The 72,089-nt window shown below is 34.3% G+C and overlaps 3 protein-coding genes across 5 annotated transcripts; 2 read left to right on the top strand and 1 right to left on the bottom strand.

Moving 5' to 3' along the window:
• Window positions 1-39,524: 39,524 nt before the first annotated feature.
• On the bottom strand, window positions 39,525-40,407 carry LOC112287677 (uncharacterized). Its single transcript, XM_024530939.3, has one exon. The coding sequence runs from the start codon at window positions 40,322-40,324 to the stop codon at window positions 39,656-39,658; it is 669 nt and encodes a 222-aa protein (XP_024386707.1). The 5' UTR covers window positions 40,325-40,407; the 3' UTR covers window positions 39,525-39,655.
• A 2,248-nt stretch (window positions 40,408-42,655) lies between these two features.
• On the top strand, window positions 42,656-46,745 carry LOC112287676 (methyltransferase-like protein 2). Of its 2 annotated transcripts, none has more exons than XM_024530938.2 (9): window positions 42,656-43,288; window positions 43,766-43,988; window positions 44,341-44,480; window positions 44,665-44,698; window positions 44,975-45,050; window positions 45,186-45,363; window positions 45,650-45,760; window positions 45,913-46,012; window positions 46,335-46,745. In XM_024530938.2, exons 1-9 carry the CDS (start codon window positions 43,007-43,009, stop codon window positions 46,475-46,477), a joined length of 1,287 nt encoding a protein of 428 aa, XP_024386706.1. In that variant the 5' UTR covers window positions 42,656-43,006; the 3' UTR covers window positions 46,478-46,745. The 2 variants fall into 2 exon arrangements, with proteins under 2 accessions (XP_024386706.1, XP_024386705.1); XM_024530937.2 differs by having other exon boundaries at window positions 44,972-45,050.
• Window positions 46,746-51,782: 5,037 nt separating this feature from the next.
• On the top strand, window positions 51,783-54,498 carry LOC112287291 (uncharacterized). 2 transcript variants are annotated; one of them, XM_024530174.3, is made up of 4 exons: window positions 51,783-51,908; window positions 52,134-52,640; window positions 52,840-53,041; window positions 53,153-54,498. In XM_024530174.3, exons 2-4 carry the CDS (start codon window positions 52,561-52,563, stop codon window positions 54,269-54,271), a joined length of 1,401 nt encoding a protein of 466 aa, XP_024385942.1. In that variant the 5' UTR covers window positions 51,783-51,908; window positions 52,134-52,560; the 3' UTR covers window positions 54,272-54,498. The 2 variants fall into 2 exon arrangements, with proteins under 2 accessions (XP_024385942.1, XP_024385941.1); XM_024530173.3 differs by lacking the exon at window positions 51,783-51,908 and having other exon boundaries at window positions 52,001-52,640.
• Window positions 54,499-72,089: the final 17,591 nt, after the last annotated feature.

Below are 72,089 nucleotides of genomic sequence, written 5' to 3'. Positions count from 1 at the left end.
TCTTGCTATGGGCCTTAGCTAGTCTGACGCGAAGGACCAATTTGACCCAATTATGCAAACATCTAGGTTACTATGGGCATCTTACTCAATATGAGACCTGAATTGGTCGGACGACTCAATGTGGACCCAAGTACGGGGTTTCGATTCTGTTTCAGGCTGTCCTATTCTCTGTGCCGTTTCAGGGAATGTTGTTTTCGGTAAATGGATTTGTTAAAGGTAAAAACAGAGGAGGAAGCTCTCACGGCGGGAGCCAATTTCGGATCTAAGCTTTGACGATGGAAGCCAATTCCGGATCCAAGACGAAAGATTGAAGAAATTCAGAGGATAAGGTTAGGGAGAAAATAAGTTTTGGGGGGGGGGGGGGGGATTTTTTTGGATCAAGGAGCTAGCTTCAAGCTCTTTTTAAAGTTACTAGTTTGGTTTCATTGGAGGTTTTTGAAGATCAAGGGAATTGGAGAGGAGCTTCATGCTTCGGGTTGGGGAAGAAAAGACGGAGAATTGGATTTTTCTTCTTCATATAGTTTTGGGAAGACTGAGGCAATCGTTGCTGAAGTCAGTGTTGTAATGGTGAATCAAGATTTTTTGATGAAGTGGGTTTGATTACTCTTGATTGTTTTGTGAAATCGAGTTACGTCTGTGATTGAAGGATTAAAAGGATGTCTATAGGATTGAGTATGCGGAGTGAATGAAATTTATTGGGTTAATCTAACAAGACAGTCAGTGGATACAAGATCGTAAGTACAAAGCGGTATCGGAGATTATCAGATTGGGTTGTTCGGGGTTCTCTGTAACGTCTAGAGACCTACCGGCTGGGACAAAAAGGACTTCGACAAGCAGTCGAAGGGCATCCGTATAGATTTATGGTATATTCTTGTAGTCGTTTATATTTCAGCAGTCAAAAACTGATAGACTGCTTGACTATTGGCGAATCTCCATACTACCTTCTACAGCCAGACGCCCGGCGCGTTCTCGAGCAGAAAAGTACGTAATACGACAACGGAACAGCTTGACATGGAACTGAAGCCTCCATAATTGGTACGTCAGTTAGGTGCATAATCGATTCACGTCTTATACTAAGTAAGGGGCTCATGTCAAGACCTGGATGGGATGTCCCTGTTATTGGGTCCAATTGACCCTTCACTTCAAGATCATCCAAATGTTGAATTGGTCCTTTCCTCTTTTGTTGACTTCTTGTATGGACAGCTTGGACTACTTCTACCCGATGAATTGGTGAACCTTGAGGATCTTTATTTATCTCCTCCATTGTTCCTTGGCTTTGGATCTACTGATCTCAATTATTGAAATTGAACGGAGCATTAAATTATTGATAAGTATATCTTGACTGCTTGCAATTTCCAAACACTGGCGCATAACTATCACTGGCTCTGGGATTGGAACATTCACTGGTATAATGATCAATATGTCTGCAACAAAAATAACAAAGTGGTCTTCTTGTACCTCTATCTGGCATATTGAGTATATTATTAATACCTTTGCTACTCCTTCCTATAGTTGTGGAGGTATGATGTAGACCCTTGATTAAAATTGGAACTTTGAAAGTTATTGAGTGTTCAATTTTATGGATTAGATCGATTTCTATTCCATCCATAAGTATTACCCATTTGAATTTGATTGACTTCTCACTGAGTTGGTGGAATCATGGTCTGATTATTGAATTATTGTTACCTTTGTAAATGCCAGTAGTTTTGGGTAGGGTGCTTTCTTTCGCAAAATGTACATTGAACATCCATTTGTCTAGGTGATCGACATTCCATATCAAAATGACCTTGTCCCTTATAATTATTACATCATACATTAGGTCTTTTATTAGAAGGCTTTTGTCATTTCTCCTTATCTTTAGCAAAATTCACGACCAATTCTTCCATCTTCTTTGTTAGATTTAATAACAAGGCTTCATTTGGATCTTTAACAGTCACATTTGTAAACAATTCTGGTTGTTGATAGGTTGGCGATGTAAAATAAGGTATTATTGTTATTGGCGCTATTGCTTGGAGTGGTGTAGTATTAATTGATTGTTGCAACATAACATTCTTCATATTGGAGACAACCATTTGTAGATAATTACCCATCAACACATTTTTCAGTTGTATTTATTGGCTTCTTGAATTTGGAATCATCATGTGCCCCACTGTTAATAATTGATCACAATGACATTCTTTCCACACCTTTGCTCGTGCCAACGATGCGTCTATCATAGTTGGTCGAGCATCTTTTACAAACATTTTCAATTTTGGTGGATGCAAACCGTTAATTAATATCGACAATATAAATACATCTGGCATTTGATTATTTGACCATTTACAAAGTACATCCATAATCCGGCCATAATAGGACTCTACGGATTCTCCTGCAAATATCATGCTATTCATAAAACTTTCTCAAAGCTGATCTTCAAATCCAATTGGTCTAAAATGGGTTAGGAAGGCATTCCTCAAGGCCTCCAATTTAGAAAATCTATCCACTAGTTGCCGAATATACCATTCAAAAGTTATATCTTTTAAAGTTGTAGGCAACCATCTCAACCAAATGTCTTCAGTTCTACCATTATTAGCTATGCAGGCTGTCAAGAATTGAGATATATGGTGATCGGGATTAGAGTCTGATCAACCACTAAAAATAGGTAATGGTGCTACACTTGTAGTTCGGTCTCTTACTGCTCCCATTTGTACTGCAATTGGTACTTCTGGCACTCCCGCGGCCATTGGTATTAACCCTGGTCTCTATCCTATTTGAATTTGAAATTTTCTTCCTTTGGTTCAGACACCCCATTACAGTCGGTCAGGGCATACTTACCAGTAACGAAATGCTCCGTTCGAGTCCAATAGTAAGAGTCAACAAAATTGAAAGGACTAAATTGATGACTGAGTGAGCTTGATGTGAAGGACCAATTTGACCCAATTACGGAAATATCTAGGTCTTACTACGGGCCTCTTAGCCAATATGAGACCTGATTTGGTTGGACGACTCAATGTGGTCCCAATTAGGGAGGTTTCGATTTTGTTTTAGGCTGTCCTGTTCTCTGTGTCGTTTCAAGGAATGTTGTTTCCGAAAAAAGAACCTTTTAAAAGGCAAAAAATGGAGTAGAAGGCTCTCATGGTGGAGCCAATTTTGAATTGAAGACGAAAGATTGAAGAAATTCAGAGGCTAGGGTTTGAGAGGAAAAAAAAAAAAAAAAAAAAAAAAAAAAAAAACATTCGGAAATGGTTAGGGGGGAGGAGAGGATTCAGAGATTCGAGAATTAAGGACGTTAAGAAAAAAGGAGGATACAAGGTTTTTGAGTAGGGATCAGAAAAGAGACTTCTGCCGATCAATGTTGAAAGGTCGATGAGTTGTACTGATGAATCGGGGTTTTAATGAAGTGGGTGTGATTACTCTTGATTGTTTTGTGAAGTCAAAGTTACGTCTGTGATTGAAGAATTAAAAGGGTGTCTACAGAATTGAGTATACGGAGTCAATAAAAATTTTTGGGTTAATCTAACAAGACAGTCAGTGGATACAAGGTCGTGAGTATAAAGCGATATCGGAGATTAGCAAATTGGGTTGTTTGGGGTTCTTTGTAATGTCTAGAGACCTACCGGTTGGGACAAAAAGAATTTCGGCGATCAGTCAAAGGACATCCATATAGATTTATGGTATATTCTTATAATCATTTATATTCCAACAGTCAAAAATTGATAAACTGCTTGAATATTAGCGAATCTCAATACTACCTTCTACAGCCAGACGCCCGATGCGTTCTCAAGTAGGAAAGCACGTAATACGACATAAGTGGTGAACTCGACGTGAAAGCTTGAGGTGGAAGGTATTGGATTTCGTTTGATTTTATTTTTATTTTTATGGAGAACGAAAATAAAAATTTTGAAGGATCTTTGGGAGGAGTTTCTAGTGGGGATTCTTCTAAAGGACAAGGTATGCACATAGATCTGTCTATTGCTAGTATGTTTCAAGCCTTCTCATTATCAATGCAACAACAGCAAAGCAATGATTGAAAGAAAGCTTTGGCAACCAAAGTATTGCAAGCAGTGGTCAATAAAATTGATCAATTTGATAGGAAGGAATATTTCAAGGTATTTAAGATGTTATGTTTGTGAAATGGAATTAAATCAGATTTCTGACAAAAAAATTGTTGAATTATTTAGACTTGCCATGATACCGAAGTTAAGAGACCATATAACATCGATTATGGATCATTATGAGAATTCATGGGAGATTTTTTCACATACATTGAAAGACAAATATTTCTTGGAAGATGCTGATCGCGTTACTAAGAAGTTGTTTCTGGAATGGATTGAACGGCCTAATAAGAATTTGCAAGCAACAAAGCTACTAAGCGAATTTGAGAGGCAGTACTCTCAATTATTGAAGGTAGAAAAATTGACATTGGAGCCGAACAAAGTTGATCTATTTCTTCAAGCTGCTGATGGAGAATTGCAAGAGAAATTAGAACCCCTTCTTGAAGACAAAGAAGAAGATGAAGGATTGACAACGAAGTGGAAGAACGTTGAAGATGCTTTGGAGTTGCTTACAAAAAAAGAAAGGAGGAAGGATAGGAGTAATATTCCGAAAATAGTCAAAGCACCCAAAGCTCCAGTACGTACAACACCACCAACAATGCCTACAGTTCAACCTTTGACATCCTTATCAAAGAAAGTAGATATGGGGATGGAAGAAATTATACGAGGAATGCAAGATCTTCAAATCAAATTGGCAAGACTTGAAGAGAATACTTCTATAAACAATTTGAAGAATGTTTCGAAACAAGGATATGTACAAAGATGCATTTGGTGTAATGAAGCTTCACACACTAGGAAAGATTGCAATGAATTTAATAATATGATACGACAAGGAATTATTTGCTGAAAAGATGGGAAGATAGCATTAAAAGATAGGGAGGATCTTCTTCAAACCAATTTTGGCAAGGAAAGAATGAGAGCATTGGTTCAAGATTACTTAAAAGAGCATGAAACAGTAGCACGAGAAAGTGCAAGTTATGGTGCTAGAGTAGATGATGAAATTGGTGGAAGTACGGAAACTAGTGAGTTATGGACTTCTGGCATTTCTACAATGCAAGAAGGAAAATTATCTCGAGAAGCGTTATTGAGGACTGCAGCTACAATACGAGGTGCAACAGGCTGGGAGGATCCTGTTGAGTCTCTTTCAGTTCAGGCATATATTTCTAAGAGTCAACATGAAGCTTTGATGGAAAAAAAGAAACGAGGAAATTTTGATGATACTAGAGAAGGAAATTCTTCTAAGAGGCAAACTTGAGGAGGCAAGGCTCGAGAGGCAGCTTCACAAGAATTGCCTATAAAGGATACCTCAGCATCATTGGAAAAAAAAACAAAGGAGACAAAAGATAAGGACAAACCAATTGATAGCATTTAGCGAAAGAGGTAATTAATGGGCGAAACAGGAATGAGTCATGCTATTGATGCAAGAATATATAAAGATGAAGAAGAGGTTGATATTGGTTACAAGCAACCAACAAATGAAAAGAATGGGTATAATCAACGAGTATGTTTCAAAGATTATAGTGATAAGAAAATAGAAACTTTGAGCCATTATACTCAAAACCATTGGACAAGGGCAACTACTGAGGTATTGGTGAAAGTAGGAGATATAGAAGAACCAATTGTTGCTTTGGTCGACCATGGTTCTGAAATAAATCTCATGTCTAAAGATCTTTATAAGAAGCAAAAATGGCCAATTCATATGGAACATGGATGGGCAATACGAGCAGCTAATAACACATGGGGCGAATTATATGGAGCTTGTCCAGATGTCAAAATTCGGATTAGGGATGTTGCGACGGAGCAACATTTCTTCGTTCAAGATACAACGTCTTATCCGTTGAAATTAGGACAACCTTATATCACGGCAACACGGATAGAAACAAAAGTACTTGACGATGGTTCTGCTTATGCAAGGGTACGTAGCGAAGATGGAAGGAAAGCTGTACAATTTCTAACAGTACCTCCTAACCATGAACGGAATCAAGATAGGTTGAGGGAGAAACCATTGCCAAAGATTGTTGAAGGATTTAAGGATTTTGGGGAGGTACCACTATAAACCGAGATTATGGAGGTAGAAAAGAGGAGGTACTCTCGCAAGATGAAGGTGCCTTTGATGCGAGTTTTATTGGTATATTGGAGAATGGAAATATTATGTATAAGAAAGTTGATGATTTTAAAAGAAAAGAAAAAAAAAGATTATATAATATTGAAGGACAATTACACAAGATATGTGCATTACAAGATGATGAGAGGATTTTGGGTGTTTATGAAGAAAATGGACTGGAAGATTCATTGGAATTGATTACATCTATTGGGTTAGGGGATAATGATAAGATTGTTGAGATTCATTCAAGAGAGGTTTATACCGTACTTGAATCTTTTCAAGTACCAGAAGTCACTGTAGAGATGAGATATAAAACGGCAGATAAGAAAGTAAAGCCTGTTGCCGGATCATTACCAGAAGATTCTAAAGAACAAATGGGAGAAGCATCAAAAGAAACAAGTTTAAGAGATCCAATGAGTATTGGCATTTGTTTACTAAAGAGACTTTTGAAGAATTGAAGATTGGTTCTGATGGTTCTTTATTACAGGAGGAAATTACTTGCTTCAAAAAGATGTTAGCTAAACAAGGTAGATCTTTGCCTTAGAATCTCATGAAATTGGGTGTGTGGATCCAAATATTGTAACACCTATGGTTATCTTCACTGTACCACATGTACCTTGGAATCTAAGACCGATTTTGGTACAAAGGGCACATTTACCTAAATTGGTGGAACTATTGAAAGAAAAGATAAAGATGAAAATATTGGAACCTTCATTTGTGCCGTATTCTAGTCGATGGTTTACGGAGTCGTATTACGTGGTTTCTTGCTGGAGAACACGCTGGGCATTTGGCTGTAGAAGGTAGTATGGAGATTCATCGATAATCAAGCAGTCTATCAGTTTTGACTGCTGGAATATAAATGACTACAACAATGTACCGTAAATCTATATGGATGCTCTTCGACTGCTTGTCGAAGTCCTTTTTGCCCCAGCCGGTAGGTCTCTAGACGTTACAGAGAACCCTGAACAACCCAAACTGTTAATCTTCAATACCGCTTTGTACTTACGATCTTGTATCCACTGACTGTCTTGTTAGATTAACCCAATAAATTTCATTCACTCCACATACTCAATCCTATAGACGCCCTTTTAATCCTTCAATCACAGACGTAACTCGATTTCACAAAACAGTCAAGAGTATTCAAACCCACTTCATTAAAAATCTCAATTCACCATTACAATACTGACTTCAGCAGCGATTGCCTCAGCCTTCCCAAAACTCTACGAAGAAGAAAAATCCAAATTCTCTGTCTTTCCTTCCTTGACCCAAAGCATGAAGCTCCTCTTTCTAATCCCTTTGATCTTTAAAAACCTCCAATGATAACCGAACTAGTAACCTTGCAAAAGCTTGAAAACTAGCTCCCCCCGATTCCCAGAGAAAAAAAAAAAAAAACCCCCCCCCCGTTCAAAACTATATCCCCCCTAACCTTATCCTCTGAATTTCTTCAATCTTCCGTCTTAGATCCGGAATTGGCTCCCACCGTCAAGCTTGGATCTGAAATTAGCTCTCGCCTTCAAGCTTGGATCCGAAATTGGCTCTCGTCGTCAGAGCTTTCTCCTCCGTTTTTACCTTTATGAAATCCATTTACCAAAAACAACGTTCCCTGAAACGGCACAGAGAACAAGACAGCCCGAAACAGAATCAAAACCCCGTAATCGGGACAACATTGAGTCGCCCGACCAATTCACGTCTCATATTGGATAAGAGTCCAGTAGTAACCTGGATGTTCCCATAATTGGGTCAAATTGGTCCTCGCGTCAGATTGGCTAAGACCCGTAGTAAGACATGGATTTCCCGTAATTAGACTGCATTGGGTTGACCGGCCAATTCAGGTCTCATATTGGATAAGAAGACCCGGATTGGATTCTCGAAATTGGATCCAATTGGCTCTTCGAATCCGTCGTGTGAATTGGTCCTTCTCTTCCTGCTGACTCCCGTTATTGGAATCGAATGGAGCATTTTAGTATGCCCCGGCTGACTGTAACGGAGTGACTGAACCTGACCACTCAGTATTTGCACTGGAGTTGGTCGATGCTCCCAATATTCGAGGTAACTGAATATTAATAAAATTCTCCTTTCTTTTTATTTTCACTGTATACTCGTGTTACAATACGACATCTACCCCCTCTGAACCTGTGCATCCTCCGGTATGTACCAATTTATCCAATTGCTGTTTGATTCAGAATATATCCTCTACTTATTTGTCCAGTTTGTCTTCGTCACCTTCATTATCCAAATCACTTTCATCTTCTTGCTGCGGAATCTCTATACCTTCATTAAGGTCTTCCATATTCATCTCTGCATGTCTTCGTTTAAATATTTTTACTCGCTTCCCTCCAATTGGTATTTTCAATTTTGTACCATCTAACTCCCGTAATGAGTAAGTCGCATTATCATGAATTATTGTTATCACATATGGTCCAAACAAATATTTTGAAAATTTTCGCAAAGTACTATGTTGATTATCTAGACTATTGTCATAAACAAGTACCATGTCACCTTCCTCGATTGCTTTTGGTCTCAATCGATGTTGCTTATCGAATCGCGCCTTGTTTTGTAACCTTGCTCTTTTTAACGTTCCCAATGCTATCTGGACATCTTCCGTTCTTGGCTCCAATTGTCGAATCCTAATAGCTAGAAGTTCTTCTCTTGTCAATCCATCTTCTCATGGTAGCATACTCCAAGTAAGTACCTTTTCTTCAATCGGCATAATTGGTTTTCGACCTGTCATAAGTTCCACTGGCATATATCCTGTCACCGAGCTATGTGTTGTTTGATCAGCCCATAATGCAAATGACAAAAGCCGTGGCCACTCTTTAACTTTCCCATTACAAGCTTTAACTAATGCTTTCACAATCGGTGGGTGACCGCGTTCACTTTTTGCATTCCCTTCCGGATTATAAGCAGTAGTCAGTGATAGTTTAACTCCACATCTTTTAAAGAACTTACGAGCTTCTTGTGCATTTAATTCTCCACAATCTGCAGTGATTTTTCCTACGCATCCATAGTGGCAAATGACATCTTCAAGCAAAAACCTATAAATTTCCTTTGTAGATTTTGTCCTCAATGCTCTTCCTTCTACTTGATTTGATAAATCTTTACGAGCCAAAACTAAATATCTCATCTGCCATAACCCAACTGGCATAATAACCAAATCAACAACCCATTTAAAATGAATAGCCAGAGGATATGTAGGATGAAGACCATCTCGGTGTCGGATATTAGAATACGATTGACAGATTTCACATGACTCTACAAATGAGAGCACATCTCGATACATATTTTTCCACCAATATCGTTCCTTGAGTTTAGCAAAAGTAGCCCAGATTCCTCTATGCCCTGCCCATAAACTATCATGAAACTCCTTTAATAATTTTAGTTTTTCTTCCCCTTTGCCTATCACTCGTTGTGGCATCCCAATTCCTTTCTTCGGTCTCTTCCATAAGAATCCATCTCGAAGTAAAAATCCATATGCTTTTTTTCTTATTTGTTTGAATTTTTCTGTAGGCCAATTCTCCTGCTTCGTCAAGGTATTCAAATAATGACCAATATCCAATAATTCTCTTTCATAAGATTCTTCAAGAAATAGCTTGTCTTCTCTGTTGAGATTTGATATTGAATAGAATTTCAATCAGACATCATCAATGTCTTCAACCATTTCGTCCGCCCTCTCGTATCTCGCTCGAGATAGCATGTCTGCTACTAAATTGTCCTTCCCAGTGATATACTTAAATTCTGGATTTAGTGACTTAATATAAGCAATCCATCTCAACATTGCAATATCTGGCGTTGAACAGTTAATAATCATTCCAAGCAATGGCAAGCAATCTGTTTCAATTACTACTACTGCCCCAATCAAATAGTCCTTTTCAGCTTTCATAGCCGAAACGACTCCCCAAAGTTCTCTTTTGACTTGCGAATATGCACGCTGACGAATACTTAAAACTTTAGCCCCAAATCGAACTGCAAATCTATTCCCACTTGAATCATCTTGACCCACAATCCATCCAATGGCAATTGGACTAGCATCCACAGTAAGAATCATTGGTCTATTGCACTTATAATCAACCTTCCTCAATATTGGAGGTGACATCAATAATTTCTTCAATCTTTACATTGCCTGAATATGCCTTTTTTTCCATTTAAATCGGTAGCCCTTGCGTAACAGTTTATATAATGGATCCGCTATGTGAGCATAATGAGGGATTCAGATTCGATAAAATACACATGCACCTAAAAAGTTACGAACCTCTATTAAAAAATCACAATCCTCTTTTATCCTTCCAATTGCATCAACTTTAGTCGGATCTGGTTTTCTTCTATAAGATCCACATAAATGTCCAACAATCACAATCTCTTATACTCCAAATACGGACTTTATACCCGATAATGTAAAATGAACTTCTCTAAATTGAGTTAAAATCTTTTCACAATCTTGTATATGATCAACAACATATCTGCGACACCCCCTGATATCTAAAGTTTCATCCTTGTCTCCTTCTCTGCACCCTTTTATAGGAACATCATCTAGAAAAGGCATAGTCTTTTCCGGAATAAAATCTCTCAATACCTTATTCATCCCATTCATCATATGCGCAACTGAGTTGGTCGCGCCTTGAGGAAGAGTGCACATTCTAATCAATCCAAGCGGTGTCCTCATCGTTGTTATATCTCTACTTCCTTCGGCAAGTTGAAATTGATCATAACCTGAATACAAATCACCCATTGAATAGATCGCCCTTCCAGCAAACGCCTCAGCAAATTCATCCACAATAGGTCTAATTCGTGCATTCCTGACAGTTACAGCATTCAGTGGCTGCATATCTTGAATAAACCATAGTGACCCATTCTTCTTAGGTACCGTAAACCATCGACTAGAATACGGCACAAATGAAGGTTCCAATATTTTCATCTTTATCTTTTCTTTCAATAGTTCCACCAATTTAGGTAAATGTGCCCTTTGTACCGAAATCGGTCTTAGATTCCAAGGTACATGTGGTACAGTGAAGATAACCATAGGTGTTACAATATTTGGATCCACACACCCAATTTCAAGAGATTCGAAGGCAAACGATCTACCTTGTTTAGCCAACATCTTTTTGAAGCAAGTAATTTCCTCCGGCAATTATCAAGGACAAGAACTCGATGAAAGCTAAAGAGTAAGTGAGACTTTTCTCAAAAAGAAATAGGACAAAATAGAAATATGTATATTAAGAAAGAAACTGGAATGGCTATTGCCAAAATACAAGAAAACTAGAGACCCTTGAAACTAGACTAGAAGCAAGAAAGGAGTTGACAAGAGTGAAGAGGGCTTCACTCTTGCCTCTATATATACTATCTAACTAGAAGCCATGTGGCGATGTTCTATAAGACCTCCAATATATGTTGACTTTCTAGGCCACATGCCTTTGCTTGCAAGGCAAGTTTTCTATGGATGGACCACGTAGTTAGCTTGTTCTTTAAGCTTCCAACATGCGTGGCACATGGCTAACTTGTTGACCAAGTTTCTAACCTAAAAGTCAACTATAGACTCCTATAAAGTCAAAGCAGCGTCTATGAAGGTTCTAAGAAGCTTCTCTAGAAGATATTACATAATTAACCTACTTTTACATACTTTTATCTATTCATATAGGTAATTATATGTATGTCCGTGACATTACCCCCCCTTCTAGGGACGAGTTCCACGAGGAGCGGTGACTCTATATTGAGAAAATCTAATATGTGGCGAATTATATTTGCTACATACTCTGATCTTTGTTCTCTTCGAAGATAGTTGATGGGTCCTCTTAGCCATCGATAGTGTCCCATTCCAGGGCGAGAAGACCACCCTGTTATTTGATCACTGTTGAGGCCTTCATAACTTCCTCAATCTTGACTCTTTTATAAGAGAGGTTTTCATCTTGGTTTTGATGGATGTCGTTGATGAAAAACTTTGACTTTAGCTGATGCATTTGCTAGATTCCTGGATGGCTCCCATGTGCGCTCACTAATATCATATCCGCACCAATGAACAAGATATTCCAGCTTATTTCGGCGCCGCCTTGAGTCTAATATCTCTTCCACCTCAAATTCTTCATTATTATTTACTTCTATAGGAGGCGGTGGCATTTGTCTTCTTCCTTGTATATCCACTGTCTTATATGGTTCAAGAAGAGACACGTGGAATACAGGATGGATCTTCATTGACTCCGGTAGATGTAACCGATATGCAACTGGGTTGATCTATTCAGAAACAGAAAAGGGGCCAAGCCTACGATAGTCCAATTTGTCACAAGGTCGAGTGGTCTTGATATTGCGACGAAGTAGCCATACCTTATCACCCACGTTGAGTTGTGGTTGCTCTTTACGATATACATCTGCATTTATCTTTTGTCGTTCTTGAGCTTTCTTCAACTGCGCCTTCATTATTGCATGTAACTCTGACAACCGATTTGCCATATCTTCTGCTGCAGGATTATCAACTTTTGAAAAATCAAAAGTATCAAGTCGTGGATGATAGCCATAATTGGCAAAGAAAGGTGTTTGTTACGTGGAGGAATGTACCGTATTATTATAAGCAAACTCTGCCAATGGCAGAAGGTTTGTCCAATCATCTTGTTGGTAGTTGATGGTACACCTTAAATACTGTTCCAAGACTTGGTTTACGCGCTCTGTTTGTCCATCAGTTTGAGGATGGAAAGCTGAAGATAGCTTTATGTCCACTTTTAAAATCTTGAAAAGAGTCCTCCAAAATCTCGACACAAATTGAGTTCCCCTATCCGATATGATATCTTTAGGCAATCCATGATAGCGATAGATATTATCAATGAAAAGCTTAGCTGTTTCTTCACCTGTGATAGATTTTGTACATGGCATAAAATGTGCCATCTTGGTGAAACGATCTACTATCACAAATATAGAATCATAAGATCTTGAGTTTGGAAGATCTGTGATGAAATCCATAGAAACAGAAGACCATGGTTGTTCTGGTATAGGTAATGGCTGAAGAAGTCCGTAAGGTCGATGTCGAGGAATTTTTGATCTTGAACAAATATCACATGATTGTACAAAGTCTTTGACTGACTTCCACATTTGTGGCCACCAAAAATCTCTTGATATGAGTTCTAAAGTCTTATTATATCCAAAGTGCCCTGCTGCTGGAAAGTCATGACGTGCTTGAAGAACACGCAAACGTGCTTTTCCTTCTGGAATATATAGGCGTCCTTCAAAATATAATAGATTATTCTTGAACTCGAACTTAGAAGAATCATGAGACTTGGAAGAATTATTCTCGATATCATGAACAAGAGGGTTTGAGGACATACTGGACTGGATTTGCTTGAGAAAAGTTGAATCAACAGTCAATGTTGATTTCACTGCTCGGAGATGAAATTGCTCCGGTTTCAAGAGGACCGTTCTTTGTTGCTCAAAAGCTGCATCTCCTTCTTTTGGTGCAAAATAAGAACGTCTAGACAGGGCATCGGACAAACCTTGTTGTTTTCCTGGCCGATAAGTGATAATGAAGTCGAATCTTGACAAAGACATACTCCAACGAGCTTGACGACGATTCAACACGCGTGCTGACATGAAATACTCGAGGTTCTTGTGATCTGTATACACAATGACTGGACTAGAAGCACCTTCTAGATAATGATGCCATTCTTGAAAAGAATCCACGATTGCAAGAAGTTCTTTATCGTGGATCTCATAATTGATCTCGGCTGCTGAGAATTTTCTTGAATGAAAAGCTATCGGATGAAGTTTGTCATCTGTTCCCATTTGTGATAAAACTGCACCCAAGGCAAAATCCGATGCGTCTGTTTCCATAAAAAATGCCTTGGAAAAGTCAACACGATATAAGACTGGTGCAGAGACAAACGATGTCTTCAAGGCTTCAAATGCTGCTTCCGCTTCTTGATTCCATTGGAATTTATCTTTACTAGTCAAGCGTATAAGTGGAGCTGCAACTCGTGAGAAGTCTTTGATGAAGATCCGATAGTAATTGGCAAATCCCAAGAAACATTGGACATCTCTTACAGTCTTTGGAATCTTCCAATCCATGATTGTTTGGACTTTCTTAGAATCCATCATAAGACCATCATTTGAAATGATGTATCCTAAAAAGTCAACTTGAGTAGTGTGAAATACACACTTTTCCATCTTGGCGTACAATCTTGCATCTCTGAGTTTTTGTAATACTTGACGAACATGTATTTCATGTTCTTCAACATTCTTAGAATAAATCAGGATATCGTCTAGGTAGCAGACGACAAAATTGTCTAAGAATTCACGAAATACATCATTCATGAGATGTTGAAAAGCAGCTGGTGCATTCGTGAGTCCAAAAGGCATGACATTATATTCAAAATGCCCGTACCTGGTTCGAAACGCAGTCTTCCATTCATCTCCTTCTTTGATCCGTACTAGATTATATGCTCCTCTTAGATCTATTTTTGTATAGATCTTAGCTTGATTTAACTGGTCAAGGAGTCCTGATATCAAAGGTAATGGATACCTGTTCTTGATTGTGATCTTGTTGAGTCCTCGATAGTCAACACACATTCGTAAAGATCCATCTTTTTTCTTTACGAATAGAATTGGAGCTCCTGCTGGAGATTTTGAATGGCGTATGAAATTCTTCGCTAAATTCTCGTCAATATATGTCTTGAGTTCAGCCAACTCATCTTGCGATAAACTGTAAATTGGTCCAAATGGTGGCTGAGTTCCTTCCTTGAGATCGATTGAACAATCGTATGGGCGATGCTCAGGAAGAATATCTGCATTCTTTTTCTCAAAAACGTCTTGATAATCCTGATATTGACTTGGAATGCCACTTGAAGTCTTTACGCTTTCAGAAATAGGTGCAGCATAAATAGCAAAAGTTGATCCTTCTTTTGTTGCGTGTATAAATGCTTTTGCACCTATAGGTGCGAGTTTTACTATACTAGACTCATGGTTTTTTACTTGGTTAATAGAACTGTTACTAATGCTCTGAGGAAAATCAAGTTTACGAGAAATCCAATCTATTCGAGGATTATACTTTTCTAACCATGATAAGCCTAAAATTATTGGATTAGAGGGAGATCTAATTATATTAAAAATTACGCAACTACTATGACCATTTATTACTACATCTACAGGAAGTGTTTCGTGAGTTACATCTCCAGAAGACAACGGACGACCATCTATGACTTCTACGTGTACAGGTTTAGTTTTTTGTATTAATGATATTCTATGACATCTAGCAAATTCTTCATCTAAAAAACAAGATGAGGCTCCTGAATCTACCAAGGTAGAGGCTTTGTAATTATTAGGTCCTAAACGCACATCTATTATAAAACAAGGAGATGGTTCTGAGGAGAGGATAGGACCTTTATTAGAAGTTGTACAAGATTCCAGCGGCACGGTCCCTATTGTAGCTGGACGTACTCGTTTTCCGACATACTGTCTTCTTTGACAGTCGTACTCCTCATTTTGTAGTTACGTCGCTTCTTTGGACAATGTTGAGCAGTGTGCTTAGGTTCTCCACAATATAAGCACAATCCTTCTTGTCGACGACGAGACTTTTCTTGCTCAGTAAGAGGTTTGAAACGTACCGCATCAATTTGCATATCCTCTACTTCTGAAGGTATGTGTTGAGGAGACGTCGGTGTTGCCATTGAATTGTAGTAACGTTGAGGCCCACTTGTGCGACTCTCGGATCGAAATTCAAAAAGTCGATTGTCGCACTTCACAGCAAAGTCAATTGCTTGACTCAATGTTTGAGGATCAGGTAAATTAAGCATCAATTTCTTTACCTCATATTGTAATCCGTAGAGAAATTGACTCACAAGTGCGACATCATCCCACTTGATATCAGTTGCAAGTTGTCGAAATTGCAAAGCATATAATGTTACTGATCGATTGCCTTGTCGCAAAATACGGATCTTGTTGGTTGCAACACGAATTGCATCATGTTCTCCAAACATGGATCGAAACTCCGCCAAAAAAGCCTCCAGATTATCCAATATTGGATCTCGTCGTTCAAGAAAAGATGAAAACCATGACAATGCTGAACCTGAAAGAAGTGTACCAATGAATCTTACTTGTGACCCTGGAGTTGGATAGCTCTGGGGTTGAAGTTCAATCACTAGTTGGACCTGATTGATGAATCCTCGAAACTTGGATCTGGTACCATCAAACTTCTCGGGCAAGGCAACTCTCGGTTCTCTAACACTCGAAGGGTGTTCCATTCTGGGAGAAGGGACATGGTTTGGTGCAGATGTTGAAGCAGCCCCAATCATCTCTATATCTTCACTTCCTACCATTCTTGTTGCTCCTTGTGGTGGTAAATTGAGTTGATGCATCGCAAGCATTAACTCCCTCAATTGTTCTTGCATCTGTGCCATTGCACTCTTCATTTCAACAAGCTCTGCCATAGTAGCACTTAGAAAAGAGAAGATGTCTAATAACGCTCAAAACAAATAGAATAGAGGAATTGATAACAAAGAAAATACTAAGAACAATATCAGTTTAAAAGAGGGTAATCCGCAACTTCTAATGCGCTTATGTCTTATCAAGAAAAAGGGGTAATCCACTCTTAATCAAGAAAAGACAAAGCTCTGATATTGTAAGTGTACTCTTGTCAATCTGTCAAGGACAAGAACTCAATAAAAGCTAAAGAGTAAGTGAGACTTTTCTCAAAAAGAAATAGGACAAAATAGAAATATGTATATTAAGAAAGAAACTGGAATGGCTATTGCCAAAATACAAGAAAACTAGAGACCCTTGAAACTAGACTAGAAGCAAGAAAGGAGTTGACAAGAGTGAAGAGGGCTTCACTCTTGCCTCTATATATACTATCTAACTAGAAGCCACGTGGCGATGTTCTATAAGACCTCCAATATATGTTGACTTTCTAGGCCACATGCCTTTGCTTGCAAGGCAAGTTTTCTATGGATGGACCACGTAGTTAGCTTGTTCTTTAAGCTTCCAACATGCGTGGCACATGGCTAACTTGTTGACCAAGTTTCTAACCTAAAAGTCAACTATAGACTCCTATAAAGTCAAAGCAGCGTCTATGAAGCTTCTAAGAAGCTTCTCTAGAAGATATTACATAATTAACCTACTTTTACATACTTTTATCTATTCATATAGGTAATTATATGTATGTCCGTGACAGCAATAAAGAACCATCAGAACCAATCTTCAATTCTTCAAAAGTCTCTTCAGTAAACTGATGTCCAATACTCATTGGATCTCTTAAACTTGCTTCTTTTGATGCTTCTCCCATTTGTTCTTTAGAATCTTCTAGTAATGGTCCGGCAACAGGCTTTACTTTCTTATCAGCCGTTTTATATCTCGTCTCTACTGTGACTTCTGGTACTTGAAAAGATTCAAGCATGGTATAAACCTCTCTCGAATGAATCTCAACAATCTTATCATTATCTCCTAACCCAATAGATGTAATCAATTCCAATGAATCTTCCAGTCCATTTTCTTCATAAACACCCAAAATCCTCTCATCATCTTGCAATGCACCTATCTTGTGTAATTGTCCTTCAATATTATATAATCTTTTTCTTTCTTTTCTTTTAAAATCATCAACTTTCTTATACATAATATTTCCATTCTCCAATATACCAATAAAACTCGCATCAAAGGCACCTTCATCTTGCGAGAGTACCTCCTCTTTTCTACCTCCATAATCTCGGTTTATAGTGGTACCTCCCCAAAATCCTTAAATCCTTCAACAATCTTTGGCAATGGTTTCTCCCTCAACCTATCTTGATTCCGTTCATGGTTAGGAGGTACTGTTAGAAATTGTACAGCTTTCCTTCCATCTTCGCTACGTATCCTTGCATAAGCAGAACCATCGTCAAGTACTTTTCTTTCTATCTGTGTTGCCGTGATATAAGGTTGTCCTAAAATCAACGGATAAGACGTTGTATCTTGAACGAAGATATGTTGCTCCGTCGCAACATCCCTAATCCAAATTTTGACATCTGGACAAGCTCCATATAATTCGCCCCATGTGTTATTAGCTGCTCGTATTGCCCATCCATGTTCCATATGAATTAGCCATTTTTGCTTCTTATAAAGATCTTTAGACATGAGATTTATTTCAGAACCATGGTCGACCAAAGCAACTATTGGTTCATCTATATCTCCTACCTTCACCAATACCTCAGTAGTTGCCCTTGCCCAATGCTTTCGAGTATAATGGCTCAAAGTTTCCATTTCCTTGTCACTAGAATCTTTGAAACGTACTCGCTGATTATACCCATTCTTTTCATTTGTTGGTTGCTTGTAACCAATATCAACCTCTTCTTCATCTCTACATATTCTTGCATCAATAGCATGACTCATTCCAGTTTCGTCCATTAATTGCCTCTTTCGCTTAATACTAACAATGATAACATCATGAAACTCCTTCTTTGCAATTCCCAAGACTTCTTTCAATGTGAATTCCACCTTAGCGTTTAATATACGTTCTTCCAGCACCCCTTTCAAATTTGTTGCCGCTTCAATGTCAGAAAGTAGCTTATAGGCAATTGATTTGCCCTTATCTTTTGTCTCCTTTGTTTTTTCTCCCAATGATGATGAGGTATCCTTTACAGGCAATTCTTGTGAAGTTGCCTCCCGAGCCTTGTCTCCTCGAGTTTGCCTCTTAAAAGGATTTCCTTCTCTAGTATCATCAAAATTTCCTCGTCTCTTTTCTTCCATCAAAGCTTCATGTTGGCTCTTAGCAATATATGCATGAACTGAAAGAGACTCAACAGGATCCTCTCAACCTGTTCTACCTGGTATTATAGCTGCAGTTCTCAATAACGCTTTTCGAGGTAATTTCCCTTCTTGCATTGTAGAAACGGCAGAAGCCCAAAACTCACTAGTTTCCGTACTTCCACCAATTTCATCATCTACTCTAGCACCATAACTTGCACTTTCTCGTGCTACTGTTTCATGCTCTTTTAAGTAATCTTGAACCAATGCTCTCATTCTTCCCTTGCCAAAATTGGTTTGAAGAAGATCCTCTCTATTTTTCACTGCTATCTTTCCATCTTTCCAGCAAATAATTCCTTGTCGTATCATATTATTAAATTCATTGCAATCTTTTCTAGTGTGTGAAGCATCATCACACCAAATGCATCTTTGTACATATCCTTGTTTTGAAACATTCTTCGAATTGTTTGTAGAAGTATTCTCTTCAAGTCTTGCCAATTTGATTTGAAGATCTCGCATTCCTCGTATAATTTCTTCCATCCCCATATCTGCTTTCTTTGACAAGGATGTCAAAGGTTGAACTGTAGGCATTGTTGGTGGTGTTGTACGTACTGGAGCTTTGGATGCTTGTACTGTTTTCGGAATATTGCTCCTATCCTTCCTCCTTTCTTTTTTTGTAAGCAACTCCAAAGCATCTTCAACGTTCTTCCACTTCGTTGTCAATCCTTCATCTTCTTCTTTGTCTTCAAGAAGGGGTTCTAATTTCTCTTGCAATTCTCCATCAGCAGCTTGAAGAAATAGATCAACTTTGTTCGGCTCCAATGTCAATTTTTCTACCTTCGATAATTGAGAGTACTGCCTCTCAAATTTCCTTAGTAGCTCTGTTGCTTGCAAATTCTTATTGGGCCATTCAATCCATTCCGGAAACAGCTTCTTAGTAACACGATCAGCAACTTCCAAGAAATATTCGTCTTTCAATGCATGTGAAAAAACCTCCCATGAATTCCCATAACGATCCTTAATCGATGTAATGTGGTCTCTTATCTCCGGTAGCGTGGCAAGTCCAAATAGTGCAACCATTTTCTTCTCAGAAACCCGATTTAATTCCATTTCACGAACATAACATCTAAAATACCTTGAAATATTCCTCCCATCAAATTGATCAATTTTATTGACCACTGCTTGCAATGCTTTGGTTGCCAAAGCTTCCTTTCGATCATTGCTTTGCTGTTGCAACATTGACAATGAGAAGGCTTGAAACAAACTAGCAATAGACGGATCCATGTACATACCTTGTCCTTTAGAAGACTCCCCACGAGAAACTCCTCCAAAAAATCCTTCAAAATTTTTATTTTCGTTTTCCATAAAATAAAGATAAAATCAACCAAAACCCAATACCTTCTACCTCAAGCTTTCACGTCGGGTTGACCACTTTTTGTCGTATTACGTGCTTTCTTGCTCGAGAACGCGCCGGGCGTCTGGCTGTAGAAGGTAGTATGGAGATTCATCGATAGTCAAGCAGTCTATCAGTTTTGACTGCTGGAATATAAACGACTGCAATAATGTATCGTAAATCTATATAGATGCTCTTCGACTACTTGTCGAAATCCTTTTTGCCCGAACCGGTAGGTCTCTAGACGTTACAGAGAACCCCGAACAACCCAAACTGTTAATCTTCAATACCGCTTTGTACTTACGATCTTGTATCCACTGACTGTCTTGTTAGATTAACCCAATAAATTTCATTCACTCCACATACTCAATCCTATAGACGCCCTTTTAATCCTTCAATCACAGACGTAACTCGATTTCACAAAACAGTCAAGAGTATTCAAACCCACTTCATTAAAAATCTCAATTCACCATTACAATACTGACTTCAGCAGCGATTGCCTCAGCCTTCCCAAAACTCTACGAAGAAGAAAAATCCAAATTCTCTGTCTTTCCTTCCTTGACCCAAAGCATGAAGCTCCTCTTTCTAATCTCTTTGATCTTCAAAAACCTCCAATGATAACCGAACTAGTAACCTTGCAAAAGCTTGAAAACTAGCTCCCCCCGATTCCCAGAGAAAAAAAAAAAAAAAACCTCCCCTCCCCCGTTCAAAACTATATCCCCCCTAACCTTATCCTCTGAATTTCTTCAATCTTCCGTCTTAGATCCGGAATTGGCTCCCACCGTCAAGCTTGGATCTGAAATTAGCTCTCGCCGTCAAGCTTGGATCCGAAATTGGCTCTCGTCATCAGAGCTTTCTCCTCCGTTTTTACCTTTATGAAATCCATTTACCAAAAACAACGTTCCCTGAAACGGCACAGAGAACAAGACAGCCCGAAACAGAATCAAAACCCCGTAATCGGGACAACATTGAGTCGCCCGACCAATTCAGGTCTCATATTGGATAAGAGTCCAGTAGTAACCTGGATGTTCCCGTAATTGGGTCAAATTGGTCCTCGCGTCAGATTGGCTAAGACCCGTAGTAAGACATGGATTTCCCGTAATTAGACTGCATTGGGTTGATCGACCAATTCAGGTCTCATATTGGATAAGAGGACCCGGATTGGATTCTCGAAATTGGATCCAATTGGCTCTTCGAATCCGTCGTGTGAATTGGTCCTTCTCTTCCTGCTGACTCCCGTTATTGGAATCGAACGGAGCATTTTAGTATGCCCCGGCTGACTGTAACGGAGTGACTGAACCTGACCACTCAGTATTTGCACTGGAGTTGGTCGATGCTCCCAATATTCGAGGTAACTGAATATTAATAAAATTCTCTTTTCTTTTTATTTTCACTGTATACTCGTGTTACAACACGACAATGGTACCTAAGAAAAATTGGTCACTACGTTTCATTCAAGATATGCTACTGGTGAATGCAATAACTGTCAGGAATGTAGGAATTGGACCTATTGTGGATGAATTTGCTGAGGCGTTTGCTGGAAGGGCGATCTATTCAATGGGTGATTTGTATTCAGGTTATGATCAATTTCAACTTGCCGAAGGAAGTAGAGATATGACAACAATGAGGACACCACTTGGATTGGTTAGAATGTGCACTCTTCCTCAAGGCGCGACCAACTCAGTTGTGCATATGATGAATGGGATGAATAAGGTATTGAGAGATTTTATTCCGGAAAAGACTATGCCTTTTCTAGATGATGTTCCTATAAAAGGGTGTAGAGAAGGAGACAAGGATGAAACTTTAGAAAAGAGGGGGTGTCATAAATATGTTGTTGATCATATACAAGATTGTGAAAAGATTTAACTCAGCTTAGAGAAGTTCATTTTACATTATCGGGTGTAAAGTCTGTATTTGGAGTACAAGAGATTGTGATTGTTGGACATTTATGTGGATCTTATAGAAGAAAACCAGATCCGACTAAAGTTGATACAATTGGAAGGATAAAAGAGGATTGTGATTCTTTAATAGAGGTTCGCAACTTTTTAGGTGCATGTGTATTTTATCGAATCTGGATCCCTCATTATGCTCACATAGCGGATCCATTATATAAACTGTTACGCAAGGGCTACCGATTTAAATGGAAAAAAAGGCATATTCAGGCAATGTAAAGATTGAAGAAATTATTGATGTCACCTCCAATATTGAGGAAGGTTGATTATAAGTGCAATAGACCAGTGATTCTTACTGTGGACGCTAGTCCAATTGCCATTGGATGGATTGTGGGTCAAGATGATTCAAGTGGGAATAGATTTGCAGTTCGATTTGGGGCTAAAGTTTTAAGTATTCGTCAGCGTGCATATTCGCAAGTCAAAAGAGAACTTTGGGGAGTCGTTTCGGCTATGAAAGCTGAAAAGGACTATTTGATTGGGGCAGTAGTAGTAATTGAAACAGATTGCTTGCCATTGCTTGGAATGATTATTAACTGTTCAACGCCAGATATTGCAATGTTGAGATGGATTGTTTATATTAAGTCACTAAATCCAGAATTTAAGCATATCACTGGGAAGGACAATTTAGTAGCAGATATGCTATCTCGAGCGAGATACGAGAGGGAGGACGAAATAGTTGAAGACATTGATGATGTCCGATTGAAATTCTATTCAATATCAAATCTCAACAGAGAAGACAAGCTATTTCTTGAAGAATCTTATGAAAGAGAATTATTGGATATTGGTCATTATTTGAATACCTTGACTAAGCAGGAGAATTGGTCTACAAAAAAATTCAAACAAATAAGAAAAAAAGCATGTGGATTTTTGCTTCGAGATGGATTCTTATGGAAAAGACCGAAGAAAGGAATTGGGATGCGACAACGAATGATAGGCAAAAAGGAAGAAAAACTAAAATTATTAAATGAGTTTCATAATAGTTTATGGGCAGGGCATAGAGAAATCTGGGCTACTTTTGCTAAATTCAAGGAACGATATTGGTAAAAAAATATGTATCGAGATGTGCTCTCATTTGTAGAGTCATGTGAAATCTGTCAATCGTATTCTAAAATCTGACATCAAGATTGTCTTCTGGCTATTCATTTTAAATGGGTTGTTGATTTGGTTATTATGCCAGTTGGGTTATGGCAGATGAGATATTTGGTTTTAGCTTGTGAAGATTTATCAAATCAAGTAGAAGGAAGAGCATTGAGGACAAAATCTACAAAGGAAATTTATAGGTTTTTGCTTGAAGATGTCATTTGCCACTACGGATGCGTAGGAAAAATCATTGCAGATCGTGGAGAATTAAATGTACAAGAAGCTCGTAAGTTCTTTGAAAGATGTGGAGTTAAACTATCACTGACTACTGCTTATAATCCGGAAGGGAATGCAAAAAGTGAACGCGGTCACCCACCGATTGTGAAAGCATTAGTTAAAGCTTGTAATGGAAAAGTTAAAGAGCGGCCACGGCTTTTGTCATTTGCATTATGGATTGATCGAACAACACATAGTTCGGTGATAGGATATATGCCAGTAGAACTTATGACAGGTCGAAAACCAATTATGTCGATTGAAAAAAAGGTACTTACTTGGAGTATGCTATCGTGGGAAGATGGATTAACAAGAGAAGAACTTCTAGCTATTAGGATTTGACAATTGGAGCAAAGATCGGAAGATGTCCAGATAGCATTGGAAAGGTTAAAAAAAGCAAGGTTACAAAACAAGGCTCGATTTGATAAGCAACATCGATTGAGACCAAAAGCAATCGAGGAAGGTGAGTGGTAACTTGTTTATGATAATAGTCTAGATAATCAACATAGTACTTTGCGAAAATTTTCAAAATATTAGTTTGGACCATATGTAGTAATAACTGTTCATGATAATGCGACTTACTCATTACGGGAGTTAGATGGTACAAAATTGAAAATATCAATTGCAGAGAAGCGAGTTAAAATATTTAAACGAAGACACGTGGAGATGAATATGGAAGACCTTAATGAAGGTATAGAGATTCCGCAGCAAGAAGATGAAAGTGATTTGGATAATGAAGGTGACGAAGACGAATTAGACAAAGACGTAGAGAATATATTATAAATCAAACAACAATTGGATAAATTGGTGCACATCGGAGGATTCACAGGTTCAGAGGGGGTGGATGTCATGTTGTAACATGAGTATACCGTGAAAATATAAAGAAAGGGGACTTTTATTAATGTTCAGTCATCTTGAATATTGGGAGCTAATATTCAAGGGCCAATTCAGACACGCCATTTTTAGTCGGTCAAGGCATACTTACCAGTAACAATTTGCTCCATTCGAGTCCAATAGTGGGAGTCGACAGAATCGAAAGGACTAAATCGATGACTGAGTGAGCCTGATGCGAAGGACCAATTTGATCCAATTACGGGAACATCCAGGTCTTACTACGGGCCTCTTAGCCAATATGAGACCTAATTTGGTCGGGCGACTCAATGTGGTCCCGATTATGGAGGTTTTGATTCCGTTTTAGGCTGTCTTGTTCTCTGTCCTGTTTCAGGGAATGTTGTTTCCAAAAAAAAGAATCTTTTAAAAGGCAAAAAATGGAGGAGAAAACTCTGATGGCGGAGCCAATTTTGGATCAAAGTCGGAAGATTGAAGAAATTCAGAGGCTAGGATTTGAGAGAGAAAGAAAAAGAAAAAAAACATTCGGAAATGGTTAGGGGGGAGGAGAGGATTCAGAGATTCGAGAATTAGGGAGATTAAGAAAAAAAGAGGATACAAGGTTTTTGGGTAGGGATCAGAAAAGGGACTTCTGGCGATCAATGCTGAAAGGTCGATGTGTTGTACTGATGAATCGGGGTTTTAATGAAGTGGGTGTGATTACTCTTGACTGTTTTGTAAAGTCGAAGTTACGTCTATGATTGAAGAATTAAAAGGGTGTCTATAGGAAATAATATGCGAAGTGAATGAAAATTTTTGGATTAATCTAACAAGACAGTCAGTGGATACAAGGTCGTGAGTATAAAGCGGTATCAGAGATTAGCAGATTGGGTTGTTTGGGGTTCTCTGTAACGTCTAGAGACCTATCGACTGGGGCAAAAAGGATTTCGATGAGCAGTTGAAGGACATCCGTATAGATTTATGATATATTCTTGTAATCGTTTATATTCCAACAGTCAAAAATTGATAGACTGCTTGAATATTAGCGAATCTCCATACTACCTCCTACAGCTAGATGTCCAATGCGTTCTCGAGTAGGAAAGCACGTAATACGACAGTGGCACCAAAATGTTGTTCTCATTGTGTTTAAGCTTGAATATACCAAAGCAATTGAACTAATAGAGGTGGATTCGAATACAGGAAAAGACTGGTTATATGAATTGGATCTATTAGTGTCACAATTGACTGTACTCTTGCTATCTGAAATCAATTATCAAAGTACAAAATACTGAGGCTTATTACTTCCATCTTAATTCAATCCATAATCCATTCTACGACTATCGATTCAACAATACTTCCATATTCCTATCCGTTCATCTTTCACTTACTCTCTTTGTGGTTTAAATATATTCAATTACTGAACTGTAGCTTACCTATTGTATTCAATTTCTCAATTCATCACATAGAATTACGACTCTCTTAGTTTGCCACTCCATACTAACTTCTCAGTATTAAGAAACTATCCATTACTCGTCAACAACAAAAAAACAAAAAGAGGTAGCACCAAGCTTGCCTCAGCTTATGACTCTTACAGTCTGGCTCTGATCTCCATTTTCTCAACCTCTTTATTCTACCAAAAGATGATCCGTCGGCCAGCAGATTCCAAAGGTTATGACCCTTTGAATTCTTAACCATTTATTCCACTAACAACCTATTGTTATCAACTAAACTGCCTAACCATTAGTCTAATTTTTAAGGTTATCAATAGCCAACCAGTAACTTACCACAAAGTTTATTTACCTATTCTATAGTAAGCCTATAGATACAACTTTGGAGGCCAATTTGAAGTTGATGAAGCTCACAGATAAAAAGTTTGCTAAAGTTGAAGATCAAATGAAAGGAGTTCCATAGAAAGCAGCAATAAACTCATTTATATATATAATGATTGGCATAAAGATAGATCTTACATATGCGGTGAGTGTTGTGAGTCAATACATGTCAAAGGCTAGACCAATCCATTGGGTAACCATCAAAAGAATCATGAGGTACTTAAAAGGTATTTTATATTTCAAATTATGCCTTAAAGGTGATAATATTACTTTTTATGGTTATTATGATACAGATTGGAATAGAAATATAAATGATAGAAAGTCAACAATAGGATATGTGTTTTTTATTAAAGTGGAAGCTATTTCATAGAATTAAAAGAGACAACCAACAATTGCAAGATCAACAATGGAGGCACAATATATGGCAGGAAGTCATGGTACAATGGAGGCAATATGTCTAAGTTAACTTTTGGAAGACATTGAGGTTGTGCAAATACAAGCAATTCCAATGGAGTGTGACAATGAAGAATGTCTTTCATTTGCAAAGAATCCAAAGCATCATTCAAAGACCAAACATGTTGACATTCAACATCACTTCATAAGGGAGAAGATTGAAATGAGAGTGGTTGATATGAAGTATTGTGCAACAAAAGACATACTTGTTGATTTTTTGACAAAGGCATTAACAAAGAATAGACATCACATGTTGACAAAGACATTAGAATTCAAAGCCTTTGACTAATAGAAAAGTAAGAATATTAAAGTTGTTAAAGTAAATAAATAAAAATAAAAGTAAAATAAGTTATATTGTAGAAGATATTATTTTAGATAAGTTGCTATTAATCAAAGGGTTGGCTCTTGGTATATAAGAAGGCCAAGAAAAAAGGTAGATGAATAAACAAAGGATCTTAAGAATATAAAGAATATACGCAAGACATATTCATCTAATAGATAAGATAGTAATAGATAGTATTGATAGAATATTGGATGGATGTATTCATCAAAGGATGGAAGTTGTTTACTAGGACACCAGCCACCACCTATAAGTAATGAGTGTTGAAAGTGAGAGATATTTTACTCCATACTCTCTTTGTATACAATCTAGCTGATACTAAATGTTGTGGCTTCATAGTGATTATTTTTTAATAGATGGAAGCCTTAGCTGAAGATTTACAATGGCATATAAAATTTTTAGCTAAATTTTCATCAATATATTTCTTGAATGCAGTCAATTTATTTTGAGATAAGTTATAGATTGGTCCAAATAATGGTTGAGCTCATTCTTTTAAATCAATAGAAAAATTTTAGGAATGATGCTCTAAAAGAATATTTATAATTTTTTATTCAAAAATGTCTTGATTATCTTAGTATTAGCTTTACATGCTTCTTAAAATCTTCTCTCTATCAACAATAAGTAAGGCAGATATAAGAAAGGTTAATCCATCTTTTGTAACATATACAAAAGCTTTCACACCTACCAATAAAAATTTAAATATATTGATCTTATGAATTTTTACTTGCTTAGCAAAATCTTTGGCTAAACTACAAAAATAATCAAGATTATAAGAAATCTAGTCTATTTGAGGATTATATATTTTTTTGCCATAATAATCCTAAAATAATTGAGTTAAAAGTAGATTTAATTGAATTAAATATTACTAAACTAATATAAGTACTAATGGCTATATCTAAAAGAATAGTTTCATATGTAATATTTCTACAAGACAACAAAAGACCATATATTACTTCTACATCTACATATTTGGCTTTCTTAACTAAAAATATTTCTTATTTTTTGACAAAGTCCTTGTTTATAAAATAAATTGAGAGTCTTGAATCTAACAAGGCTAAGACTTTGTGATTTTTTAGTCCTAAAAAAACTTCTATTTTGAAATAAGATATAGGATTTAAAGAAAGAATACAAGCTTTATTAGGTATTATGGAAGATTTCAACTATACAGTCCATATTTTAGTTGGAAAAACTAGTTTTTTAATACATCATCTTATTTAAGAACCATGTTCTTTATTTTGTGATTAGATTATTTCTTTTGATAATGTTAAGTAGTGTATTTGGATTCTCTATAATATAGGTATAAACATTCTTAATGATGACTAGTCTTTTCTTGCTTAGTAAGAAATTTAAAATATATCATGTCAATTTGGACAAGTTTTGATCTAGACAAAGAAGCTCTCAAAAACTTAGAAGGTGTTGCCATGGCTTGATTTGCACCTCTTCAATCAAATCATTATTTTTGCCATCTTTCAAAGAGCCAATTATTGCATATAATTGCTTAAGATATAAATTACTTTAATGAATTTGCTCTCAGTATTGTAAATAATAAATATTTTATATTATCTTTCAATCCATATCAAAATTGATTGAAAAGGGTTTTATCATTCCAATCCATATTATAAGTAAGATTATAGAATTTAGAAACATATGTAGTGGCTTAACATAATCTTTATCATAGAAATATAAGTTTGGTCTCTACTACCTTTTTTTTAATTATTTTCTCCAAATATATCCATAAATACTTTCAAGAATGAATTCAAATCATAGAATAGTGTCAAGGATAAGAACATGATAAAGACAAATAAACAAGTGAGACTTCTCTCATAGAAAGATGACAAAATAGAAATAACTTGATATATGTATTAAGAAAGAAACTAGAATGGCTATTGCCAAAAGCCAAGAAAATTAGAGACCCTTGAAACTAAATTAGAAGCAAGAATGGAGTTGACAAGAGTGAAGAAGGCTTTACTCTTGTCTCTATATATACTATCTAACTAGAGGCTATATGGTGACATTCTATAGGACCTTCAATATGTGTTGATTTTGTAGGACACATGCCTTGACTTACAAGGTAAGTTTTTCTATATGTGGGCCACATAATTAGCTTGGTCTTCAAGCTAACAATATGTGTGGTACATGGCCAACTTGTTGACCACGTTTCTAATCCCAAAAAGTCAATTAAAGACACCTATAAAATCAAAGTAGTATCTATGAAGCTTCTAGGAAGCTTTGATACCAAATACTATAGAATTAACTTACTTTTATCTACTTTTACTTATTTCTACCTATTTATACATGTAATTATTGGCTTACATGCATATGTCCATGAAAAATAGTCATGAATCTTATTCTATCAAAGATACAAACCAAGAAAAAATATTTTTAGTAAGCAGTGCTTCTATAAATCTAATTTGAATAAATCCATAAAGATATTAAAAAAGATACAATCTTAGATAGAGCTTTCTTTGTTATAGAAACACTTGAAATTTTGATCTTATTCCATCAAACTTCTTAAACATACTTATCTTTGCCTTTCTTATACTTGTAGTAGTAAGACATCTTGGACTTAGTTATGAACTTCATCTTCTGGCTTCTTCTAATTGTACAACTTCTTAGTATAGACTTTGAACTTTATTGTTGACTTCTTCTATGGACATAAAAATAGTGGTTCTATGATTTATATTGAAAATATGTAAGATTTCTACTTTCAGAGAGTTAACAAGCTTGTGAAGATTTGTAATAGTTGTAAATCTATTCTCTGTTTTATTAAGAATAGCATCTTTAATTTTTTTCTTTCATAGATAATTCAAAAAAATTCAATAAGTTAAATTAAGAAAAAGTAATTTGTAACCTTTAATATCAAATAAAAATTTCTACAAAGAATGGTAATCTACTTTCTTTAAGAAAAAAATTAGTATTAAAATACTAAATTATTTGTTTAAAAGTAGGTAGTCTGCATCCTTCAAAATACAACAATAGAAGTGAGGTAATCCATTTCTAAAACAAGATAAGAATAATAAGTTAAGACTCTTGTCGAACTATCAAAGACATGAATCTTGAAGAATTGAAAGATCAAGACTCTCTTGTGTCACTTAAAAAGATTAAATAATCATTCAAAGATGATATACTATTAAATTAAAATGGCTAATACTAAAGACTAAAAAATCTTGAAACAAAACTAAGGACTAGAAAGACATTAATAAGAACAAAGAATGGTTCATTCTTGCTTCTATATATACTATCTAACTATGAACTATGTTGCAATATTCTATAGGACCTTCAATACATGTTGATTTTGTAAAACATATTTTAACTTACAAAGCAAGTTTTCTATATGTATGTTGTTGTATTACATGAAGCCTTGCTTGAAAATGCACCGAGCTTTTGGTTGTAGAAGGTATAAAGAGTATTGAAACAACAAGATTTTAATTCAAATAGAATCTCAAATAACTCCAATTAAATCTTTAAAATACTAATCAAGCTTTAATTAAATCCAAAAAAACCTCAAAGAAATTAAGGAAGAAGCACAAAAAAATCCTAGAGAAATTCAAATGAAGTATTAAAATAAAACTCAAAATGTATCTTAAATAAATTTCAACTAAATTTTAATTTAATCTTAGTTAAAGTCCTAGTATTTCTTATTTAAATCCTAAGTGAAATTCCAATTAAATCCTAATTAATTTCTAAATCTTAAATCAATTCTTATCAAATTAATCTAACCCTAGAACAGTTTAGAACCTCAAAATCTATCAATTGTACCATTGATCTTATTTAAGATTTTACACACCTTTCAATAACTAAGTTGGAAATAAGTACACAAAATTTGAAGAAAATCAAACTTACCAAAGAGAAGATCGAACCTAAATTCCGCTCAAGTATTAGTTGGCCTCTACTCCAATCTGAATATTAAACTTCTAGTGCCAATATCTCCTTCTTGAATGGTTGAATTGCTTCTAAAATATACTTAAATTGTGAAAAATCAAATCTAGTGTCTATATAAAAAAATTCACTTCAATCCAATTATAAAATTGCTCAAGATCTTAAAAATACTCATTGACCTTCAAATTCTGATTTCTGATACCTCAACCTACAAAAACCTCTCCTCGCTTCGATCTAACTATTTAATTGAGCTTAAAATTTTCACACATACTAATGACTAAAAAATCAACACATTTTCTAAAATTCACTTATACACACCTCACAAAATTCAAGAAACCTTCAATTTTGTAAACATATTTTTATTTTTAAAAATCTAATCCAACTAAAAATATTACTAAGTTTGAAAATCTTGTAAAAATTGAATATTAAATCGATTGATATAAAACCAGTGCTCAAAAATCTCTTTACTAGTGTGCTCTCAAATTCTATTCTCCAAACTCTTAAAGAACCCTGGAGTTGCTATAGGTACATAGTTTTGTGCCTTGGAATTTGATTTTAATCCATGTTGTCAACTAGTCCTCTTTGAGTATCAATATTTGATAATTTGAGGTAATTTTTGATTGAACCTATTGATAATTCTCTTCTAAACATATCTAAGTTAATTACTTATCTTATTTTCTTTTATTTGAGGCATTTATGCTCCTATAAAGCAAATAAAAGCCCCTTCTCTGAAAGGCTGCATTAATATCAAACTTTTTATTACCTTCTTATTATTTATCCTTTTTTTTATCACATCTTCCTACTAGGCTCTTCTATAACAACATCTATGTTTTTATTTTTCACCATATAGTTGTGTTACTATATGACAATGCTATTATATTACGTTTGTTCTTGCTTGAGATTGTATTGGGCACCTAGCTAAAGAAGGTAAATAAAAATGCAACAACAATGCTACTAAGTCCAATAGAATCTTAAATAAACTTTAAATAAATCTTAATAATTCTAATTTAGCTTTGAGAAATCAAAAATAAATTTAAAATAAGTTATAAAAGAAACACAAAAAATTCTTAAATTAATTTCAAAGAAAATAATAATTTTTTTAAAAGAAATATAAAAATAAAACTTTAAAGAAATAATAATAATCTTAAAGAAATTTTAAAAATAAAAACTTTTAAAAAAAAAACAAAAAATCTTTTTAAAATATTAAAAATAAAAAATCTAATTGAATCTTAATCAATTCTTAGCTCAAATCCTAAATGAAATCGTAATTGAATCTTAATCAAATTCTAAATCAAATCCTAATGAAACCCTAATAAAATCTTAAATCATAAATAAATCCTAAACAAAATATAATCAATCCAAAGTCAAGTTCTAAACCAAATCTCAAGAAAACCCTAATCCTAACCAAATCCTAGATCAAATTCTAAGTTTTAATCAAATCATATATAAATCCTAAACCAAATCTTATATCAAAATAGAATCTCAATGTTTAATGATTAAATCGTTGTTATTAATTCAAAATTTGTATACTTTTTAATGACTTAGTTAGGAATAAGGACAAGAAAGATAAAATCAATTGCACCTACCAGTTGAAAAAAATGTAATATAATCAAATCAGGTATTGGATGGCCTCCTACTTCAATCTGAATGCTAAAATTCTAATATTAATACATCATTCTTGAACTATTGAATTGCTTTCAAATTTCACCTAAACTTTGGAAATTAAGTCTAATATCCACATAAAAAAATTCACTTTAATTCAATTGACAAATTATTCAAGATCTTTGAAATACTCATTGACCCTCAAATTCTAATTTTTCAAACCTCAACCCATAAAAATCTTTACTTACTTTCATCTAACTATTTCATTGATTTCAAAATTTTCACATACATTTGCAACTAGCATATCAATACTTTATCCAAAATTCACCTACACTTATACCACAAAACTCAAGAAATCTTCAAATTTGTAAAGATATTTTTATTTTTTAAAGTCTAAACTAGATAAGAATATTACTAACTCTGAAAATCTCTTGAAATCTCAGTATTGATTGAATTGATGTAAAAGCAATGTCCACAAATCTTTTCTTAAGTTTGCTCTCAAATTCTACTTTCTAATCTACTAAAAAATTCCACATTTTCCATATGAGTGCCATTTTATGCCTCGGGGTCTGATTTTGACCCAAGTTGACAACTGGTCCACTCTAGGTATCAAATTTTGATAATTTGAAGTAAATTTTGCTTTATCTCATTATTCTCTCTCTCTTAAATATATTTATATCAATTTATTTCTTTATTTATTTTTATTTGGCTCATTTATACCTCTACAAAATAAATGGAAGTCCCTTCTACAAAAAGGCAACATTAAGACTAAATCTTGTACTACCTTCCTATCTTTTATCCTTATTTTTTGACTACATCTTTCTACTAGATTCTTCTATAATAACATTCATATTTTTATTTTTCACTATATAGTCATGCTATCACATGACAATACCATATAGTTTACTTGTTCCACAAGCTATCAACATGTATGACATGGTTAATTTGTTAATTAAGTTTTCAATCTATCAATCAACTACAAATAGATGTAAAATTAAAAACACATCTATAAAGCTTCTAAAAAGCTTTTTTAGAAGATATCATGAAATCAACCTACTTTTATCTACTTCTACTTAATCCTATAAGTAATTATTAGAATAAATATATATGTCCATAACAAAGTTACATTAATGATAATTATAATATAAAGAAAAAAATACCTAAATTTTTTTGTTGTTTATTCCTTAAGCCTAGTCTTATAAAATATTAAAAATAGAATTAATTTACAAATTTTACTAAGAATCACTTAAATAATAACTAAGTATATTGATTTTATATTCAATGTTTATATATTATATTCTTTATAACAACTTTCTTTAGTTTGTGTAAGAAAGTCTTCTATATCTAATATTTTGAGAATAATCAATTTCAATTGGTAGTTGTTGCAAAGTTTCACTTTATAACAAATCCAAGGATATCAAATTAAAAAAATTAAATTATTTTGTAATTGAAGATATTTTTATAAATTTAAGATTGTCAAATTTTTCAAATAAAAAATCTCAATTGATATGTTTTGCAAGCTTATACATTCTTCCAAATATAAATGTGTCAAACTTATCAACTCACAAATATCAATTAATAAATATTACATGCTTTTAGATCCTTATATTTCTAAAGTTATTAAATTCATTAACTAACTAATCTCAATTGATAATTGTTGCAACCATTTATATTTTGAAAAATCTAAGATGATTATACATACAAAAAAAAGATATTATTGATAGTTGTTGCATTTTTTTTCATCTCTATTATTATAAATTTATCAAATTCACCTATTGGCTAATCTCTATTAATAATTATTACAAGTTTTCAAATTTTAACAAATCCAAGATAGTCAAATTTTTAAATTGACCAATCTAATTTGATAATTATTACAACCATTCTAATTTTGATAAAATCAAAGACATTAAAATATTTAATTGATTATTTTTAATCTGAAGTTATAACAAGCTTTCATATTGCAATAAATCCAAAATTATCATATTTACCAAATAAAAAAATATTAATTAGAATATTTTGTAAGCTTATATATTTTTTTAAGTCTAAAGGTGTCAAATTCATCTACTTACTAATTTCAATTGGTAATTTTTGTAAGTTATTATATCTCTAAAATGCTAAGATCTTTAAATTTTTTAATTGGCCAATTTGAATTGGTAGTTGTTGAAAGCTATTATTCTTTGATAAAATCTTAGGTTATTAGATTCATCAACTTGTCAATATCAATTGATAGTTATTGCAAGCTTTTATATCCTCTCAATTCGAAGATTACCAAATTTTTCAATTGGCAAATCTCAATTAAAAGTTATTATAAGGATTTATATCTTGATATATCTAAAGTAGTCAAATTTACAAAGTGGTCAATCTCAACTTATAATTTGTAAAAAATTTTGTATTTCTCCAAAGCCAAAGTTATCAATTTCACAAATCAACCAATCTCAACATGAAGTTATTGTAGGCTTTTACATCTCTACAAATCAAAGGTCATTAAATTCATCAACTTATTAATTTTAATTAGTAGTTATTACAAATTTTTAAAATCTACCAAATTTAAAGTTGTAAAATTTACTAATATTTCAATTTTAATTGGTGGTTGTACTAAGTTTTTTCATCCTTAAAATTCTAAGGTTGTCAAATTCACCAATCAGCCAATTTTAATTAATAATTTTTGCAAGCTTGTATATTTCAATAAATCCAATGTTTTTAAACATATCAATTGTTCAATTTTCAAGAATAATGTTATTAATTTTCTTATATTTATAAAATTAAACAACAACTTTATTTATCTTATTACATATAGAATAATAATTTTTTATACCATTTTGGCTTCTATCTATGACTAAATTTAATCAACTTATTACCTTATAAGATATTTAATAATTAATTATGGAGTTTTTTTAATAAAAGAAAATTAATCAAAGATGAAGGATATGATTGTTATGAATAAAAAATACTACTACATACTAAAAGTAAAATTAAAAATAAGAGTTTAAATAAATTTAAATTATATTTTAAATTATAATATACTTAAATTTTTTGAATCATGGCTCAAAGTTGGACTAATGCAATACCACTTACAAGCATTTTTTGAGCTTTCAAAAAACTTGGTCTCACTTTCTAACTCTTGAAGTTAAAAAATATTTCCACAAATTCAATATATTATGGACAAATGTTTTTTGAGTAATTTTTTTTAATATACATCTTGTTGGTATTGAAATATCAAAAATCAAGATTTCAATTCCTACATTTCAGATTATTCATGAAAAATTAAAACTTATTGAATTTATTTTTAGATTTTTAAAAGAGATGTTTTAGCTTCTAAGCTCCAAATTTTGAGTTATAATTCTTTCTTTTGCTCTTGCAACTCTTCTACTTATCTATAAAAGCTAAAGCCACTATAAAAAAATATTGATTACTAAGTTATTATAATGACTTATTTGCAAGGATCTTGCTTGCTAAGTGCTTTGGGTTGATTAGTAAATGCTCTAATTCTACATGCAATAATATTGGTTGTAGCTTTGAGTTATAAGTTTTTGCTCAATTCATATTAAATGAAGTCCAAAGCATCACCACCTAAGCTACCAATTAGTGTCTCAATTAAAATATTTTTTAATTATTTTAATCCTAATTCCTTATTAGATATAATGATCAAAGATATGTCATGTATCAAGTTTCTACCTTACATATTTAATTGTGATGGTTGTGCTTCTGTTTCTTTTCTATTACTTGAGAAATTTACATTTGTATTTCCAACAAGCAGTTCATCACAAAGTTCATATATATATATATATATATATATATGAACAGTACTCTAGATATTCAATAGTAGTGTGGAAGGGCCAAAAAAGACTCAATACTTTACAATATGGCACTCTTATCAACTCTAAGTAATGCTTATAAGGAATTTACAAGAAGAACTATCAATTTAATTTCTTTAATAGAAAAATCTAAAAGATAGTATAAAAAAATAAAGACATCATAATAGAATTCTAATCAAACTATAATTAAATTCTAATCAAATCTTAACAAAATCTGGATAAAATCTTAATAGAACCTTAATCAAATCCTAATTAAATCCTAATAAAATTCTAATTGAATCCTTAAAAAATCCTAATCAAACCTCAAGTAAATCTTAATAAATCCTAATCAAATCCTAAATAAATTCTACATAAATTTCAAACTTCAATAAATATTATACTAATCAAGATCTTAATTTAAATTTTTGACAAATATCAATTTATTAATTGACAAAAAATACACAAATTTTGAAAAGAATCAAACTTATAAATAAAGAAAAAATTCTCACAATCCTCTTGGATGTCAATCATCTTCTTTATTCAACTTCAATAATAACCTTTAAGCATCAGTATTTTCTTTTAGAAAAATTAACTTATTCATAATATTTTTATAAATATAAAAAATAAAATTTATTATTATTATATTAAAAAAAAAATAATAAATTATTCCTATTATCAAATTACTCAAAATTATACAAATCCTTACTAATCTTCAAATCCAAACTTTAAGATTCTAAATCACTTAAATACCAATCTCGTTTGATTTGACTCTCTAGTTACGCTTAAATTCATTACATACATTTAAGACAACTATGTTTACAAACTTAAAAAATTTCATCCATATATCTATTACAAAACTCTTAAAATTCACCAAAATACAATCTCTTTTATATTTAGCACAAAGTAGAGTCATCCAAAATAATCCTTACTTTGCAAAGCTCTTACAAAGCCATTATACACTCATATCCTTCAAAAACAATTCTTAAAAAAAATCCTATCAAGACTACTCTCAAACCTTGCTCTCTAATCAATGAAAAAAACTCCACCTTTGCTATAAGTGTGCAATTTTGTGTCTTATGATCTGGTTTTAACCCTTATTCATTACAAATAGTCTTTGGATATTTATCTCAGGTTTTTTTGGATAATTTTTGCTAAAAGCTACTCTTTACTTTCATTTAAAGATGCTTATAACGTAATTTTTGCTAACCTATTTTTTTTTTGACTTGTTTATGATTCTATAGAATAAATAAAATTATATTTTTTTTAATCAAAAGATAATATTAGCTTTAAATTATTTTTACTACATCCTTCAATTTTATCTATATTTTTAAAGTAATTAGTTACTATAAGTTATTCTATAATATAATCCTTTTATTTATCTTTTATACAATAACCTTATTATAATACAACAATGTACCATGCTTTAATTCTTATTAGAAAATATACTACTTTTTGCAAGAAGAATTACAATCAATAATCTTTATCTCCCTCATTTGCACATACAATAGAAGAAGCAAAGATAAAGATTTTGTATTTTCAAAGGCAACTCAAAAAAAAGACTCTAATAAGTGCAAGTGCAATCTACAACACATGTGGTATCAAATCCTATGTAGAATGCAACTGACTTCTTCCAAATCCTTCTTAAGAAAGCGTTGCACTTTTCAATTACAGGTAGAGCAAAGATGGAAACTTAATGTGTGGAGGTGAAAGTTGAGAATTTAGGGTCCATATAAATATGCATATTGATGCTCTAGAGTAAAGATGGAAATTGAGAAACAATTGTCATGGTGTGCAAATTGAAATACAACACATTGTCAATTGACCAATTAATCCAAATTGTCATGTGTTGTACTTCAAATTAAATTAATCAATTGACTTTTGACTGACCGAAATGATTGTATTGATCAATTGGAATACTAAGGGAGCCATCCAATATGTCATCAATTGATCAACACAATCATTTTGGTCATATTAGATGACATTTTAGATGGAGAACCAAGAAAAGGAAAACCTTTAGTGAGGAATTTGGTGGAATATCCTTCATTCACTGCAACTGTCAACGAAGAAAAGTCAAGTTGGGAAGGAGAAGCAACTTGTCTCAGATTCTTTTCTTAGATTCTTCAAGATTTTGAAGAGGCGTGAACATAATTTTGGAAGTCTGATTTGAGCAGCATTGATGAGATGGGTTCGAAAGATGCATATCATTCTCATCAGAATGGATTGATTGATACAGAAACTATTTGACAAGGTTGTGTAATTAGTAGTCAAGTACGTAATTAGCAAGAGTACAAATTCCAAGATTATATTTGTCGCAAGGCTATTTGAGAGCAGCTCTCTCCGAAGATGAAGGGCATCCAGAGGTGAAGAAAGCTTCAATCCGTGCTACAATCGCATCCAATGAGGTATGGTGTGTCTGCTGTTTTACACCTAGAGACTGTAGAAACTCAGGAATTAATGCTGCTTCCGTTGCCAAAATCGAGTTAGAACATTCGTTTCCAGCGATGGCGGGATGTTTAAGATTGGAAGAGACCTCAGAGACAGCTCGTAGTCGAGGTTGTTGTGGTTGAGATGTATTTTACCATGTCATGACTGTCAAAGGTACAATGGAACCAAGCATTACAAAAGGTTTCGGCTGATCTTTGAATTGCATCGACATACATCTCACGTGATCTGTCCTGACATACGTTATTGACACGGACATGCAACTTACACAAATATGACCTGGCAGTGATATTTCTCACCATCCACATTGACACTATACTTCAGTGCTAGTGTCTTGTCTTCACGTGCTCGATTTTGTGATGACGGCTCAAATCAGACACTGAATACTCCTCACTCGCACCATCCCGTCCTTTACAGTATTCATCTATGAAAAGATGATCATAAACTACGCTGTTCTAAGTTTGGAAGTTTGCTTCTAAAAAGCCTTTTTCACTGCACATGAAACTCCGTTGTGTTGACTATCTTCAAATTGAACAAGGCACAAAATGAATATCATTCGAAGTGATCATAGAGATTTATGCAAGACTTAAATACTTTCCTACGCACACTAACGCCGAGGAAGGTTAGCCTGCTGGCGATGACGAACGCAACCAACAAGATAATTTTAATTAAAGTGCATTGGTATTGAAGTAAACAAAACGAGAAAACCAATCAACCATAAACAAATACGCATATACACACACACATACAAAGAGAGAAAAAAGAAAACTTAGTGCAAGTGTGGAGAGAGGTGAAGTGGTTCACACAATAACCCCCAATAACACATCTCAGCGCACCAGGTCAAAATAAACTCATTTACATCCAAGATATACAAGATATACCCTCAGGTGGATTCACAAAGTGCAGATGCTGTTGCGGCTCAACTATAACAACCAACCTCTGGCCTACAACCTCGTAAAATGCATACTACATCAATCCACATTTGGCTGAGGAGTAAGACGAATGTAGCTTTTCCCAGACGGGACTTCCACAGTCTCAAAACCCTTCGGGAACTTCTCCTTGGCAGCTTCATTAGAGAGGGAAGGCACGACCATGCACTTGTCTCCCTGGTTCCAATTGACAGGGGTAGCAACGCTATAATTGGCAGTGAGCTGAAGCGAGTCAATCACACGCAAAACCTCATTGAAGTTCCTCCCGGTCGTAGCTGGGTACAAGATTGACAACTTTAGCTTCTTGTCTGGGCCGAAGATGTACACTGCCCTCGCCGTCAAAGGAACACCCTTGCCATCAATTTCCTCGGGATCCAGCATCCCAAACTTCACAGCGAGTTCCCGAGTCGGATCGGCCACGATAGGGTAGCTGACCTTAGCACCTGGGGTGTAACTCTCGATATCAGCAATCCAGCCCTTGTGCGACTCCACATCGTTGCACGACAACGCAATCACCTTCACCCCGCGCTTCTCAAACTCCGGCAGAAACTTCCCTACGGCTCCGAGCTCCGTGGTGCACACGGGCGTGAAGTCGTTGGGGTGCGAGAACAAGATAGCCCAGGAACCATCAATGTACTTGTGGAAGTCGATTGTCCCGTGCGTCGAGTCCGCCACGAAGGATGGCGCTGTGTCGCCCAACTTCAATGCCATGGCCACGACTCACAAGCTCCGCTCGGCAGTTACTGGATCAATCGACCAAAAGCTTCGGAAGCTCGACACCGCGCTGCAACAGAGAAAGCGATTACTGTCGCAAAGAGATATCCACACCATTTTGTGACGTTCGATAATTCCGTAGAACCCACGGAAACCGGTCGCCGTGTTTATCCTTTTACCGGGAATAGACGTCATCCCAGCTACTGCCATTCTCTGGTCATCATAATTTCTAATATTAGCTACAATTGAAACTCACTAGTCTATCCGACACGATTGATACCATGCATCGAGAGGTCCCGCCCCGTCTCTCCACTCGTGATGGCGACAATCAGAAATAGATATTTTGACAGAGTTCCTGCACACCCCGGACAGTTCCAGAATGTGTGTTACGTGGTGGATGGAATACGTACTCGTTCGCCCATCTCGACACCTATACTGTAGATGATGATGACTGTGAAACTCAATGTCTGAGTCAAGTCTGAGTCACTGACAATGTGCTGAAAGCCATTCTGGTTTTGACACCCCCCCCTGGGCTTCTCTTGCAGGGATGTCCTCCCAATTGAACATCCTTCATGACGTCCATCCACTGTGCCTTGGGTAGCCTGCTGCTACACACAAGGTCTAACAAGACAAATATTGTGTGTGTATATATATGTATATATGCCTATGAACCAATACTAAATTGACCCAAATAAATCTTAAATCAACTTATATTTGTTCATACCATCTTGTACCATGTCAAGCATTGAGAATTTGCAATCCAACTCCTAAAATCTCTTTCACAACACCAAGATTCTCAACTCTTTTTGAGCAATCTCTGGTGGACCAATAATGTAAAGCCATGGTGAATTGTTGAGCTTTAAAACAAGTGACACACCAGATTGGAATAAAAAGGAAAGAGAAGCAATGAAAGGGCAGGTGGGTGGGAGCAAAACAAGCATGAAATTTAAGCCACTCAGCAAGGGGAGAATATGATTTCTTTTTAAAGTACTAATTGTTTGGAGGAGCACATATACCTTCGGATATATCAGATATCAATGCAAACATTGTCTTAACAATGCATAAATATTTAAAAACTTAAGACAGTAATGTAGAGATTTATAGTTTCCATTGTCATTCACATCTAGTATTGTGAAAATAGTTTGAGGGATGCTTAAAACAATATGTCAAAAAAAACACGTTTTATTTATACGTACTTTTCTGCACTATGGCAGTGAGGTGAATGTTTTAAAGCACTAAAAGTCCAAATAAACATGATCAGATGCAAGCAATGGCTATGTAATTAGGTGATCACATAGGCACCATTATCCAAAAAATAAATAAATAAATAAATAAAATGAAGAAGAAAAAGAAACAACCATAGAATTACAAAAGAGACTCATAAGATTGTATGGAGTATGTAGCAGAGTGCTAAGACTATTAAAAGTAATATTTATGTTTAAAAAAGACAATAAATATTTGAATTATGGATATATATATATATATATATATATATCCATAATTATTGTCTTGAATAAAATCATAAGTTTTAATTCGCAAAAATAAAAATTTAAAATTTTCATAAAGAAAAAAAACTTATTAATATAAATATAAACATACACATGTTTAATATTTTCAAAGAAAATATATCATATGATTAGTAAAATAAAACATAATTAAAAAATCGATATACTATTTTTAAAATATTTTATTGCTAAATCCTGAGCAACAAAATGAGATATTTGAAAGTGCTCACAATCGTCTGATGTTTATCAAAATTTTCGTTGTGAGATGGTTTCTTGCAAAGATTTTGATATATATATATATATATACACACACACACACACATATACCAATATATATATATATATATATTTATATATACACACACACACATATACAATATATATATATATACACATATACAATATATATATATATATATATATATATACACATATACAATATATATATATATATATATACACATATACAATATATATATATATATATATATATATACACATATACAATATATATATATATATATATATATATATACACATATACAATATATATATATATATATGTATGATTCTTTTGAAATATCAAAAAAAAGAAATACTAGATTGACAATCAGTTTGTATGTAGTCTTGCATTTTGTGAAATACTTTCAGTCACTCGAACTTTGGTTCACTAAAGAACACCTCGTCGGAGCTTCCTGGTTAAACTTTTGTCGTACATCGTTGGTATTTCAAACGATGGTGGATCTCGTTCGGTTTCCGTCGACGCATTTGGTTGCAATCGCACCTCGAAACCATGAACATGACTGCTCAGGTCGTCTAATCGGACACTTCTGAGCACACCAGCAATATATGAAATGGCCGGGCTCAGAATTTTTTTGTTCAGGAAATATTTCCGATTGCCACAGAGCAATTTCAATTGTAGATTGTAGTTTTTGTCGGGCAATTTGGGCGATAACTCATTTGCTGCGGCGCAATGTACATTTAGGGCAATGAATTTTGCATGAAATGGAGGTGGCGGGGAGAGGATAGGTTGCTGACATTGGGGACATATTTCCTTTCACGTAATTACGGAAGATTGTGGGAGGAGTACGGATGGCTGGAATTTTTTTGACAGTGTAAGTTGGTTTTCAGCATTGCATTTGATTTCACCTCATCGTTGCAAAGACGGAGTGAAATGGATGCAGCAAGTGGTGAAGTGATAGAGGTTGAGCTCCAGAATGGCGTTGTTATCATAGAAGGGAACAATGGCGTGTTCATGGAGCCTGTGCGTGTACTCAACTCTGGTTACGATATGCACGATGTGAAGTTCGAGCGCTACTATTCCCGTGCTTTCTTTACTTCTGTCTCTATGCCATCTTCTGGAGTTACGAATGAGGGCAGTGACACCAGGAAGAGGAAAAGAAAAAGAGTGTACAATCTGAATGAGAAAGAAGTCCTTGCTGAAAATCGTCACCAAGTGAGTCTTTCCGTTTCTTTCAGAATGTTCACAAGTATTAATCTGGCTAGCAAGTCCCAGTCTAACATACTTGTTACGGTTTGCCGTGTTATTTTCTCTGTGATATTTCCGCCATCGTTGATTTAGTAGATGGATTCCATCGTGCTACCTTTTGTATTGATAGCCACTGTGTTTCCTGTACGTGCTTCCTTTTTTGTACGGAGTGTTGAATTATATTGTGTAACTAGCCTAAGCGGTAGCGAGGTTCCACAAACTAATATATGCTATTAATGTAGGTTTGAAACATACTGCATGAAAATGTCTACCTTTTATCAAAGCAGGTGGAGGTATGTTTCAATTAGTCAGGCTGGAGGGAAAGACTTTCAATAAACGTCTCTGTATGATATTTCTTATTATTTATTACAGCTGTATGAAGATACATATGGTGATGACATACATTCATGGTCGTAGTAAAAGATGTATGGTTTGGAGTTGCAGGAAGTGAGATCGGTCATACTGAAGGCACATGAAGCGTTTCAGGCAACTGTTGCACCCTCCCTTCGAAATTATATCACCTTTGATGGCCGCGACGACTGTGTCCCTTCTCCTAGTAAAAGTTGTTCAAGTATGCAGAATCTAGGAATAGAAGAAGGTGAAGTGAATTTTGTGGAGCTGGCGGCCTTGTGGCAGGCCCCGTTGTACGAATTCTCTTTTTCAAAAGGTATTGATGGTCAGTCGAGGATCTTTGCTGCATATGAAGCTTTGAAGTGTGTGAGAATGTGTTGAGTTGGTTTGTGTTAGAAAATATTTAGAAGGGCATTTGATGTCCCTCGCAAATATAGATTTTACATGAAAGTCGTAATGGGGTTGTAAAACACATCTTGCCTTGCTCTTGGCGCGCAGTTCAGCAGGTTCATTATATGTAATTATCGACCAGCACTGATTACCTAAAGATTTACTTGCATGTTCCTCTTTAGCTACTAATCATTACGCAGAAGCTAATTTTCGTAGTTCTCGACTAAGAACTATGGCACGATTAAGAGTCACTGATGTTTAGTGGTAGTGTTGTCCAGGGCAGGTTGATTGCGAGGAAGAGGAGTCACGCACAACTCCAATGTTCAACACAATTATCAAAAGTTCAAGCAGAACATCTGAAGTAGCTGAATGTGGGGCGTGCAAGTATCTACTACCTAAATCGTGCACGTTTCTTATTGTAAGTAACCGATTTCTATTTTAACATTGGTTTCCTCATTAACTTTTCCTTTATTTTTTTAGATTATTGTCGTCGCTGCTATTATCCTCAATTTGACAAACTCGCTGCACAGTTGTGTACATCAAGTTATTGATATATCGGTGACTGTTATTATTATTTTTTAATATATCGTCTCTCATGACAGTCGGACATATCTGAGGTGCATCGGCTCATTCCAGGTGAAAAGCCTCTCTGCTGATTTCTGTCCTGTTCGTCATGTGTTTTTTTGTAATTTGTGGCTTTTGTCCATGAGTCTTTTCTTCTCCATCACATGAATTCTTATTTCTTTCGTTCCCTGAATTACCTCTGTTTATCACACTCATGATCATGGGCGTAATGCGTCTCTTTTATATTCAGACACAAAAGCCGTACAGAAAATGACTTCTGCGACTCATATTATTAATCTTGCTTTTACTATAATGGAAAGGGCTCTAAGAATTTATAAATGATAGTAGGTGACTCGAAAGACGGATTCAATCTTATGGTTATTGATCCTCCCTGGGAAAATAAGAGCGTCCATCGGAAATCTCTGTAAGTCAACGTCTGAAAATATTTGGATTCTTGCTTAGATTGTCTTGCTTTATTATTATTGATCTGACAAACTGCGGGAACTGCACACTGAAACTATGAATCGCAATGCGTTGAATTGTGCAACTTTTTATGCAGATACCCTACTCTACCAAATAAATATTTGTTATCCCTGCCAGTCAAGCAACTTGCTCATGCAGATGGGGCGCTTGTGGCATTGTGGATTACCAATCGTGAGAAGCTGCGTCACTTCGCAGAAACGGAACTTTTTCCAGCTTGGGGAGTAAAAATGGCTGCTGTTTGGTACTGGCTCAAGGTGAGTGTACCAAATCCTTGTGATTGATTTATTTTGTTCTGCATGTATATTGATATGGACTATCCACGGTTTGTAGAGCCTCGTGTTCCTCGAAATCTATGAAGATGTTTTTAGGTCGAAAATTTTCATTGTCACGTTGCTGGAGTGCCAATTCCGTTTTTGTGGATGATGCCAGAAGTTACGTTGCCTGGATCATTTAGATCTGACTTGTATTGCCTTAGTGCGGTAATCGAAGTCTGCAATTGCTATGTTCGCATTTCCGCATTCTCATAGTTGTACTTTGAAGGTGACAGTAGAGGGTACAATGGTGAGTCCACTGGATTTGGCTCATCACAAGCCATATGAATGCTTGCTTCTTGGGTATTTACCCAGCAAAATAGGCTCAACATCAGAGGAGGTATGGAGTTCTTTTTCGCTGCCTTAATGCTCAATCCTAATAATTCTATACCATTTTCCCCACTTTCAATGATACACCGAATCATATGCTACGTGCTACGACTAAGACTGCCTTGATTGATATTTTTAGTTGTCACAATTGTGGTTCTGCAGAGCGTGCAATTCACAGGTTCAAGAGAGCACGCAGATCTGCCCGATAAATTCGTTCTCATAAGTATACCTGGGGACCATTCCAGGAAGCCGCCATTGAAATGTACTCTATCTCTAAATATGTTTGCTCTTCATGTCTTCCATTCATTTTTCACTTGCGGCAAGTAATCTATTCAATTAAGATTGACATTGCTGAATAATTATGATTATTTGAGAGCCTTATTATTTACCGCGCACACCCCCAGGCGTCCTTCTTCAGATACTTTGCTCCCTTGAGAAGGTGCTAGTAAAATGCTTAGGTTTTTCACTATGTATCTAGGCTTTTTGTGTACAGAGCGTGGTACTTAATCCGTGGATTGTGAACCTCGCAAGTATGTGATTATTTCTGGTTGCTGAAACATTATTGATCTGAACAAATGCCACAGCACTTCTATCGAAGCACATACCGGGACAGAGGCATGCTGAGAGAGGCTTGGAGTTATTTGCAAGGGAGTTATCTGCTGGTTGGACATCATGGGGTAATGAACCTCTGCGGTTCCAACATCTGAACTACTTCCGTGAAAGATAAATGTTTTACCGTTTGGAAACTTGGCGATGATCTGCGAATGCATTGCTATGGTTTTCTTACGTCTTCAATTTCCCTGTTTTTTTGTAATATAGGCAGATAGGACGTGTGTCATCTGATAGCATCTTACGCTAGACTCGACGACTGGTTACCTCTCGAAGAGGCTCGCGTTCTTGTTGTCCTTATTATTGCGATATGATCTACACCTGGTTGGGGTTTCATGGACAATCGCACATATTGCGACACTCTAATTACTTGATTCTTCTCTGCACATTTTGGCAATGTTCAATTTTACTGGATCATTTTTGCACTGTGTAACGAAATCACAATTTGGATTGGCCTTTGATGACATGAAATCAACTCCCACAATCTGCTTGAAGCCCAGAACAGGGTTGATTAGAAGATTTCGTGGCAGACACGCATGCTGACTATGCTTCAAGTTAAGTATTGATAGCCAGATCTTTCAACATTATGAATTTGGACAAACTTTTCATGAGTCTTCTCATTCAATTTTATTATTACAGAATTTTTTTTTTGATATTTCTCCATCTTAGATTAGATTTAGTTTTTATTTATTTACGTATTTTAATAGATTTCCTTCTAAGTTAATTTTTAAAAAATCAAATGTGAATCAGTTTAATTGAATTTTTCTTCAATTAAAATTTTCTTTAATATTGATGTGTTATCACTATTATTCAGTATGATTTGTCTACGAGAATATAACCATCGAGGTTGCATTTTTCAAGTTATAACTAGAATTCAATTTTCAATGAACAACACATTATGGTATAAATATCTTGTGATTATAAACTTTGATGAGAGTTCGAGAAAAATATGATCATGCCCTTCAAGTCAATGTAACTGATTGACATTGAATATAGACTCAATTCTGAAAAATAATGTCTCTGTTTTAAAAGGTTGTAAGAATACATAAATGTTCTACAAAAGTTCTGAAAGTTTTACAATTTAATTTTTATATTTATGTGGTGTTTAAATGTCATGTGAGTATTGCCTTGAATTTAAAATTTTAATATTATACATATATACATATATATATATACATATTTTTACAAAGTCATTTTTCTGCATAAGTCAAATCCAAATCATATTTTCTTATGCATATTTAAAATTATTTTTTTAAAGAATAATACTTTGCTAATACTATTTTTTCTTTTATTATTTACTCAAAAAGTAACCATAAAAGTAAAACATTCAAACATTATTTTTCTAAAGTTATATTTTTAAATATAATTCTATTGATTAAAATACTATATTAAGTTTACAATAAATATTTAAAAATTAAAACACAATATCAGAATTCATATAAAATTTGCAAGAAATATGTTTGAAGTAGAAGGTATTTAAAAGCAAGATATTAATTAAAGTTTACAAAGGCTGTTGTTGTTCTTAGCAAAAAACATTATATTTTCTTAAAAATTGATATTTCAAAAACAATATTGATAGTTGATCATTTTTCAAATTAGTATCTTAGTAATTTTTATTTTCATCCATTCATGGATTTCAAAGAACTCTTATTTTTTTGGATGAGCTACTATGGCCAATCTTGCACTTTTTATATTCATCTAGATTTTGCACTACACTCTAGCTGCCTTGGAGCAATGGACAAGCATTAAAATAGGCAAAATTTAGACTTGTACAATAAATGAATGAAATTTGTTGATAAAATCCTATTAAAGTAGATGTTTTTCCATATTGGTTGATTGTATCTTTAATGCTATTGAAATAAATATAATTAAACCAAAATAGCAAAGAAAAATAGATAACTATATAAATATATATAAAAGAGAAAAATATTAGATCATATGTATGTATGTGTGTGAGAGAGAATACCATATTATATATGTGTGTATATATGTGTGTATATATGTATATGTAAATTATTGAAAATAATTGAGAATAAATTAAGACCAATTGTAATATATTATATAATAAAGATTAATAAATTTAATTAAAAATGTAATACTTTTATAAAAAAGAATCGTCTTTTTACTCTATAATAAAATTATATAATCTAATTTTATAAATTTTAATTTATTTCTAAAAAACACTATAATTTTTTTGACATATAAAGATATAATATTAATTTAATATATATCTATACATCTATTAATATAATTCCTAAAATAGGGATTTAAAATTAAACTATCATTTTTTTGTATTATTTTCTATTTAATGCTTATATATAGATATATTAAATACATAAAATAAATAATTCTATAACTAGATATATAATGCATACAACTTTTTTTTAAATATCATAAAGCTACAAAATCTCTCTCTCTCTCTCTCTCTCTCTATATATATATATATATATATATATATATATATATATATATAACTATATATCTATAAATAAAAATTTAATTTAAATTAAAAATTTATAAGATATTTATAATTATGGTTTTTAAAAATATCTTTATTTTTCTTAAAAATTTAAAATAGATTATTCTATATTGAGGCCAATAAAACATTATTCAATAAAATAGAAATTAAAAAAATGGTTGAAAAAGATTCTACTAGAAAAAAGGTTGTTTGCTTTTCTTCAAAAACAAATAGAACTATAATTATGCTTTGAATTTATAATGGGAAATAAATAAAATTAATCGATTAAAAAAATAATCAAATTAGTTTAGATCTTTAGTGATAATATACATTTTAAAAATATTTAAGAAGTTTATATGTTTAAATTTCTTCCTTTTGTTTAGAATGTCTACCATATCAAAATAAGAAATCAAGTATTTACAATTATATAGATTTTATAGATTCTATAGATTTTTTATGTTTTCATTTATCTGATCTTATCAAAATAATAATATCATGGTTAAAGTATCATTTATTTTTGGCATTTTAATTCTAGAAATAAATAATGACTTTAAAATATAAATAATTTTTTTATATTTCTAAAAATTCTTCTATCAAAACAAATAACCTTTTGTACCTTGCTTACATTAGTAAATATCAATGATTTTTGAAATAATATATATTTTATAGCAAAAATATGTATATTATATATATTAGAGTAATTAGTTAAAAACTAAAATGCCAGTATTTTAGATTTTGGTTATTTTAACATATGTATATTTTTTTCTACATCACGAAATAGTGTGTGTATGTATATATATGCTATGTATTTTATAATACACAGTTTTATGGGCTGGGAATGGATGGCAAGGGATAGCTGGTCAGCTAGGTAGGGAAGAGCTGGCCACTCTTCCTGGACCTGAAACGTCTGCCCAACTTGCCGCTGCCCGTTTGGCCGGGCAGTGGACCTGCTTCTTCGGAGAAGGAGGCCTCAGATGGATGAACATCCGGAACCCTGTGCGGAGGAGGGCTATGCCCTGTCTCCGCAGGAATCTGACGGCACCGATGACCACGAGTCCAAACACAGTAAGAAAGGAATCCGTCGCACTATTCGTTTTCACTCTTGTGTATTAATGTGAATGCTGCGCCAACCCCAATTTTTCTCTGCCGTGGGATCCTTCTTCCGTGCGTGCCCACTCGTGATCGTCGAGCTTCGCGATGAAACCCTCGAAAGTGTTGTTGGAGTCGTTGAAAGAGTCGCTGAAACGTGCAGGGAATGAGCCGCGAATATGAGCAAAGGCAGAGGCTGGGAAGTCCCATTTGGCTCTGCGAGTCAACGTCTCCTCATCTGTCAACTCCTCTTTTGTTGCTTAGTTTCCAAAAGTAATACTGGCTAGTGTCAAAAGTGTGACTTTCGTCAAGCTTTAACGCCGAATGAGATTTGCATCAACCCTGCTTCGAGCAAGTTGTAGGACGCAGCTGTCCCTCGGCACAGTAGAAGGATCTCTCATCCACGCCGGCGAGTTGCACCACCGGCTCGTTTTCCTAACCCTACATTTGTACTCTCAGTGTCCTTCAAGGTCACGTAGCCCTGATTTGGAACCCTAACTACTACATGGAGTCCCTGTTGTGGTGCCTCCATAATGGGAAAAGCTGCACCCTACCTTCAGATTTCAGAACCAGTCGGGTGGTGTTTTCCACAGAATCTCTGTAAGGCAGACGTTCTTTCTGGATCCTTGTGTTTGGCTCTTGACTCCACATGGATCGTATCTGTTTAATAAATTGAATGGTTTATCGCAGTGATGCATGCCATGAGTATTGGTCATCGGCTGAAGTTTGTTGCTTTTACTTTTCATGTCATTGGTAAAATTGACCAAACCAAGCCACAAATGAGTTCTAGTTTTAGGCACACCATTTGCAATATCCCAATCCCGAAGTAATAATTTCAGAAAGGAAACACAAAACGCAAACAAGCGTGCATACATATGCTATTTATCATGCAGACTTATTCTGTAAAACTAATGTTGATCGAAGTGGGTCACTATTCCACGTAAATAGTTGCTTTACAGCTCTGTTCATAAAACTCTCACAGCAGGCTGTGCAGTCGGTGAATCCCATGCGACCATTGTCACCCTGAGATGTCTAGCCTTGTCACCGCCACGGCGCATTTAAATCTGGCATAATTCCATCTGCAACTTGTTATATAAATTGAATTTAAGAAATGCAATCGTTTTATTGGATCTGATTTGCAGATTTCTTATCCACGAACATTTTCTTAGCTCGCAAGAAATTGAGGTATGAGATCTTCTCCCATTTCGAGTCGTTGATCATTATATACCATACTGGCGACAGAAAGTGATCGCACCTGAGGAATATCGTCGAATAGAAATGCTTCGCAATTCTTCGTGCTTGAGTACTAGAGAAGCTTCGAATTGTCTCTGATGTGGAAGTTGTTGATTCATTGGCCGTACTTCATTTCTATTCAAGCCCCCTCATCAACTGATGGGACCTGTAAGTCGTTACATATCTCAAATAGGCTGCCGAAGACTTCAGACGCCCCGACTAACGCCCAAACTGACGACTCGAGGAGCCAGGCCATGATCAGGTTCCAAGGTCTGTTTGCAATAACGATGAATCTCCAGGAAAATTACCCGGCTTCACTTTCTCTTTTGGAAACATTTTCCGAGATGGCTCCCATCCTCCACGATGCGGTTTAGAAGGCGCCAGTAAATTTCTGATACCGTGGTCAAAATTCTGAAGCCAGAAGGTCGAATCTTCTGACTTGATTCCTGGTCAGTCGTTTCATTGACTTGCAAATCAGAGTCGGACCTCCAGAATCCTAGTTTGCCACTATTGAGCCCAACGAGGCTGGTGATTAAAACCTACAAAATGGGTTCCTTTCAGTACATTTCACACCAAACAATAAATATAATTTAAAATCTGAAGAGTATTTACAGACACAGAGGTGATCGTCGCAGCCCTCAGCGATGTGTGAGGTTTGAACCCTACTGCACTCTTTACGTGCCGACTCATTAAGAGGGCATATGCACTCGTTAAGAGAGCCATCAGAAAATTCAACCAAAGGCGTACTGGGGAATTGGGTCTTCACTAGGTAAACTTTTCCTCCTATGGGCCATGATGTTATTTTGAATTTGCCCACATACGACCCTCCGCGTGAGTTGCACTTCCGTTGTACTACCGCAAGACATTTTGACTTGAGGTTGGGTACTTCAACAATGTACTGACTCGCAGACAATGCTCTTCTGGTGCCAACCTACTTCCAGCTCTTTCACACCCGACAGTGCTTAATTGTTGCCTCTCGTGCTTTGTGAGGCAGGAGTGAAACATTTCTGATGACGATAATCTAGCGGAGGCCTTGACTCGCCAAACCGTCCTGTGAACCTTGCTCCCATCATCGGAGCTCCATGTTTCAAGCGTGCTTTCCATGACTTGATTGGTGTAACCGATGAGTTTGCCAGTGCATCTGAACGAGTAGAACTCCTAGTTGTGGTTTGGTTTAACGTTGAACTGTCCAGGATCGTTTCGGTAGAGGTTCTTGAGGTAGTGAATTTAGTCTTCAAGCCAGAGATTGTACTTCAGTCCTGCAACCGGGTATTGTGACCTTGAGCACAATTATGAATTCAGTCAGACTCTAATGATCGAAAGTACACTGTAAATTGGCGACAGTATCCTCGACTTGAAATCCGAGATCTGCGGGTAATGGGTGTCTCCGACAGATAAAGCTTTGATCGTGCGTGACGAATATGGCTTCCTCATTGGGTGGGGTTTCTGCTGATGCGTGCAGTGGCAGAGTCTCCTATCATCGCACCGGCTCCAGCACACGGTACACGTTCTTGCCAATTCAAAGCACCGCTTCCAGATTGATGCGTTCCTGATTTTCTAGCAGTTTTCATTTCAGGGCTGTGAGAAACTTTAGGAGGTTGTAAAGTTTCAGAGATGACAAATCAATGTTGTGTCTTACGCATAACTCAGATTTTGTGTTCGTTCTCATTATCGGTTTTCTGTGGACTTGGTGGGATCAGAAGCACAGCTGTTCCTGTGGAGCATTTGCGAACAATAGAGAGTGGAATTCAATCCGACTGGGAGAACTTCCCGCAGATCCAACCATCCCGAGTTGTTAGAAACGATTCGGTGAAGGGACACTACGATGGCAGTGTTGTCAATGTACCACTGACGAGAAAAGTGAAAGTTTGGATTGGATTGCACGATTCCCGAAAAGCCGATGTACGTGTCTCTTCAGTGATTTGTAACCAACAATTCGCAAAACGAGAATATGATGTACTAGGTGCACGTTAATACGGGTTTGCGCTGACTTGAAGGTTGTGGGCTTGTCAGGTATGGAGAGCAGCAGCCGTGGAGTTTGTGGCCACTGCAGGCCTCACATTCCTCAGCATCGGAGCATATCAGCAAGGCAAGAGCATCTCCGTGGCAGCCCACGTCTTCATACAAGCTCTCATCTACTCCTTGGTTATCCTCGCCGCGACGCCTATCTCCGGCGCCCATCTCAACCCCTCCATCACCTTCACTACCTTCCTTACCGGCCAAGCCACGCTTGTGCGAACCATCCTCTACGTCGTGGCGCAACTACTTGGGGGCATCCTTGGAGCTCTAGGAATGTGGGCCTTGACTACCCATGAGATGCGTAGAGAATACTCACTAGGGGGATGTCTGTTACAGAAGTTGCCAGTAGAGGGTACCGACTTAGGATTAAGTACATTGAGCAACAAGCAGGGACTGGTGGCCGAAACAGTATTCACCATCATCATGCTCTTCGTCGTATACGGAATCGGATTCGACTCAAGAAACGTGGTGGTCACTTTCCTGATTAGCTCTCCTTTCATTATCGGTGGGATTTTCGGCATTTTGATATTCATTTCCCAGGGTGTGGGATACACGACGGCAATGAACCCCGCTAGATGCTTCGGCCCTGCGATTCTTCATCACAACAAGTTATGGGGACCCCTCTACATCTTCATCTTCGGCCCGCTGATTGCAGCAGGGATAGTCGCGATTTTCCAGCACATAATGCATCAAAAACATGCCGCTGAAGTCGAACCTGTGTTGCCACTGAATTTTTTTCATATCGTCACACCAGATCACCAACGCCCCGGATTTGGTCCCCGGTGTCCAACCATGTTTTACCCCAGCATAGATCAGGAAGTAGATCACTCGCAACAGCTAGTGTCCGGCAACATCCCAACCATGATGTCAAGCGAATTGCTTCAACAGCCGTCTAATCAACTCAATTCTGCTGCCAACAAAATCAATCTCGTCCTGCAAGTCAAGGCGTTCATGCAACCGAGGACTGGCGAGACAAGACAGGCCAGCAAGACGAATATTATGGATGGTGCGAGAATTGATCAAAACCTTTTGTTGCAACAATACTCGAATTCACTTGGCTCATCGGACGGTATCGCTATTCATCATTCTGGTGATTTTGAGAAAGACAGATAGGCTTCCACAATGGTAGGCTGCAGTCATTTTCAACAACTGAGTATTAGCCTAGAAGAGACAACAGAGTTAAGTGCTAAGCGCTTAAATATTGTGTGAAGATTAAAGCTGTTCGTGCCTTGCGAAGCGTCCATGGCCCAGATGGGTATCGACGGTGTCAGCCTGTCATGCCTTGTAAAATAAGTAGAACATCTAACACACAATTCTTGAATATAGTAATCCTTTTTTAACCTTTTTCTATTCTTTTCTCCTTGTGTTGTCTCATTTTGAGGTGCACCGTTTCCTTGCCGACACGCTGAGTGCATTGACACCAATTTCATCTGTACAGCACGTCAAAAATCTGACTGAAAGCTGCGGCGAAGCATCGTAAAAGTTCCACGAGTTCAGCGAGTCACACACCTCTGCTTATCGGCCATTCACACTGGTAACACGCGTGCAAAAGAGGAATGAAGCGACGTTGTTACTCCCACAAAAGCGTATACACTTCATGCTACAATCGTAGTACATAGAAAAGCTTCTTTCTTGTTGTTTTTTCTGATCCTTGAATGAAAGATTATCTAACTGAAACACAGTCGAAGCTTCGATTTCTCTTGCTAAACCTAACCTACGCATGTGGGTGTTGTCACATCCCATGATCGAGCGCCACATCATGGTGCAATCGCATTCTATTGATCCGAACACTGATACTAATATATTGTTCTGAAGACATGATTGACCCACGTTAGTCATGAACGATTGGAGTCGATCAAAATGAATCTTCGGCGGCTCTTAAAGTGGAGCGGACTACCACACTGACACAATTTGTACTAGGTCCAGTACAAAAGAAATCCCTCCTAGTATCATGTACTTGTTTTACGAGATAAATTTTTCGCTAGCGGAGTGGGAAATAATGAAACTGTTCATGACACCCTTTTCCCCAGAGAATTACAATGAGTGGTTGTGGCCGGTGACATCTACACGGTGTAAGACTCAGTTCTCCTAGGTATTTACCAGGAAATCAACCAAATTGCCATTATGGAGTAGCCTTGCTACAAAATCAAAATGGAGAATGTGAATAAAGAATCCATCATTTTTCTTGCACTATGCATATAAATGAAATGGAAAATTATGCATAGCTAAGGGTTTCATAATAAGTTAAGGAAAAGACTCTTGATAGAATCTGCATGATGTTGGTGCTACCCAACTTGCGCCCCCCTTTTTTGTAAGTCTTCAGCTTCTAATCAAGTTTAGGTTTGGATAACTTCATATTACCTTGTTATTGCAGTTAGTAACTCTGATTGTATATATGGTCCTTGTCACCTAATAAAAATGGCAATTTGTTGTATATATTTGCAACATAGTATCAAAGCATTAGGGGATTATTAAATTAGGTGAATCTTGTTGTGAGTCATAGAATTGATTCACTGGTGAGTTTTAGTACAAAAAATGTACTTGTGCTTAAACTCACTAGTCTAGGGAGTTAATGTAAGAAATTTAGAGACAAATAGCAAAAAATAGGATGTCAATGTAAGAAGGGATTTCTTGTAGGATTATTTTGAATATTTTTTAAAAATAAATAATTATTCTTTAATTTAGCTAATATAGATTCATGATGTTTTTATAATATTTTTTTCTATTAAAAGTTAATTAAATTAAGAACTAAATATAAAATTAATTTAATCAATTCAAAAAGAATTAAAAGAAAATAAAAAAAGCAATAGAAGAAGAAAAAAAAGGAGAAGAAGAAAATTTAAAAAAAAAAGAAAAAGAAAAGAAAAGAAAAGAAATGAATAAAAGAAAAAAAAAGAAAGATGATCACATGGACAAGAGGTTGCTACTAATCTTTTGTAGCCTCTTTGCAAATAAGAATCTTGGTTGTATTAGACCTCCTCTCTACATTCAATTTTTGATCTTTCTTTTTGAAGCATCTCGGTTCTAAGCATTTTGGTTTTGGTTTTGGTTTTTTTTTTTTTTTTTTTTTTTTTTGTATTTTTTATGGTTGTGATAGAGGCTACAAATTCCTCCTCTTGCAATAGAGTAGTACTGCAATAATCAATCTCTCCTCTCTCTTTTGCTTATATTATTGTAAAGCTCCACATTTATGTAATTTTTTTTCTTTGTTCAATAAGTAATTGGAGAAGCTCCAAGTTTTATTTTATTTTATTTTTATTTTTTTATTCTTGATATTATAAGCATAGGGATTTCTATCTATTATTCTATATATATACTTTCTTCTAGAAATTCAACTGCAAGAAAGTGCAGCATAAGTAGAATTTTCGTGTTTGTTGCAATGAATGGAAAGTAAAATTGTGAGTTATTGTTGCATAGTCCAAAAGGTGCCTCTTGATGCGATTTTAGTCCCATAGCTAGTGCTATCCTATTTTAAAATCTTGTTGCTACAATTTGGTTTTAGATCTTCTATAGCTCTTGCATAGTTTATGCATAGAATTTATTAATTTTTGGTACTTATATTATTTCAAAAAAAAAAAAAAAAAATACCTAGCTTGGATTGTGTTAGTAATGTAATTGATTTGAAAGAGTCAACATAATGGTGCAGTGGTTTTAATGATGTTTTTATTTTTTTCTTACTTTCAACTTAATTTGTAAGTACTCATCTTCAAAGTATTCATGATTGATTAGATTCTTCTCTGCAAGGTGGTGCTGTAAGTTCCTTATTGCTTCTGTGGTCAATGGTATTGGTCTTCTTTGCATATATTATTCTTTTTTGTAAATCAACAAATATAGCTTCAGTTGATTGATGGCTTAAAGATGAATGAAGAATACATCACTTGAGCTTTGTAAAAATTGGCCTTTTTATAGTTTCTCTGCTTGATTTATTAATATAAGGATCTTCATATGAAATCTTGTTGTAAAGAAGTAGACTTGTCACAATGTGGAACTTCTAGATAGGAAATTAGTATGAAGTTGTAGCTTCAAGAAGCACTTAAAATAAATTGGAGGTTTTATAATTAAAACAAAAGGATGGAATAGGTGAATTATAGAAAGATACACGAAATCAATTGCGCAAGATTTTATTTGAATCTTTAATATTAGGATTATATCTCCATTAATATTGAATTTATGTGACTTGATTGTTCTTCACGGTGTCATGATACACTTAATTTAAGTACATCAAAGATATTTAGAGGGTAATTAATTTTATGGGTAGGAAGGAGGAGGAATGTAATACTAATAAATTTACAAATTTGAATAGAGTTTAGAATATAAAATTGTTATCTTAAATGGATTATTTGAGCTTGAGGATATTGTCTTTTAAGATAAATATTCAGCTTTATAGTAGTTCAAGATGGATATTAGAAGAAGGTAAGAGATAAGAATTTTGAATATCAAGGATTTGAAATTTTTTTGAGGGGAAGGAAGGGAGGGGGGGGGGGGATTGAAAGGAGGGAAAAGGGGAATTGCTGGAAATTTTGGAAAGGGATGAGATTCAAGCCTGGTTTGAGGTTTTAAAGGCTTCTTACAAAATTTTTATTTTTTTGTTTTGAAATTTTGAAGAAAGTTTGATCATGTTTTTAGCTTTCCAATAAGCTATAGCATGCAAGAAATAGAGCTATAAAGAGGGAGAATCATGCGAATTTGTGAAAAGGGGGGGGATTCAAGGAGTTTTTGGGTGGCGAGATTCAAGACTCATTAGAGAATTCTATGCCATTTCTTGTTTTTTTTTTTTTTTTTTTTTTTTTTTTTTTCTAAAATTTTGAGAAAATCTAGATCTTATTTTTTTCTTTTCAAAAATCTAAAGCCCATAAGAAATAGAAATACGAAGAGGAAAATCCAAGAAAATTTGTGAAAAGGAGTCGTTGGAGTTTTTTGGATGACAAAATTCAAGACTGGTTTGAGGTTTCCTATTGCATTTTCTGAATTTTCATCTTTTTGTTTTGAAATTTTGAGAGAAACTAGATCTTATTGTTAAATTTCCAAAAAGCTATTTCACTTAAGAAAAAGAGTTGTGACAGGAGAGATTCATATGAATTTATTGAAGAGGTTTTGCTAAAATTTTTAGGTGGCAAAATTCAAGCTTGGTTTGGAAATTTCTATGCTATTTAGTGGATTTTTTTCTTTTTATTTTGAGAATTTGGAAGAATATAGAGCTCATTTTTAGCTTTCCAATAAGCCTTAGGATGGAAGAAGAAGAGTTGTGATAAGGGAGATCTTAGCTAATTTATAGACAGAGGTTTTGAAGTAGTAAATACAATAAGCAGTCAATTTTTTTCCTCTTTGGTTTAGCCCTCACTTTTTAAAGATTTTATTTATGGACCTTAAAAATTTAAATTTGTAGCTTGAGTTAAGCTCAAGAAGCTAAAATTTTCTTAGATTTAATTAGTAATAAGTAAGTTATAGATATTTTAATAAGATGAGATTTGGATTTAAGATTTGAGTTAGATGTTGGATATATCTTGACAAAAGAAAGAAATTAGTCTAAATTTTGTACTTAGCCTTTGGCTATCTTTATATATTTGACTTCATTTGGAAAACATTGTGCTTCTTACAATCTACTTGTAATCAAAGATCTTATATTTTTTCAAGAAGGCTTGTCCTTTTGACAATGATATCTTGTTATGTGAACTCTTGCTTGAGAATGCAGTAGACATCTGGCATAAAAGGCAAAAGAAAATTACAACAACTAGTCTTAAAAATTCTACTAGCATTATATATAAATTATAATTAAAGCTTAAAAAACTTAATCAAATATTGATGAAGTCCAATTAATTTTTTTAAAAATTATAAAAGAATTACAAAAAAATAATAAATAAATTCTAAAGAAATCTTAAAAAAATACAAAAAAAACCTTAAAGGAATAAAAAAAATATATTAAAGAAATCCTAAAGACTTTAAGATTGATTTGATTTTTTAATAGCAATAATTTTTAATTTAACCATTAACTTTTTTTCAAATTTTATATAAATGTTGGAAATCAAGTCAACTATTAATTCCAATAAAAATCACCTCAATCTAATTATCAAATTATTACAAATCTTAGATAACCTTATTCGACCTAAAAATCTAATTTTTGAGAACTTAATCAACTTAAACTTCAATAGCCTTCAATTCAACTATCTGATCATGTTCAAATTCATAGCATATTTTTGACACACTTATATTTACAAATTTATAAAATTTCACATATAGATCTACCACAAATCTTATAAAATTTTCCAAATTGTAAACTTTATTTTATTTCACAATACCTAAAGTCATCCAAAGCAACCTGTTGTTCTCGTTGCATTCAAGCTTCAATAGACCAAAGCAATTGAATTAATAGAAGTGGGTTTGAACATGAAGAAAGACTGGTTATATGAATTAGGTCTGTTAGTGTCACAATTGACTGTACTCTCACTATTTGAAATCAATTATCAAACTACAAAACATCAAGGCTTACTACTTCTATCTTAATTTAACCTATAATCTATTCTATGATTATCAATTCAACAATACTTCCCTCAATCACAATTCTTCATAAGCAAATAATAAAAAAAAATAAAGAGGTAGCACCAAGCTTACCCTAGCTTATGACTCTCAGTCTGGCTCTCGGCTTACGACTTTCATAGTGTGGCTCTCGGCTTACGTCTTTTACAATCTGGTTCTCAACTTATGACTCTCATAGTCTGACCCTCATCACTCTTTTCTCAAGCTATTTATCCTACCAAAAGATTCATCAGCCAATGGATTTCAAAGGTTATGACCCTTTGAATTCTTAACCATTTATTCCACTAACAACCTACTGTTATCAACTAAACTGTCTAGCCATCAGTCTAATTCTCAAGGTTGTCAATAACTAACCAGTAACTTACCACAAAGTTCATTTACCTATTCTACATAGCCCTACTCCTAATTGTGCAGTGTCCTTGCAAATATTATTTAGCCTCAACTTATAAAGATGTAGCAGCGTTGGCTTCTTTAGTCAATGGCATTAGCTTACCACCCTTTGAATTAGTGACCTTCTCCTCTACAACATCTTTGTCGTCTGCCTTGGTATTCGAGGGTCCTCCATCCAAACGTATTGTAAGATCTTCATTCAATAAATCCAATTCCCGTCCCTGAGATGCAAGTCGGGCAATTTGGTTCTCACGCTCCTCTAACATCTTCTGCCATTCTTCTGTCAGTTTCAAAAATATCTCCGAAGGTGTTATCGCTGAAACTGGCATATTGGTTCGCACTAAATTATTGGCCTCCTTTGCTAATGTGGCTAGTTTAGTCTACAACATCGCAACTTCTACCTATAGCCATTCTTGTCGTTCCTACCAATCGATCTCCATCCTTGCTTTCTCAGACACCATGTTCGCCATCTTTTCCTTAACCACAAAAAAAAACATGATGCTTGTCAAGAGCCCCCCTCCTACTTCTTACTATGGTCCAATCAATTGGGTCAATTCTCACTTTTGTAACAGAAAATCCATCCCGAGTTTATGTATATTAAAGTTTAAGCCGATTGCCATTGATCTGTGTTGTAAATTTAGTACCCATAAAATCTTCTAATTGTACTAAACCATTTGGAAATCCGTCAATAACTCGATATGGCCCATGCCATCAAACTTGAAATTTTTCTGGAAATTTTTTAAATCGACTATCATAAAGAAGTACCAAATCATTGGGCATAAAAGCCTTTGGTATAAGCTTACTATCATAATAAGTCTTCCTTCGTTTTTGTGTAGTTTCTATGATCATTAATGCATTGACTCTAGTTTCATCTAATTTTTCCAATTCTTCTAAACGGTGCCGTAATGAATTCTGATCTCCTAATCTATTATCTATAGCAATTTGTAAACTTTGGACTTCCAATTCAATAGGTAATATTACTTCCTAGCCATAAACCAATTGGAAAGGGGTAGCATTGGTAGTAACTTTATTCGCAGTACGGTATGCCCATAAAGCTATGAACAACTTAGTGTCCCAATCTATACTCACTCTTGAAACTGTTTTTGTTAAGATTTTACATAAAATTCCATTAGTCTTTTCCGTTTGTCCATTGGCTCTAGGATAATACGATTTAGTCTTTCGATGTTTTATCTCGTATTTAGCCATGAGTGCTTCGATTGTACTATTTATAAAATAAGTTCCTTGATCACTAACCAATTCTCGTAGACAACCAAATCGTGTAATAATATTTTCATACAAAAAGATTGCTACTATACTTGCACTATCGATTTTTATAGCTATGGCTTCAACCCATTTTGTTACGTAATCCGTTGCTACCAATATATACCGTTTTTGTCCATTTCTCGAGGCTGGTGCAATTGGTCCCACAAAATCAATTCCTTATTTTTTAAAAGGTGCTCGAGCCAGAATTGGTACCAATGGTATTGCTGAAGTTCCAGTAGGTCGACCCATTCTTTGACATGGGTCACAATGACGGACGAATTGGTGGGCATCTGCAAACAGTGTTGGCTACCAATAACCAGCCTGTAAAGCTTTATGAGTCGTTCTGTCTCCCCCAAAATGTCCACCACAACTGTCCAAGTGGCAACCTTCTAATATAGTATGCACTTCAGTCTAATAAATACAACATCACAAAACTCCATCCTTGCCTTGTTTATATAAAGCTTCACTAATCATCGTATAAGGTGCTTATTTTAATATTAAGCGTCGTTTAAGCATTTCATTAAAATTGAGTAGGAAGGTTTGAAATATCAAGTATTGAATTATTTCACTATACTGTGGAGTAATTACATCTACCGTAAATAGTTTCGCATTGGGTAGTGCATCATTAATGGATTCATTACCCAATATATTGGATAATCGAGATAAATCATCCGTATTGGAATGTGATTTCCCTGGTCTTACCTGAATAGTAAAGTTAAATTCTTGCAAGAGTAGAATCCATCGTGCAATACGAATACTCAATTGAGGCTTATTAATCATATATTTTAAAGCATCATGGTCGACATGGAAAACAAATTTATAACCAAGAAAATAATGTCGAAACTTTTGTACGGAATAAAACATTCTCAATGCTTCTCTTTCGGTTGTTATATAATTTCTTTGATAATCCTCCCCTGTACCTAAATTAATTGGTTGATACCATGGAATTTCAGGAGTCCCTGGACTAATGTTCTACTCAATTCCAGAATCTTTCATAAAATCCGACACATTAAAACTTTTCAACTCCAGTTCCATAACACTAACATGATAAACATTCCATCTATTCATCCAATATGAAATCATATGATTAGAATCGTCAATAACATCTGAAAGAACTAAGTACTCTCCCAATCCCTTACATTGGTATTTCATTCTAGTATGCTCAAAAACTTGCCTTGTATTAGGATAAATTTAGTCAAGTGCACCAATTTCTTCTTTTGTAGACTCATCTTCACAATTCAATGTGAATTTTGAACTGGCAACTTGAGTTTCTCTATGATATTGGACAGGGTACATTCGAAGCACAATTTTATCATTACCTTTCTCAATTGCCAATGTACCACGGTGTCGTGTTGTAACATGAGTATACCATGAAAATATAAAAAAAAGGGACTTTTATTAATGTTCAGTTACCTCAAATATTGGGAGCAATAACCAATTCCAGTGCCAATATTCAGGGGCCAGTTCAGACACCCCGTCACAGTCAGTCAGGACATACTTACCAGTAACGAAATGCTCCATTTGAATGTAATAGTGGGAGTCAACAGAATCGAAAGGACTAAATCGATGACTGAGCGAGCTTGACGTGAAGGACCAATTTGACCCAATTTCGGGAACATCTAGGTCTTACTACAGGCCTCTTAGTCAATATGAGATTTGATTTGGTCGAGCGACTCAATGTGGTCCCGATTATGGAGGTTTTGATTCCGTTTCAGGCTGTCCTGTTCTTTGTGCTGTTTCAAGGAACGTTGTTTCCGGAAAAAAGAATCCTTTAAAAGGTAAAAAAATGGAAGAAAAAGCTCTGACAGCAGAGCCAATTGGATCCAATTTCAGAAGACATCTAATTCAGGTCCTATTATGGGTATTTTACCCAATATGAGACCTGACTTGGTCGGGCAACCCAATGTGGTCCAATTACGGGGCTCTGATTCCATTTCAGGCTGTTTCGTTCTTTGTGCCATTCCGGGAATGTCATTTCGGTAAAAGGATCTCTTAAAGGCAATAATAGGAGAAAAAGCTCCGTTGGCTGTTCCAATTCGAGGAGTCCAAGGCAGAAGAATAGGATCTTCTCAGGGTTAAATGGGAGGATAGGTTAAGAAATGAGGAAGAGAGAATCAAGGTTTTAAGGATCGGAGAGCTATCTTCATGCTTCAGGGGAGAAAAGGATAGAGAATTGGGATTTTTTTTTCTTCATAGGGTTTTGGGAAGACTAAGGCAATCGTTGCTGAAAGTTAGTCTTGTACTAGTGAATTGGGGTTTTAATGAAGTGGGTGTGATTACTCTTGACTGTTTTGTGAAATCAAAGTTATGTCTAAAATTGAAGAATTAAAAGGGTGTCTATAGGATTGAGTATGCGGAATGAATGAAAATTTTTGGGTTAATCTAACAAGACAGTCAGTGGATACAAGGTCATGAGTATAAAGCGGTATCGGAGATTAGCAGATTGGATTGTTCGGGATTCTCTGTAACGTCTAGAGACCTACCGGTTGGGGCAAAAAGGATTTTGGCGAGCAGTCGAAGGACATCCGTATAGATTTATGGTATAGTCTTGTAATTATTTATATTCCAACAGTCAAAAACTGATAGACTGCTTGAATATTAGCGAATCTCCATACTACCTTCTATAGCAAGATGCCTAGCGCGTTCTCGAGCAGGAAAACACATAATACGACAACGACCCCAGTTATTTTGAGCTTTAGCTCGATAAAACCACGATCGTCCCAATAAAATTAGGTATGACAATATAGAGCTTCGCAATCAAAAAATAATATAATCAATTTTGTAAGTAATCCCCGCAATTACTGTATCAATACTTTGTAAAATATCTATAGGTTTAACTCGACCGGAGTCAGCTATTCTTAAAACCACTGTAGTAGGCAATAAGTCATCCAAACCCAGTTCTTCCATTGTAGCGGCATTCATAAGATTTACACTAGATCCTCCGTCTACTTGCACTCCCAATAATAACACTCCATCAATTAAGACATCAATCGTAGGTGCACTTGGATTGGGATTCAAACTTATTTCTCGGATTTCTTTATTTTGAGATCTACGATAAATTAATGAGGAATTCAAGATAGTTTGGCACTCAGGTACTACCGCCAATAGTTGCTTCATGGTGATGCTTGACACGGAACCGAAGCCTCCATAATTGGTATCTCATTGGGGTGCACAATCGATTCAGGTCTTATACTGAATAAGAGGCCCATATCAGGACCTAGATTGGATGGCCCCATAATTGGGTCCAATTAGTTCTTCGCCTCAAGATCACCCAAATATTGAATTGATCCTCTTCCATTTTGTTGACTTCTTATAAGGACAGCTTCGACTACTTTTATCCAATGAACTGGTGAATCTTAAGGACCTTGATTTATCTCTTCTATTTTTCCTTGGCTTTGGATCTGCTGATCTCGATTATTGAAATTGAACGGAGCATTATATTGCTGATAAGTATGTCTTGATTGATTGCAATTTGTATACACTGCCACATAATCGTCACTAGCTCTGGGATTGGAATATTTACTGGTATAATGATCAATCTGTCTGCAACGAAAACAACGAAGTAGTCTTCTTGTACATCCATCTGACATATTGGGTGTCTCCACCGGTTTATATCTACTAGACTTATTCCATGTAGGGTCAGAAAATGATCCTGGTTGTCTTGTTGGTATGGAGGGTACTTGGTTCGATGGCACCGGTGGAGCATATTGCTGATACCTTTGTTACTCCTTCCTATAGTTCTAGAGGTTTGGACCAGACCCTTGATTAAAATTAGAACTTTGAAAGTTATTGAATGTTCAATTTTATCAATTAGATCGATTTCCATTCCATCCATATGTATTTTTCATTTGAATTTGATTAACTTTCCACTGAGTCGGTGGGATCATGGTCTGATTACTGAATTGTTGTTGCCTTTGTAAATCCCAGCAGTTTTATATAAGATGCTTTCCTTTACAAAATGTACATTGAACACCCGTTTGTCTGAGTGATGGACATTCCATATCAAAATGACCTTGTCTCTTATAATTATTACACCATACATTAGGTCTCGTATTAGAAGGCTTATGTCATTACTCCTTATCTTTAGCCAAATTCACGGCCAATTCTTCCATCTTTTTTGTTAGATTTAATAACAAGGCTTCATTTGGATCTTTAACAATTATATTTGTAAAAAACTCCGGTTGTTGATAGGTTAGTAATGTAAAATAAGGTGTCATCATTATTGGCGCTATTGCTTGGATTGGTATAGCATTAATTGGTTGTTGCAACATAACATTCTTCACATTGGAGGCAGCCATTTGTGGATAATTACCCATCGACACATTTTCCTGTTGTATTTGTTGGCTTCTTGAACTTGGAATCATCATGGCCCCCATTGTTAACAATTGGTCATTATGACATTCTTCCCACACCTTTGCTCGTGCCAATGATGCTTCTATTGTAGCTAGTCGAACCTCTTTTACAAACATTTTCAATTCTGGTGGATACAAACCATTAATTAATATCGATAATATAAATACATGAGGTATTTGATTATTTGACCATTTATGAAGTATATTTGCGATCCGGCCATAATAAGACTCTACGGATTCTCCCACAAATATCATGCTATTCATAAAACTTTCTCGAAGCCAATCTTCAAATCCAATTGGTCTGAAATGGATTAGGAAGGGGTTCCTCAAGACCTCCCAATTGTAAAATCTATCCACTGGTTGCCAAATATACCATTCAAAAGCTATATCTTTTAAAGTTGCTGATAACTATCTCAACCAAATGTCTTCAGTTCTACCATTAATAGCCACACAGGCTGTCAAAAATTGAGATATATAGTGATTGGGATCAAAGCCCGACCTACCACTAAAAGTAGGTAATGGTGCCACACTTGTAGTTCGGTCTCCTACTGCTCCCATTTATACTGTAATTGGTACTTCTGGCACTCTTGCAGCCATTGGTGTTATCATTGATCTCTTTTCTATTTGAATTTGAATTTTTCTTCCTTTGGTTTTACTTGGACCTACAATTTCTTTTTGTTGTTCTTGTAAGAGATTTCTTATGTATAATCGCTCCTATCATTCTTTTGCTTGTTGATTTATTCTTTGATAATCCTTTCCTTCATGATTATCACTCATAATCTTTCATTCTTCTTTACAAAATCAATATTGCCTTGAATTATAATTTACATATTTGTAATCCTAAAACTGGTTCTTCTTAGGTTCTCATTCAACATATAATTCCATCTCCCATACAACCAATTTCTAACATTTCATATTGTTATCATTTCTCCAATAGCGGTGCCAAAATGTTATTCTTGTTGCTTTCAAGCTTCAATAGACCAAAGCAATTGAACTAATAGAGGTGGGTTCGAACACGGAAAAAGTCTGGTTATATGAATTGGGTCTGTTAGTGTCACAATTGACTCTACTCTAGTTATCTGAAATCAATTTTCAAACTACAAAACACCGAGGCTTACTACTTCCATCTTAATTCAACCCATAATTTATTCTATGATTATCAATTCAACAATACTTCTCTCAATCATAATTCTTCATAATCAAATAATAAAAAAAACAAAGAGGTAGCACCAAGCTTACCCTGACTTATGACTCTCAGTTTGGCTCTCGGCTTATGACTTTCACAATCTAGCTCTCAACTTACGACTCTCACAGTCTGGCTCTCGGCTTACAATTTTCATAGTCTGGCCCTCATCGCTCTTTCTTCAACCTATTTATCCTACCAAAAGATGATCTGTCGGCTAGCAGATTCTAAAAGTTATGACCCTTTGAATTCTTAACCATTTATTCCACTAACAACCTACTGTTACCAACTAAACTGCCTAGCTATCAGTCTAATTCTCAAGATTTTCAATAACCAACTAATAACTTACCACAAAGTTTATTTACCTATTCCACACAACCTTAACTTTTAAATTCTTACAAAGTTATTAAAAACTCAAATCATCTAAAACAAAGGCTTAAAGAAACCTTATAAGGTTTTCTTCCAAATTCTACTCTTTAATTTGCAAAAGAACCTTAGAAATGCTATAGGTGCATGGTTTTGTACCTTAGGATTTGATTTTGATCCATGTTGGTAATTGGTACTCTTTGAATATCAATTCAACCTATCTTAAGAATTTTTAAGTACAATCTTATTTCCAACTTTACTCTAATATCAATCATATTAATTATTTATGTCATTTATCTTATTTTTATTAATTTATGACTTTTCTTAAGTAATAAAAATACTTCTATAGCCTAAAAGGAAAATTTGATAGTTAGCTTTTATTTACTAGCTATTAAGATAAGTAAATAATCTATAAGACTTTTATAAGATTTTTTTTTTTTTTTTTTTTTTTTATATATATTTTTACCATATAATTGTATTATAGACATAAGTTTTAAAAGTATCTTATAGCAATAAAAAGTAAGAAAAGTGAATAGTATCAAAACAACAAGAATTGAGATTGAACCTGTAATACACTTAAGAATCAAAAAGTATAGCATTGTAGAAGTATTGTCATCTATTAGAGGTGCTACAATACAACATTTTGGCCTTTCAAGTGATTAGTGGTTGTATTGATTTTTTTTCTTCTTTAATAGAATTGCTAATACAAGGCCACTTCATGGTAGAATTGATTTGCCATAAGTCGACCAATATAACTTCTTTTGCCTTGGTGAGGATTCTAATATGTGACATCAATAATAAGATAGATTTAAATGAATTTAATTAAGATTTAAATAATTTAGGATTTTTTAATTTAGATTAAGATGTAATTTAGGATTTTGGATGAATTTTATTAAATAAAATTGAATCAAAGTTGAATTTAGATCTCAAATGAATTATTATTTGAAAATAAAATATTATTTCAAGATGAATTTTTATTGATGAATAAAAGTTAATTTTAAAAAAAATGATAATTTTAAAATTACATAGAATTTGAAATGATTTATTTATATATTTATAAATTTGTAGTGGAAAATTGCTTGACTGTTAGGTAATTTAAGGAAGTTAAGAGTGATTTGATTAAGATTTAATTATAAGCTATAACTTCTAAAATTTATATAATTAATTTACTTATTATGAATTAGAATAAACTTCTTACTAGTGGAGGTTTAGTTTAGCTCATACTTCCTCTTTGTTTAGCAAAAGAAAGAAAACAAATGATAAAAGAATAGTAGAATATATCTTTTAAAAGATAACATTAGATCTAGAGAGATGGTAGAAGCTAGACATAAGTCTTCAAATTATAAGATAAAAGAGTCAAATAAACTATTAAGAGTAAAAAACTACTATCTTTAGATATTAAAGATATTTATAATATTTGAAAGAGAATTTGTGGACTATATTAAAAGTAAAGAGGACAATTATATCATTTCTTGTGACTATAATATATAGATCTTATATTGAGACATATCTAATAAAAAAAACAAAGAATATAATCAAAATTTATTATATCGGTTTTAAGTAGTTTGATTAGAATAATATCCTAATATATTGATCTTGCAGATTCATAAGACATGCATAGGAAAATATTTAATATAGGTAATCAAAAATAGATCATATTATTAACAAATAAGTTGTATGGAATATTAACAAAAAAATAAGATAGCATCAGTACTTATATTATAAAATTTATAAATATAAAGAACTACCTAAAGGCCTTCAATGAAACTATTAGATATAAAATGCTGTTGTGTAGTGACATGGCAATAAGGTAAAAGAAAAAAGAAAATATTTTATGATAAAAGAGCTTAAATAAAAATATTTTAGCAAATTATTTTAGAAATATAGATGATAGATAAGAAATTAATAAAAATTAATAATTTTAATACTACCTTTTAATAAAAGAAACTTCTACTTATTTTATAGAAGTATAAATAAGTCAAATAAAAATAAATAAAAATAAATAATTAATATAGGTATTTTTAGGAAAAATTTAAAAATAAATTTTAGCAAAAATTATCTCAAAATATTGATAACTAATATCCAAAGAAGATTAATTATAAATCAAGATCAAAATCAAACCTTCAGGCACAAAATTGTACAACTACAATGACTTTATAGTTCTTTGGTTGTTCAAAAAAGAGTATTTGAGAGCAAATATGTGAGAAGATTTTTAAAAGTTTATTTCATGTGATTTGAAGGAATGTTATGGTTTTCAAAGTAAGAGATATATTAAGTTAGTTTGATTTTGAGAAATAAAAATAATTTTTTTTTTTAAAAAATTTGCTCATAATTTGAGTATCATATCATGTTTATAGATGAAATTTTGTCAATTTGTCATTGAATGTTTTTTGAATGTATTTGTAAAATTAGAGGTTAATTAAATAGTTAGATTGATAATTATGAAAGTTTTTGTGGATTATGGCCTTTGATAAATGATATTTAGGATCAATACAAGTTTTTGTAATTTTGCAACATTTACCAATTGGATTAAAGCAAAAATAAGTGACAATTATTTGGACTTAGAATTCTATATATCAATCCATTCTTGAAAAAATTGAATAGCTTAGAAAAATAAAATTGCTATTAGAATATTAATAACTTAATTAAAAAAAGAAAGTAGTTGAAATCCAAGGAGTCTAGGAGTTTTTTTCTTTAAATTAATAACTTAATATAATGAATATACCTATAGTTTTTCAAATAATATGAATAGATAGAAATAATTAAAAGTAAGTTAATTTGATAATATCTTATAGAAAAGCTTCTTAAAAGCTTTATAGATACAATTTCATCTTTATACATATTTATAGGTAATTGGTAGGTTAAAAATATCACTAATAAATTAGCTATATATCAGACATATAAAAAATTTTCTTTGCAAGTTAAGATATGTAGCTCTCAAATTAGATACATATTAGAAATCCTATAGAACATTTTTGTGTTGTGGTTTGGCTACCGTATAAAAAAAAAATTTATATATTTAATACACAATATACTAGACAATATGGTGAAAGCCATGTTAGTGGATTTTTGTTGATTATAGGATGCGGATAGATTAACTACCGCAAAAAGAAGTTGTTTAAAAGAGCTTCTATTAGAATTTATATAACTTTATTTTCTTTTGATAGTGACTTTTGAAGTTGATCTTATAAGTAGTAACTTTTAAATATTTAGAGTCACCTTTATTAGACATTGGTGAACTTCAAAGTTTTATTTTGGTTCTTTTATTTGGTGTTTATAGCTTATATTATGTAAATCTTATAAGAAAAAGGTTTGAAGAAGGATTTTAGTAGCAAAAAGAGAAATTGAAGCATCTACATGGATGAATGGAGATGGATAATGAAAATCTCTATTTTTATTGGCTAAAAATCATACCCAATGGACTTTATGGAGGCCGTCTGAGGTCTTATTAGGGATTAGGATTATTCTTTCATAGCCATTTGAGCTTTGGAGGCTAAAGTCAGTAAGTTTAGGTTTTTGGCTATGGTTTTGGTGCAAATTTTGTGTGGTTTGAAGTTTATATGAAAGAGATATGGGTGCTCAAAGTTAAGGTGTTGATTTTGTACCTACTATCATTCTTTTGGACATAACGTGCATGTACATAAAGTAATAAAAAATCGGCAACTATGATAAAGAGATCATTTTTTTGGCTACACTTTTGGCATATTGTTTGATGGATTCCAAGTTAGAATGAAAGAGATATTAGAAGTTGAAGTTAGTACTTTAAATCTAAGGATAGTAAGTGACTTGATTTACTAGTGGTTGTGTTTTGAGCTATATCTTGAGTAATTTGACAAAATTTTGGCTCAAATTTTTTAGATTGTGTTTAATTATGTTAATAAACTTTATATATAAATTTTGTGAAATTTGAGTTTTGGATTTTTGAGATATGAGAAAAATAGTATTTGGATGCTTGTAGATTAGGATTTAGAGCACTTACTAAGGTTTCTAAAATGCCAATAGATCAGTAATAGATTTATGGTTGATTTTTTTATGATAAAGCTTTAAAATAGAATCTTTTTTATTTCTAAATTTGAAAAAAATTGAACAATTGGATCAAGAGATACAAATTTCTAAAATTTAGAATAAAAATATCTTTTACGGGAAGAAAATATTTTGAAGGATTTTATTATAATTTGAGCTTTTGTACAAAATAAAGGGATTTTTGGAAGATAAGACATCATATATAAGTCAAAGATAAATTCTCTATAATTAGGTATCTAGTGTATTTTTAGATTGCAAATCAAGCCATACAACAATGTTGCAACATAGCTCTTAGATAGATAATATGTATAGAGATAAAAAGGAAGCCTTCTTCATTCTTATCAATTTTTTTTTGCTTCTAGTCTAGTTCAAGAGTCTTTGATTTTCTAGCCTTTAGTAATAGACATTCCAATTTTTTATTAAATGTATTAAATTTCTTATTTTTAATTTGTCATCTTTCTTTGATTCTTTTTTTACTTGCTTATGTATCTTCTTTGAGTTCTTGTCTTTAATAGATTAATAAGAGTATTAACTCATTATTTTTATCTTATTTTTAGAAGTGAATGGATTATTCCACTTCTATTGTTGTATTTTGAAAGTTATAGACTAACATTCTTTATTTTTTAAACCTTAATTTTTTTTTAATAAAAGTGGATCACCTTTCATTGTAGAAGTTTTTATTTGGAATTAGAGGTTGTAGATTATCCTCTTTTATTTGATTTGTGGATTCATTCAGTTGTTTGAAATAATAAAAAAAATCATGGATTCTATACTTGGCAGAAATGAGAATGAACTTACAACTATTGTAGATCTTTACGAG

This window comes from Physcomitrium patens, chromosome 10, assembly GCF_059467195.1.
Source record: "Physcomitrium patens ecotype Gransden chromosome 10, ASM5946719v1, whole genome shotgun sequence".
NCBI classification, from domain to species: Eukaryota; Viridiplantae; Streptophyta; class Bryopsida; order Funariales; family Funariaceae; genus Physcomitrium; species Physcomitrium patens.
Note: the sequence above shows the minus strand (reverse complement) of the source record. Positions and strands in the feature narration are given on the sequence as shown.

Bases quoted from the DNA above. Each gene is read 5' to 3' on its own strand.
- LOC112287677 (XM_024530939.3), bottom strand. From the start codon at position 40,324: ATGGCATTGAAGTTGGGCGACACAGCGCCATCCTTCGTGGCGGACTCG.
- LOC112287291 (XM_024530174.3), top strand. From the start codon at position 52,561: ATGGCTTCCTCATTGGGTGGGGTTTCTGCTGATGCGTGCAGTGGCAGA. The intron at 52,641-52,839 runs GTACACGTTCTT...TGGTGGGATCAG, and splicing joins CGCACCGGCTCCAGCACACG to AAGCACAGCTGTTCCTGTGG. The intron at 53,042-53,152 runs GTACGTGTCTCT...TGGGCTTGTCAG, and splicing joins ACGATTCCCGAAAAGCCGAT to GTATGGAGAGCAGCAGCCGT.
- LOC112287676 (XM_024530937.2), top strand. From the start codon at position 43,007: ATGGATGCAGCAAGTGGTGAAGTGATAGAGGTTGAGCTCCAGAATGGC. The intron at 45,761-45,912 runs GTATGGAGTTCT...GTGGTTCTGCAG, and splicing joins TAGGCTCAACATCAGAGGAG to AGCGTGCAATTCACAGGTTC. The intron at 46,013-46,334 runs GTACTCTATCTC...CAAATGCCACAG, and splicing joins CAGGAAGCCGCCATTGAAAT to CACTTCTATCGAAGCACATA.